The following is a 72,089-nucleotide window of genomic DNA, read 5'->3' as shown; positions in this document are numbered from 1 at the left end:
TATTGATTATGAAGAAGCCTTCTCTCCAGTGATAAAAATGAACTCGGTACGTGTATTATTATCTCTGACAACCAATTCTTCATGGCAGATATATTAAATTGATGTGAAAAATGCCTTTTTGAATGGGGATATTAAAGAAGAAATGTATATGCAGAAACCACCTAGGTGTGTGGTAGAGGGGGAGTCCGTATGTCGACTAAAAAAATCTTTGCATGGTCAAAAACAGTCCCCTCATGCTTGGTTTAAAAATTTTAGTCAAGCCCTCATACGGGCTGGATTTTACAGATGATCTAGAGATCACTCAGTATTTATTAAAAACACACCTAGAGGTAAGGTAATTCTAGCAGTATATGTTGATAATATCATTTTAACTAGTAGTGATTCTAAGGGCACCCAGGAAACAAAAGAAAAAATATGTGCTGAATTCAAGACAAAGGATCTTGGACTACTCAAATATTTTCTGGGTATTGAAGTATTACAATCCAGACATGGGATTGTGCTATCCCAAATGGAGTATGTTCTTGATCTACTAGAGGAGACAGGAATGATGGCATGCAAACCAATAGAAATTTCTATGGAGTCAAACACAAAATTATGTGCTAGTACTAGAGAAGATGTAGATATCGGGAAATATCAAAGATTAGTGGGAAGAATTATTTATCTGTGCGTAAAAAGGCCAGATATATCATATATAGTAAGTGTGGTGAGTTAATATATGCACAAACCACAAATTAGTCATTGGCAATCACTAGAAAGGATATTACAATATCTGAAACGAGCTCCACGAAGAGGGCTTCTCTATAAAAATCATGGTCACTTCAACATCGAAGGATTCTCAGATGCAGACTGGGCCGGATCCCCAGATGACAGAAAATCTACTTCAGGATTTTGTACGATGGTTGGAGGGAATTTGGTTACATGGAGAAGCAAGAACCAAAATGTAGAAGCACGGTCTAGTGCAAAAGCAGAATACAGAGCCATGGCAGACACTATTATTGAACTCCTATAGATCAGATCTCTTCTCATTAAATTGGGATTATCTATATTGTGATAATCAAGCAGCAATTCTCATTACATGGAATCCAATTTTCCATGAAAGAACAAAGCATATTGAAGTGGACCGCCATTTTATACTAAAAAAGTTCCAAATAGACCTTTTATCTCTAACGCATATATCATCACAAAGTTGAGCTGTAGATATTCTCACCAAGCCGGTCACTCTCAAGATTATGTCTACCATCTGCATCAAGCTGGGCATTTAAGATATTTTCTCACCCTCAGCTTGTGGGAAAGTGTTAAAATGTAGGACCCACCATGGTTGCATGAGCTGGTCAGACCAACCATGAGGACATGGGATGCCAAGAAGAGTCCTCACCCAAGTTGGCACGAGTTAGGAGACAAGAAGCACAACCTGGAATAAGTTATAAGATTTGAAGATCAAGTGGGACCTACAAAGATACCATGAACTGGTAACCTTATCAACATGAGCTGGAAGATCATGTGGGACCACAAAGATAAGACCACGAGCCAACCTCCTTTCTTATGTCCACGTGACTAAAGAAGAGTTAGAGTTCAAGTTATATTTGACCTCTAGTAGATTGTGTTGTCTTTTCATGATAGGCTTACCATAGAGAGTTAGAGTTAGAATGTAAATAGGACACTTAAAGTTTAATATTATAAGGACTCTATCACTTCCTATACTATAAATAGAGGTGTTGTAACTTAGAATTAATCAAGTTCTACAATTATTTCTTGAGTAAATCTCTCACTCTTTTCTTGACGCACAACTTGGTTTCTCTTCTCCTAAATTTAACATTTAAGATGATCCTAAACATGTGATGACCTAAAGCTCCGATTTTACATATGTACTTAAGGAAAGGGAGTTTAGAATGCTCTCTTATAAAAGTTACTGAGTTTAGGCTTTTGTCTATTGCAATTTGTTGGAAGATGGGCTCAAGCCCACACATCAAAAGAGTGGCATATGGTTAAAATATGATACTTTCCATAAAGATATAAAGGTGTAAATACATGTTCATTTTATGTCTCTTTGTGTCAAGTTGTAGCCTTAAGGGTATTGTAAAACTAAAAAAAAAAGGCATTGGCTAAGTGGTCAAGCATTGAAGCCCTCTCTTCTTTTCCCAGAAATCCATCAAGCTTCCCTCATTCTTGGTTGACACAATCCATCCTTTCCTTAATCCAAACTCTCTCCCTCTACGTCCTTTTTCTTCTCCTCTCCTTTCTCTATTCTTCTTCTTCTTCCTCGTTGTTCTAAAGTTCTTCTCATGGGGTCCTAAATTTTACATGGTATCAGAGCAAGGAGTTTAGGATCCTTCTTGATGAAGTAGTTATAAAATCTTCTATAGAAATTGTTCATAAAAGGAGTTCAACCATGAAGAGATAAGTTAATTCTGGCCCTTATTTACATCTTTTTTCTTCTTCTTGAATTCTGAATTACATCAAGTCAAGATAGTCTTCATATAAGACATTATAATGATTTATCTTTTATGACTAATATGATGTTATAATCTTGATCTTCTTGTAGCTCCATTACAAGTTTGATCAAGATCAATTGCTACTAGTGTCTTTTCAATATTGATGATTTGAAATTCAGTTTCCTTCATGTAACTTGGATAATTTTCCTTGAGGTGGAATTCTAGCACATGTTGCTGTAAATTCTCTCACTTGATATTGCTCTTAGGAGTGTGTTTTGTTGTTGGATGACCGTTATATGGTTAAAATTCCAGCACTTATCTCTATTATCTTGCTCTTGAACTTCAACAATTGCTATTTTTTTATGTTTGAGTATTCCCATGAGCTGAAGAAAATTTTGTTTTTGAGTGTCCTGCTTTGCCTCTAAATTTTCTCTAAATTGTTTGCTCTCGGTTTGTGTTGGAGTTTGGATTAGGGTATAAGAGGTTGCATCTATCCTCTACTCTTTGTTTTTCTATAAAAATGTAAGAGGAATCGAGTGATGGCTGGTTCTTGTTCTCACTTGACAAAATCAGAAATTCTTTGATGATTTAGTGCTTGCTCTCGTGAATTTTTTTCTTTTCCTTCTATTGTTGGTGACTGATTTGGTCAACGAATTCTTCAAATTACATTAAGTAATTGTTATTTGAAGAAGGCCCCTACACTTGACCTCAACATTTGCCTTGCCTCATCATGGAGAGTGGACACACAAATAATAAGAGTGACATACTCTGCATTACTACGATTCCTCCAATTACCTTAGCTAGTGACAAACGGTACGATGGGCTCACATTACTCGTGACCTTCTCATTCATGTTATCAAATCCCATCCTCCGATTGATGAAGAAGATGAAGCCTACCACAAGTGGGTTAAAAATGATAAAATGGTTATCAGTTGGCTCATCAACAGCATGGAAGAGCATGTAGCTAACAATGTGGTCAACTTGGAAAAAGTCAAGGACATTTGGGACACATGTGCTAAGCTCTACTCGAATACTGCCTCTGTTAAGCACCTAGCCAATACTACCCAAAAGACCGGCCTGTTAGGAGCGGAAGACATAGGCACTTAACCCAGGACTATAACATCACACCCACGCTAGCGAGACAACGTCCACGACGGCCCACTTGTGATGGCCTACTCTAGCGACGGCCCATGGTGAGGGAACACACTCAGGTTGCCACTTCCGCATATAGCGGTGGCCCATTGGTGCGGGAAGCACACTCTGGTCACCCCTTCCGCTAGGTCGCCCCCTCCGCAGTTGCCCCCTCCGGGATTCGAACTCGCGACGTATTGCTAGATCTGATACCAAATGTTAAGCACCTAGCCAATACTACCCAAAAAATTGGCCTGTTAGGAGTGGAAGACATAGGTACTTAACCTAGGACCATAACAACCTCCTTACAAAGATTATATGTTGTCTTACAAAGTATGCTGAATACTAAACACAAAGATAACATTCATGAGTTTTTGGCCCGATTTTGGGGGCTTCTCGAAGAATGGAAAATAGATCAGCCATTCTCCATTAACATTGTCGTTCAAGAATGACAAGGAGGGGGCTTGGCAACAAATCTTTGCTTATCAAATATTAAGCCTTACCTTGAGGTTGCTAAGACTCATCTTCTTAGTTCCTCCTCTCTTCCATCCTTAGATGACATAAGTGCTACGTTGCTACAGATCCTTGATCCATCTCCTCCTTCTCCTATTGATGCTCTATCTGTTATGTTCTTTGACATCATCCTCATACCGAGGACGGGGTAGAAATATGAGGGGGGCAGAAAATAGAGGTGGTTTAATGGGGACGAATAATTTCTGTACTGAGCCTCGACTTTGCACTTACTATGGTGATCAGAACCACCTTGTGGAAACATGCTAGAAACTTCATGGCAAGCCTGATTGGGCCACGGATAACCCAACCTCCATTAATGTTGAGAAAAGGGAAGAAAAGGCTGACTCCTACTCCGGGAATGCGACTCTCATTGCTGAATAGTATGTCACATTTTAGAAGATGAAGTCATTAATGGAGTCCTCCATTCCTCCATTACCTACTATTGATTTTCAGGACTCCATGAATTTAGCTCATGGAGAAAAAGGCTGAGAGACCCATTGGGAGAAACCTGGAGGAAAAAGAAGTTATGGACTTGATTTCCTAACCCTCCCCCTGAAGCTCTATTTATAGATTAATGAAACTATTGTATTATAATAATATCCCTAGAACTTTAATTTAATTACAGCAATGCCAACTCTATGGGATGACTCTGTATTTACCATCCTGCCATCATTGTATGGTCCTGTGGGCCTTCTCCTTGATCTATGGGCCTTGAGCCCATCTTCCACATCTCTTGGATGTGTGGGTCTTCCTTGGTCTTATGAGCTTGGGCCCATCTTCCTACACACTTGGATATGTGGGCCTTCCTTGGTCGTGTGGGCTTGGGCCCTATCTTCCAACACTCCCCCTCAAGCTGGGGTGAGAGAACGTCATAAACTCCTAGCTTGATGTTAATGTTATATAATTTTTTTTTGTATAAAATGGTAGTCCTCCATATATTCCAACACTCCCTCTCATGTTGGAGCTCTCGTTCATGAGGCCCACCTGGCATAAGAAAAATGAAAGTAGCATGACTTCAAGTCGTATGACATTGCTCTTTAATCTAGTCTAATAATTCATGTTGATTGTTCGGAAAACTCCTATCTTTTGTAGGTAGTGCCACTCCTATTAATGTAGGTAGTGGGTCTATATGTTGTTCCGAAGGGTTAAAAAAAACCTCCTCCATCACCGTGTCCCTCCACAAGACAACGTCTCTTAAGTGGTAGGAGTAATAAATTACATGAATGAGGGGAAGTATAACGATATGTTGTAATAAACTCATCCATCATGGTGTCCAAATTCGGGCACCGACTCTCATGGTGTCCCAATAGTAATATTTTTGAGAGTCAAAATAAATGATGGTATGAGGAAAGATATTGAGTCCACCTCTTCTTCAATAATAATGTCTCATCCAAAGAGACACAATAGCAGCAGCTGAAGTGGGCTTGGTCCCATATAACACGAACCAAAATAATCCTTGTAAAATTGACCCATGAATTAATCTAATGCACATATTTGTACCAAATAATATGCTGACCAATGAATAATCTATCAATTCTTCAAAATAATAATCCAGCCAGAGAAAAATTTATTGAGTCTCACCGAATCAAATAGTTAACCAATATATCAAAGTCGCTACAAAAATATGTATAAGACACGTATACCGAGGCAAAAAATAATCGGATCATGTCTAAGTTGACTCATTAAGTTGACACGGACTGGGTTGACTCGGTCTGAGTTGGTTCAATTAACTCAGAATACTGGTGCAGAAGTGCTCGGGTTGCTGGTTTGCTGGGTTAAGTTGTCCGATCCGGGTTGCGGTAGAACAGCCCAACCCAGATTTAATAAATCATGTTTCCTAAGTTAGGAAACCTTAAATTTATCAACAATATCTTCTTCTTCCTCTGGGCCGAATAGATCAGAAAACCAAAGGGAAACTTTCCGAAATAAACCAGCCAACATAGACAAGAGTTGCTTTCAAAAATGGCAACAATATCTCTTCTTCTGAAACGGCAACATGGCGGGATACAACCACGAGACTTTCCAAAAAATAGAGATAAAAAAAATGGAGAGTGATCTTCTAAAATGGCAACGTACTGGCAGAGAGATTTTTTTAAATAAGAAACAGCTCTGGATTGTAATCTTCTTTCATAAATAATTTTCCGCCTGGATTTTTGGAATGAGATGAAAAAGTAACACAGTTCGTCTTCTTGTTTTTTAGCAACGGTGGGTCATCTTCCCCCGCGGCCGAACAGAATGACAACTTTCCTGACAGTGAGTTTCTAAAATGCCAGCAGGTTGGTGGCGCCAGTAAAGAGACAAGATCTGGCAGAAACTCTTGATGGAGAAAAAATTCCCGCTCGCAGAACGAGCGAGATAAAAAATGATAAAAAACATACAACATCGTTTCTTCATGGCAGTGGAAACGAATGATACTCCGAGATGGGTCAATCTGTTGCAATACCCTCAGAGCGGATCAAGCACTGGTTTTCTACTGCTAGCTAGGCTCTAGTTCTTTCACATCTATCCAAAAAAATTCAAAGGAGAATGAAACACTGTTGTTTGGCAGGAGAAACGGAGAAAGCAAGCACTGGTTTGATCAAGCGAGGCTTCCCCAGTTGGTTAACCATGCTCAAAGTTGAAGAAAACTAACCGCTTCTAATGTAATTTTGATTTATCAAGCGAGGAAAACTAGTGAGATGGATGGAGACCAAAACTCGCTAAATTACTATTGACTAGCAATGAAAATTTTTCTAGATGTTGGCTGATTACTGGAGCTAGAACAATAAGGTAGATACCAGAGAGTGCAGGATACTGGATATGGTTTAATCAAAACACCAATGCAAAAAAAAGGGGCACAAAACTAAGTAGTAAAAGAGAAAAAAAAATTCTAAACCAAAACGGATGAGAATGAAACTTAAAAAACCATAGTCGGAATCCTAAAAATCAAAGCTCTAATACCATGTTGATTTTCAAGACTCCATGAATTTAGCTCATTGAGAAAAAGTGATAGAGACCCATTGGGAGAAAACTGAAGGAAGAAGATGTTGTGGACTTGACTTCCTAACCCTCCCCCTGAAGCTCTATTATAGATTAATGAAACTACTGTATTACAATAATACCCCTGAACTTAGGGTTTAGGGTTAAGGGTTTTAACCCTGGAACTTTAACTTAATTACATCAATGCCATCTCTATGAGATGACTCTTTATTTACCATCTTGCCATAATTGTATGGGCCTGTGGGCCTTCTCCTTGATCTATGTGCCTAGAGTCCATCTTCCACATCTCTTGGTTGTGTGGGTCTTCCTTAGTCTTATGGGCTTGGGCCCATCTTCCAACACACTTGGATATGTGGGCCTTCCTTGGTCATGTTGGCTTGAGCCCTATCTTCCAACACCTACTGCTGCTACCACCATTGCTTTATATATGCTTTCTTCCTCCTCTTCCTCTTACTCTTGGATCATTGACTGCGGGGCCTCAGAACATCAGTCGGGTAACAAACACTTTTTTCATTCATTATCTCCTTGTCTTCCTAAAAAATTTGTTACTATTGCTAATGGTACCCAAACTAAGGTCCTCCTCTCTTACGTTGTCTATTCCTCTTCAAGATGTTTTTTTTGTCCCTCAATTTCCTTTAAATTTTATTTTTTTAGTCAATTAAAAAAAACAATTGAATTGCTTTATCATCTTCTCACTGTCTTCTTGTATATTTCTGGATCTAACTACGAAGCGAGGGGTTTGTACTACTTCACTCTTCCACCATTAGCTGCCCTATCATCCACTACATCTGAGGCCCAACTTTGGCATAATCGTCTTGGTCATCTGTTAACCTCTTCACTTTGTTATTTACTTCCATATTTAAAATAATTTTCTACTTTTAATTGTGAGGTTTGTCAATTAAGTAAACACATTAAGAGCATATATTCTCCTCGTCTTACAACTACAAGTGATGCTCCTTTTGCAATAATGCACTCTGATGTATGGGGACCTTTATGTGTCTCTAACATTTCACAAGTTAAATACTTGGTTACTTTTATTGATGACTTTACCCAAGTGACTTGGTTATATTTATTTAAAGAATGATCAGAAATTCCTCCTATCTTTTAAAATTTTCATGCTATGGTTTTGACACAATTTGGGAAGAAAATTCAAATCCTTAGGTCTGATAATGCTAAGGAGTATTTGTCTAATGAATTCAAATCATTTTGTGAGGGTAATGGGCTTAGGACTCCATGAATTTAGCTCATGGAGAAAAAGGGAGAGAAACTCATTGGGAGAAAACTGGAGGAAGAAGGGTTATAGAATTGATTATTCTTTACCCTCCCCCTGAAGCTCTATTTATAGATTTATGAAACTAAAATATTACAATAATACCCCTAAACTTAGGGTTTAGGGATTTAACCATGGAACTTTAGCTTAATTACATCAATGCCATTTGTATAAGATGACCCTTTATTTACTGTTCTACCATCAATGTATGTGCGCCTATGAGCCTTCTTCTTGATCTATGGGCCTTGAACCCATCTTCAATATCTCTCATATCCATAGGTCTTCCTTTGTCTTATGGGCTTGGGCCCATCTTCTTATAGACTTCTATATGTGGGCCTTCCTTGGTCGTGTGGGCTTGGACCCTGTCTTCCAACAACATCAAACATCGTGTGCCTATACCCCTCAACAAAATGGTGTTGCTGAAAGAAAGAATTGCCACCTTCTTGAAGTTAATCGGGGCCTCCTCTTCTCCATGAAGGTACCCTACTTTTATTGGCCTCAAATTATACTTATGGCCTATTTTCTTATTAATAGATTACCTTCATCGGTTCTTTGTAATAAAACTCCTTAGTCTGTTTTATTTCATGGTGAAGATCATTTTTCTCTTCCTCTTAAAGTTTTTTGATGTACATGTTTTGTTCATGTTAGTTCACCATAAAAAAATAAACTTGATCCACGGTTTATGAGGTGTATTTTTTTGGGGTACTCTAGCACCCAGAAAGGATATATTTGTTACAATCCTACCCTTTGGAGGATGCTTGCATCTCAGGATGTGACTTTCTTTGAGGCCACCTCCTTCTACTCCTCACAAGATGCTCCTCTAGGATTGACATTTCCTTATACCCCTCCTTGTCGGCTTATTCCTTTCAATGTTGATATTACTTACCCCTTGATGCACTGGTTGTCCCCTCGCCTATGGAGTTGTCAGATCCACCAGAGGTAAGTTCTTCTCCTCCTATGTTTGAGCCTGAATTTGATACTCAGCCTCTTGCTTTAAGAAAGGAACGTCTTTCATGTACTACGTCTCACCCTATCTCTAATTTTATGTCTCACCATCGCTTGTCTTTCGAGTGTTTCAGTTCCTTGCATCTATTTCTTCTACTTTCACTCCACAATCCTATGAGGAAGCCCTGAAGCATCTAGGATGGAAGGTGGCTATGGATGAAGAAATACATGCCTTATATGAAAATCAGACCTGGTCCTTAGCATCGCTCCCAATAGGAAAACGACCGATCGGTTGTAGATGGGTGTTTTTGGTGAAACATAACCAGATCGATTGCTCGTCTTAAAGCTTGACTCATTGCTAAAGGTTACACTCAGTGTTATGGGATAGATTATGAGGAGACCTTCTCTCCTGTTGCCAAATTAAAAAAATCTTTATATGGGCTTAAACAATCCCCTCAGGCATTGTTTGATAAATTTAGTCAAGCGCTTCTACGGTTTGGTTTTCATCAGTACTTGGTCAATCAGTCAGTATATCTTAAAGATATTGTCAAAGGGAAAATATTATTGGTTGTATATGTTGATGATATTATCTTAACTGGTGATGATGCTCATAGAATACAAGAAGTGAATAATATAATATGTCAGGAATTCAAGACTAAAGATCAGGTATGCTTAAATATTTTTTGGGCATGAGGATGTGGGATGCCTAGAAGAGACCTCACCCAAGTTGACACTAGTTAGGAGATAAGAAGCACAAGGTGGAATCAGTTAGAAGATTTGAAGATAAAATGGGACTTATAATGATACCACGAGCTGGTAACCTTATCAACATGAGTTGGAAGACCATGTTGTTATGGTCCCTAGCCATGGATCTAGTAACTTGGTGAGGTATAGATGAATCCAGCACGTTAAGAGGGTTTGACTCACTGTAATGATCCAAGAACAACCTGTTCTTTTTGCTGAATTTGTTTCCCTTGAAAAGGAGTTTCCTTTTCTTAATTATGGATGAAACCAGAGAATCAATGGAGCTCCTTGATGCCCCAACGTGGAACCCCCTTTCTTATGACTCATGTCAAGGTAGGGTTTCCTCTACCATGCAATACTGGTACCTTACATAAAAAGAAATAGAATTCTAATCTTCAATACTTGGAACAAGATTAAGAATTACCTCTTGACGTCAACACCAATCCAGCAACCAGAATTCGTCCTCCTTCCTGGTTAGCTCACACCAACCCTTCTCCATTTCTGGAATTTCCGTGAAAGAGAAGGACTTCTCTTGCAACTCGGAAGAGAAAGGTACTTCCTTTTCCTTTTCTTTCCAAGATCTCCTCAAAGACTCCCCAAAGACTCCCCAATGGATGCAGCAAACCACCAAGAGAGTTCACGCTAAGAACCCTAGAATAGGGAGCCTAGCAAGAACCTAAATTACCTTAGTTTATGCTAATTCCGAACTTCCTTTATTTCTCCATCCTTACCCCTTAAATAGGGTAATTAACATCAACATAGGTTAGGGTTATTAAAACCCAATTCTACCCCTACCTTTAAGTCTTATTACAAATCAATAAAATTCGAAATTAAAAGCAACATAAATAATAAAAGTAAAGTAGATGACTCAGTGTTATTGAGTCCATAACACATGTGGGACCTACAAATATAAGACCACGAGCCAGCCTCCTCTCTTATATCCACGTGATTAAAGAAGAGTTAGAGTGCAAGTTATATTAGACCTCTAGTAGATTGTGTTATCTTTTCAGGATAGGCTTATCTTAGAGAATTAGAGTTGGATTGTAATTAGGAGTCTTAAAGTTTAATTGTGTAAGGACTCTATCACTTCCTCTACTATAAATAGAGGTGTTGTAACTCGGAATTAATCAAGTTCTACAATTCTTTCTTGAGTAAATCTTTCTCTTTGCTTCACGCACAACTTGGTTTCTCTTCTCCTCTACTCTCGACCTGAGAACCTTCTTCCCTTTTTCCACTTGGATATTAGAAAAGGGGTCCTAAATTCAACATGGTATCAGAACATTAAATTTAGGATCTCCACATCAAAAGGAATGCTTTAAGAAGATATGAGCAACACCACTCATAGAAGGCTCCTTGTGAAGGAAGATAAAAAAGCGTGAGATAAGTTCCTTCATTTTTTTTATTACTTCATGTTACTGGTTTCCAAATTTAGAAGATGAGTTAAAGATGATTATGTGAATTTTTTCATCTTATGGGATTATGGATATGAATGCCTCTCGATCTAGAAGAAGTTATCAAAGCAGTTTTATCAGTTTGGAATTCTATCTAACTGAGACCAGTTCATGATAATATTGTTGAGATTTTTTTTTTTTTGGTGGGAACACGAGTCCCCTGATATAGAAGATTGATATTGAGTTTCTTATGAGTGGCTATTCAAAAAAAATTATAATAATGATTATTTACCGTCAATGCTAAAGTTTTCCACGGACCGAGTTGTTTGAAGATTACTACTTAGTTTTTTTTATTAGAATTTAATTGAGATTTGTTTTTGTTGAAGTGACTATTATGGCAGAAAAAAATATTAGTAGAGGTGAAATACTAAGAATCACCACTATACCCTTACGAGGGGTAACAAATTTTATGAGTTAGTCCACATCGATTTGCAAGTTTCCTATAACAATGGACCTACTTGGTCACCTCACCAACCGTGGACCATCTATTGATGAAGAAGACATTTTTTTTTATAAAAAATAGTTGAAAAATCATACCTTGGTGATTAGTTGGCTAATCAAGAACATGTCTCCAACAATGTCATTCATCTTGACACTGCTAAAAAAATTTAGGAGACATGTGCTAAGCTGTACTCTAGTCCAAACAATCTACGTAGACCATATGATATTCTCCAGAGGATGTTGAACAATAAACAAGGAGACAACATCCATGAGTACTTGGCCCGGTTTAGAGGCTTTCTTTAAGAATGGAAATTAGCTTAGCTTTCAACTACAGATATTTTTGTCCAAGACAAGCAGAAAGAAGCATTAATTACTGTCATTGGCCTCACAAATATTAAACCACATTTGAAATTGCCAAGAGTGAACTGTTGAGTGCTTCTGTTGTCCCCATGTTTGATGATGTATGTGCAACACTACTCCGTATTCCAGACACTTTTTTCCTTTCATCCGCTATGTATTCAGAACATAGGGGAACATCATCTGACCGCGGCTGAGGCTGAGGCAGAGGTTATAGAGGAGGACGAGGAAGGAGTGGAAGGAATGGATTCACATGAACATATGGGAAAGGACATATGGTCACACTGTAAGAAATATGGTAACACTGTAGATGCATGCTCTTTCAAGGAATGGAGTTATTGTAGACAATATGGCCACCATAGAGAAATATGCTATAAAGCCAATGGCAAATCAAACTTGACAAAGGCTAATCAAGACTTTGTGAGTGATACAAAAGAGAATCAACCCACAAAATCAACAGAAAAAAAAATTACTAATGAAGAGTACGAGCTATTTCAGAAAATGAATGACAATGATGGGTTCTTCTCCCAGTTACTCAACAACTACCGCTGCCACCACTGCTTTAGGTATGTTATCTGCCTCATCTTCATCCTGGATAATTGACTCAGAAGCCTCTGAGCATCTTACAGGTAATAAAAATTTATTACATTCTTTATCTCCGTGTCTTTCACACAAGTTTGTTATCATAGCTGACAGTTCTCAAACCAAAGTCTAAGGAAAGGATGAACTTCCATTACACCATCATTTTCGCTCACTAATATTTATTTATTCCTACCTTTCCTTTGAATATTTTATCTGTTAGTTAGCTAACAAAACATTTTAATTGCTCTATTACCTTATATCTCACTTCATGTGTATTTCAGAATCATATAACGAAGCAGGTGATTGGTGGAGGCCATGAACAAGGGGCACTTTACAACCTAGATGTGCCACAAATAAATGCAGTTTTCACCAGTGAAAATGAGACAAGGCTATGGCACACCTGGTTGGGACATCCATATGTGCAATCTCTTCATTATATGTTTCCTACTCTTATAAGTAAGGTCAGAATTTAATTTTGAATTATGTTAAATGAGTAAACATCAAAGGAGTTCATAATCTCATCGTCTAGATGTCAAAAGTGTTACTCCATTTTCATTAATTCATACCAATGTATGGGGACCCTTGTGTGTCTCAAATATTTCTCAAGCCAAATATTTTATTACATTTATTGATGATTTCACTCGCACCACTTGATTGTTTCTATTTAAGGACCGTTCTTAAAATACCATTGATTTTTAAGTCATTTCATGCTATGGTATTCACTCAGTTTGGTCAGAAAATAAAAATACTTCAATATGATAATGCCAAAGAATACGTTTCCAAAGACCTTGACTCCTTTTGTCAAGAAAATGACATTATCCATCAAACATCATGTGCCCACACTGCTAAAAAAAATGATGTAGTCGAATGGAAAAATTGTCATATTCTTGAGGTAGCTCGAGGTTTATTATATGCCATAAAAGTTCCATACTTTTATTGGCCTCATGTAGTCTTTACTGCATGCTTTCTTATAAATCGTCTACCATCTTCCGTTCTTGGTAATAAATCTCCTTACTTTATATTATTACTGTAGAATTTAGGATCTCATGAAAGGAACTTTAGATCAACAAGAAAGAAGAAGAAGAAGAAGAAGAGAGAAGGAGAAGAGAAGAAGAAGAATGTGGAAGAAGAGAGTTTGGATTAAGGGGGAAGAGGGTTGCGTCAAAAAGAAAAATGAGGGCTGGACGAATTTGTGGAAAGAGAGGAGAGTGGTTCAATGCCCTACCTCTTAGCCAATGCCTTTATTTATAGTTTTACAATACCCTTAGGGCTACAACTTGATAAAACAAAAGACATAAAAGGAACAAATATTTACACTTCTATGCCATCTTTATGGAAAGTACCATATTTTACACATATACCACTCCTTTGACGTGTGGGCTTCTTGTCTTGAGCTCGTGGGCTTGAGCCCATCTTCCAACACTCCCCCTCAAGCTGGAGGAGAAAAGACATCATAAATACCTAGCTTGCCACATATAAACGATAAGATTTTAGATGTAATGGGTTTAGTGAGAATATCAGCTACTTGCTCTTGAGATGACATATGTTTGAGAGAGATTATTCCTGCTTGAAACTTCTCCCATATAAAATGACAATCCACCTCAATATGTTTAGTTTTTTCATGAAAAACTGGATTTGAAGTGATATGAATAGCTGCTTGATTATCACAATGCAGATTCATGGACCCCTTTTTATAAAAACCTAGTTCGGTAAGAAGGGTCCTAATCCATAAAAGTTCACTAACGGTATGGGCCATAGCACTGTATTCTGCTTCAGCGCTAGATCTTGCAACCACATTTTGCTTCTTACTTTTCCATGTAACCAAGTTTCCCCCAACCAGAGTACAATATCCTAATGTAGATTTTCTATCATCAGGAGATCTAGCCCAATCTGCATCTGAGAAGCCTTCTATATTGTAGTGCCCATGTTTTTTATACAGTAATCCTCTTCCTAGAGCTCCTTTTAGATAACGTAATATTCTCTCTAAAGCTTGCCAGTGGGTAATTTGTGGTTTGTGCATGAATTGACTCACCACACTTACAACATATGATATGTCTGGCCTAGTTACCATGAGATAAATCAGTTTTCTGACGAGTCTTTGATATTTGCCAATATCAATATCTTCTTCATTTGTGACACATAATTTTACATTTGTATCCATAGGTGTGTCAACTGGTCTACAACCCTTCATTCCTGTTTCTTCAAGGAGATCCAAGACATATTTCCTTTGAGACAATATTATCCCATCTTTGGATTGAAGAACTTCTATACCCAAAAAATATTTAAGCATATCAAGGTCTTTAGTCTTGAATTCCTGACATATCATCTGTTTCACCTCTTGTATGCTCAAAGCATCATCACCGGTTAAGAAAATTTCATCCACGTATACGGCCAATAATATTTTCCCTTTGACCGTATCTTTATAATATACAGAATGATCAACTGAGCACCAATGAAAACTAAACCGTAGGAGTGTTTGACTAAATTTATCAAACCAAGCCCGAGGGGACTGCTTAAGCCCATATAAAGACTTTTTTAACCGGCATACTGACTCCCCCTCAACCACATAACCAGGTGGTTGAACCATATAAATTTCCTCATTGATATCACCATTTAAAAAAACATTTTTAACATCCAACTGATAGACGGGCCATGAGGAGTTAGCAGCAATAGCTAAGATGATGCGTACCAAATTCAATTTTGCAACAGGAGAGAAGGTCTCCTCATAATCTATCCCATAGCACTGCGTATAGCCCTTAGCAACCAGCCGAGCTTTAAGACGAGCAATCGATCCATCCGGATTATGTTTCACCGAAAAAACCCATCGACAACCAACCGGTCTTTTACCTTTCGGGAGTGATGTTAAGTACCAGGTTTGGTTTTCATATAAGGCGTGCATTTCTTCATCCATAGCCGCCTTCCATCCTAGATGTCTCAGGGCCTCCTGATACGACTATGGAATGGAAGTAGAAGAAAGGGACACAAGAAACTGAAAACATTCGGAAGACAAGCGATGGTGAGACATAAAATTTGAGATAGGATACGAAGTAGTATAGGAGCGACGTTCTTTTCTTAAAGCAATAGGCCGAGTATCAAATTCAGGCCCATACATAGGAGGAGAAAGACTTACCTCAGGTGGATCTGACAACTCCACAGGTGAAGGTACGGCCGGTGCATCAAGGGATGGATCCACTTCAAGATTGAATGGCACAAGCGGACAAGGAGTAGTAGAAGGACAAGGCCATCCTGGAGGAGCATCATGGGAGGAGTAGAAGGGAGTGTCCTCAAAGAAAGTCACATCCCTAGAGATAAACATCCTCCGAAGGGTAGGATTATAACAGACATAACCTTTTTGGGTGTGAGAGTATCCCAAAAAAAGGCACTTCATAGACCGAGGATCAAGTTTATTTTTATGTGGAGATGTAACATGAACAAAACATGTACATCCAAACACTTTCAAAGGAAGAGAAAAAGGATCTTCACCATTAAATATCACAGAGTAAGGAGTTTTATGATGAAGGACTGATGAAGGTAACCTATTAATGAGAAAGCATGTTGTAAGTATAGCATGAGGCCAATAGAAATAGGGTACCTTCATGGAGTAGAGGAGGCTCCGAGCAACTTCAAGAAGATGACGATTCTTCCTTTCAGCAACACCATTTTGTTGAGGAGTATAGGCACATGATGTTTGATGAATAAGCCCATTACACTCACAAAATGATTTGAAGTCATGAGACATGTATTCCTTAGCATTATCAGATCTAAGGGTTTGAATTTTCTTCCCAAATTGTGTCAAGACCATAGCATGAAAATTTTTAAACAAAGGAAGAATTTCCGAACGGTCTTTAAATATAAATAACCAAGTCACTCGAGTACAATCATCAACAAAAATGACAAAATATTTAACTTGGGAAATATTTGAGACACATAAAGGGCCCCATACATCAGAATGTATTAGCTCAAATGGAGCAGTACTTGTAGTTGTAAGACGAGGAGAATATGTACTCCTGACATGTTTACTTAATTGACAAACCTCACAACTGATATTAGAAAGTCCTTTTAAAGATGGAACCAAAGAACGAAGTGAGGGGGTAGATGGATGACCAAGTCGGTTGTGCCAAAGTTGGGCCTCAGCTGTAGTGGACGATAATGCAGCTAATGGTGGAAGAGTGAAGTAGTACAAACCCCCCTTTTCATGGCCGCCACCAATCACCCGCTTCGTAGTGAGATCCTGAAAGACACAAGAAGACGACAAGAAGGTGATAGAGCAATTTAATTGTTTGGTCAATTGGCTAACTGAGAGAAAATTTAAAGGAAATTGAGGAACAAACAAAACATCTTGAAGGGGAATAGATGAAGTAAGAGAGGAGGAACCTTTACCAAGGACCTTGGTTTGGGTACCATCAGCAATAGTAACTAATTTATGAGGATAACAAGGAGATAAGGACTGCAACAAGTGTTTGTTACCTGATAGATGTTCGGAGGCCCCAGAGTCGATGATCCAAGAGGAAGAGGAAGAAGAGGAAGAAAGCATACCTGAGGCAATAGTTTGGCAGCAATAGATGATGAGGGAATAGATGATTCCATGAAGGATTTCATTTTCTAAAATGCAGCATAGTCCTCAGCCGTAAGAGCCACATTTCCGGATGATGATTCAGCCTTATCTTCATTTTTCTCAACGTTAACTGAGACTGGGTTAGCTGTGGCCCAATCAGGCTTGCCATGAAGTTTCCAGCATGATGCCACAAGGTGGTTCTGACGGCCACAATAAGTGCAAAGTTGAGGCTCAGTACGAAAAGAAGTCTGACCCATTCTACCACCTCTATTTTCAGCCCCTCTCATAGTTCGACCCCCTCTCATATTTCTGCCCCGTCCTCGGGATGAGGAAGATGTTCCCCGATTGCCAGAGAACATCACCGATGGAGCATCAATGAGAAGGAGGGGATGGATCCGGTATCCTAAGTAATGTAGCACTAATATCATCGAAGGATGGAAGAGCAGAAGAACTTAGAAGTTGATATTCAATAAGAAAATGGTTGCTGCCAAAGCTTCTCTTTGTCGTTCTTGAACGACAATATCAGTGGAATATGGCTGAGCTAGTTTCCATTCTTGAAGAAGACCACGAAACTATGCCAAAAATTCATGAATATTATCTCCATGTTTCGTATGCAGCATGTTTTGTAAGACATCATATATTTTTTGTAATGAAGCAGTGCTTGAGTAAAGCTTGGCACAAGTGTCCCATATGTTCTTGGCGGTTTCCAAGTGGACCACATTGTTGGCCACTTGCTCTTCCATGCTATTAATGAGCAACTTATCACCATGTTATCCTCCTTAACCCACTTGTGGTAGGACGCATCTTCATCATCAATCGGAGGAGGAAAGTTAACAACGTGGCTCAAGAGGTCACGAGTAATAAGAACCCTCCGAACTGATTGTGACTAGCTCATTTAATTGGAGAGACCTCTAAGTGGAATTGTAGTAATATGGAGTATATCACTCTTATTACTATTGTATCCAATCTCCATGATGAGGCAAGTAAAAATATGGAGGTCAAGGGAAAAGGCCTTCTTCAAAGAACAATTACTCTATGTAATTTGAAGAACCCGTAGACCAAATCAATCACCAACAAAAGAGAACAAGAACCAATTTCTTTCGCAAGGGCAAGCACCAAATTATCAACAAATTTGTGCTTTTAGAAAGTGATAATAACATCTAGCCATCACTCAACTTCTCTTGTATTCATAAGAACAAAGAGAAGAAAGTAGATGCAACCGATTAGGCCTTAATCCAAACTCCAACACAAATGAGCAATAGACAAAAATTTAGAGAAAATTTACCGACAAACCAAGACACTTGGCAGAGATTTATCTTCAGCTCATGGGAGACTTCAACGTAAGAAAAAATTCAATTGTTGAAGTTAAAAAAAAAAAACGGAACTACAAAGGGTAAATGGTTGTTGGCATTTCATCAAACATGTAATGGGCATCCAACAACACAACACAAACCCATGAGCAACCTAAAGTAGGAGAAGATACAGCAACATGTGCTGGAATTCTACCTCAAAAGAGATGGATCCAAATTACATAAAGGTAATTGAATTTCACCCATCAATCTTAATAAGATGCAAACAGCAAATGATCTTGATCACTCTTGTAATTGATTTACAAGGAGTCAAGATTATAACATCAATTTAGTCATAGAAATAAATATTTAAAACATATAAAGATTTATCTTGAGTTGATGTGACTCAAAATTCAAGAAGTAAAGAAAAACAGTAAAAAGGAGTATGTAAATAAGAAAAGGAAACAAAAAAAACGTAATTAAGAAGATGATGAACTTATCTCTTTATGACTGAACTCCTTTTACAACTTCTTGAACAGATTTCATAATAACTCCATGAAGAGATCCTAAACTCCTTGCTCTGATACCATGTAGAATTTAGGATCTCATGAAAGGAACTTTAGATCAACAAGAAAGAAGAAGAAGAAGAAGAGAGAAGGAGAAGAGAAGAAGAAGAACGTGGAAGAAGAGAGTTTAGATTAAGGGAGAAGAGGGTTGCGTCAAAAAGAAAAATGAGGGCTGGAAGAATTTGTGGAAAGAGAGGAGAGTGCTTCAATGCCCTACCTCTTAGCCAGTGCCTTTATTTATAGTTTTACAATACCCTTAGGGCTACAACTTGATAAAACAAAAGACATAAAAGGAACACATATTTACACTTCTATGCCATCTTTATGGAAAGTACCATATTTTACACATTTGCCACTCCTTTGAAGTGTGGGCTTCTTGTCTTGAGCTTGTGGGCTTGAGCCCATCTTCCAACAATTACCAAATGATGATCTATTTTCACTACCTTTGAGAGTCTTCGAATATCCATATTTTGTTCATAATTCATTCCCCAGACACAACAAACTTGATCCTAAATCTATCAAGTGTATCTTCTTGGGATACTCTCGCACACAAAAGGGTTATGTTTTTTATAGTCCCACTCTTCAACTTTTACTTGTGTCAAGGGATGTAACATTTTTTGAAGACTCATCATTCTATTTTGACAGTGCCCCTCCTGGTCTGTCTTCAGTACCAGGTTCTCCTAGACCGGTTGTGCCCCGTGATATAGAAATTATTCAACTCCCAGAGCAATTGGCTGATACCACACCTATCGAGTTGACAAATCCCACCGAGGTAAGTCCAACCTCTCCAGTTGTATTTGGCCCTCAATATGATACTCGTCCTATTACAGTAAGAAAAGAACCTACATCATGCACCAGACCTTCTACTTCTCACGCCATTTCAAACTTTGTGTCTCATCATTGCCTATCACCTTTATGTTGCCAATTTCTTTCTTCTATTTCCTCTATATTTGTTCCACAGTCCAATTAGGAAGCTCTACAACATCCAGGGTGGAAGGTAGCAATGGATGAAGAAATAAAGGTACTTCATGAAAATCAGACATGGTCACTAATTCCACGTCAGATAAGAAACCCGTCGGTTGCAAATGGGTTTTTACTGTTTAACTTAATCTGGATATGTCAATTGCACAGCTGAAGGTTCATCTTGTTGCTAAAGGTTATACTCAATGTTGTGGTATTGATTATGAAGAAGTCTTCTCTCTAGTGGTAAAAATGAACTCGGTACGTGTATTATTATCTCTGACAACCAATTCTTCATGGCAGATATATCAACTTGATGTGAAAAATGCCTTTTTGAATGGGGATATTAAAGAAGAAATGTATATGCAGCAACCACCTAAGTGTGTGGTTGAGGGGGAGTCCGTATGTCGACTAAAAAAGTCTTTGCATGGTCGAAAATAGTCCCCTCATGCTTGGTTTAAAAATTTCAGTCAAGCCCTCATACAGGCTGGATTTTACAGATGCTCTAGAGATCACTCAGTATTTATTAAAAACACACCTAGAGGTAAGGTAATTCTGGCAGTATATGTTGATAATATCATTTTAACTTATAGTGATTCTGAGGGCATCTAGGAAACAAAAGAAAAAATATGTGATGAATTCAAGACAAAGGATATTGGACTACTCAAATATTTTCTGGGTATTGAAGTATTACAATCCAGACATGGGATTGTGCTATCCCAAATGGAGTATGTCCTTGATCTACTGGAGGAGACAGGAATGATGGGATGCAAACCAGTAGAAATTTCTATGGAGTCAAACACAAAATTATGTGCTAGTACTGGAGAAGATGTTGATATTGGGAAATATCAAAGACTAGTGGGAAGACTTATTTATCTGTGCATAACAAGGCCATATATATCATATGCAGTAAGTGTGGTGAGCCAATATATGCACAAACCACAACTTAGTCATTGGCAAACACTAGAAAGGATATTAAAATATCTGAAACGAGCTCCATGAAGAGGGTTTCTCTATAAAAATCATGGTCACTTCAACATCGAAGGATTCTCAGATGCAGACTGGGCCGGATACCTGGATGACAGGAAATCTACTTCGGGATTTTGTATGATGGTTGGAGGGAATTTGGTTACATGGAGAAGCAAGAACCAAAATGTAGCAGCACGGTCTAGTGCAGAAACAGAATACAGAGCCATGACACACACTATTAGTTAACTCCTATAGATCAGATATCTTCTCACTGAATTGGGATTCTACAAAGAAACTCCGATGGATCTATATTGTGATATTCAAGCAGCAATTCACATTACATGGAATCCAATTTTCCATGAAAGAACAAAGCATATTGAAGTGGACTGCCATTTTATACTAAAAAATTTCCAATCAGACCTTTTATCTCTAAAGCATGTATCATCACAAAGTCAAGTTGTAGATATTCTCACCAAGCCGGTCACTCTCAAGATTATGTCTACCATCTGCATCAAGCTTTCTCACCCTCAACTTGAGGGAGAGTGTAAAAATGTAGGACCCACCATGGTTGCATGAGCTGGTTGGATCGACCATGAGGACATGGGATGCCAAGAAGAGTCCTCACTCAAGCTGGCACGAGTTAGGAGACAAGAAGCACAAGCTAGAATAAGTTATAAGATTTGAAGATCAAGTGGGACCCACAAAGATACCATGAACTGGTAACCTTATCAACATGACCTGGAAGATCATTTGGGACCACAAAGATAAGACGACGAGTCAGCCTCCTTTCTTATGTCCACATGATTAAAGAAGAGTTAGACTTCAAGTTATATTAGACCTCTAGTAGATTGTGTTATCTTTTCATGATAGGCTTATCTTAGAGAGTTAGAGTTTGAATGTAAATAGGAGACTTACAATTTAATATTACAAGGACTCTATCACTTCCTCTACTATAAATAGAGGTGTTGTAGCTCAGAATTAATCAAGTTCTACAATTATTTCTTGAGTAAATCTCTCACCCTTTTCTTAACGCACAACTTGGTTTTTCTTCTCCAAAATTTAACATTTAAGATGATCCTAAACATGTGATGACCTAAAGCTCCGATTTTACATATGTACTTAAGGAAAGGGAGTTTAGAATGCTCTCTTACAAAAGTTACTGAATTTAGGCATTTGTCTATTGCACTTTGTTGGGAGATGGGCTCAAGCCCACAACTCAAGTCAAGAAGCCCACACATCAAAAGAGTGGCATATGGTTAAAATATGATACTTTCCATAAAGATGGCATAAAGGTATAAATATATATTCATTTTATGTCCCTTTGTATCAAGTTGTAGCCATAAGGATATTGTAAAACTATAAAAAAAAAGGCATTGGCTAAGAGTTTGAGCATTGAAGCCCTCTCCTCTTTTCCCAGAAATTCATCAAGCCTCCCTCATTCTTGGTTGACACAATCCATCCTTTCCTTAATCCAAACTCTCTCCCTCTACGTCCTTCTTCTTCTCCTCTCCTTTCTCTATTCTTCTTCTTCTTCCTCGTTGTTTTAAAGTTCTTCTCATGGGATCCTAAATTTTACATGGTATCAGAGCAAGGAGTTTAGGATCCCTCTTGATGAAGTAGTTATAAAATCTATCCAAGAAATTGTTCATAAAAGGAGTTTAGCCATGAAGAGATAAGTTAATTCTGACCCTTATTTACATACTCCTTCTTTACATCTTTTTTCTTCTTCTTGAATTCTAAATTACATCAAGTCAAAATAATCTTCATATGAGACATTGTAAAGATTTATTTTTATGACTAATATGATGTTATAATCTTGATCTTCTTGTAGCTCTATTACAAGTTTGATCAAGATCAATTGCTACTAGTGTCTTTTCAATATTGATGATTTGAAATTCAGTTACCTTTATGTAACTTGGATCAATTTTCTTTGAGGTGGAATTCTAACACATGTTGCTGTAAATTCTCTCACTTGATATTGCTCTTGGGAGTGTGTTATGTTGTTGAATGACCGTTATATGGTTAAAATTCCAGCACTTATCTCTATTATCTTGCTGCTCTTGAACTTCAAAATTTGTCATTTTTTTACGTTTGAGTATTCCCATGAGCTAAAGAAAAATTTGTTTTCGAGTGTCCTACTTTGCCTCTAAATTTTCTCTAAATTTTTTACTCTCGGTTTGTGTTGGAGTTTGGATTAAGGTATAAGAGGTTGCATCTAGCCTCTCTTCTTTGTTTTTCTATAAAAATGTAAGAGGAATTGAGTGATGGTGTTATGGTCCTGGGTTAAGTACCTATGTCTTCCGCTCCTAACAGGCCGGTCTTTTGGGTAGTATTGGCTAGGTGCTTAACATTTGGTATCAGAGCTAGCTCCCTCGTCGCGTGTTCGAATCCCGGAGGGGGCGACTGCGAAGGGGGCGACCTTGACGGAGTAGGCCACCGCACGTGCGTAGGGGGCGACCTTGGCGGAGTGGGCCGTCGCTAGAGTGGGCCATCGCAAGTGGGCCGTCGTGGACGTCGGCCCGCGAAGGAGGGGTGTGATGTTATAGTCCTGGGTTAAGTACCTATGTCTTCCGCTCCTAACAGGCCGGTCTTTTGGGTAGTATTGGCTAGGTGCTTAACATGGCTGGTTCTTGTACTCACTCGACAAAAGCACAATTTTTTTGATGATTTAGTGCTTGCTCTCGTGAATTTTTTTCTTTTCTCTCTATTGTTGGTAACTGATTTGGTCAACGAATTCTTCAAATTACATTAAGTAATTGTTATTTGAAGAAGGCCCCTACACATGACCTCAACATTTGCCTTGCCTCATCATGGAGAGTTGACACACAAATAATAAGAGCGACATACTCCGCATTACTATGATTCATCCAATTACCTTAGCTAGTGACAATCGGTACGACGGGTTCACATTACTCGTGACCTTCTCATTCATGTTATCAAATTCCATCCTCCGATTGATGAAGAAGATGAAACCTACCACAAGTAGGTTAAAAATGATAAAATGGTTATCAGTTAACTCATCAATACCATGGAAGAGCATGTAGCTAACAATGTGGTCAACTTGGAAAAAGCCAAGAACATTTGGGACACATGTGCTAAGCTCTACTCGAATACTGCCTCTGTTAAGCACCTAACAATACTATCCAAAAGACCGGCCTGTTAGGAGCGGAAGACATAGGTACTTAACTGTAGGACCATAACATCACACCCACGCTCGTGAGACGACGTCCACAACGGCCCACTTGTGACGACCTACTCTAGCGACGGCCCATGGTGTGGGAACACACTCAGGTCGCCCCTTCCATATATAGAGGTGGCCCATTGGTGCGGGAAGCACACTCTGGTCGCCCCTTCCGCTAGGTCGCTCCCTCCGCAGTTGCCCCCTCCATGATTCGAACTCGCGACATATCGCTAGCTCTGATACCAAATGTTAAGTACCTAGCCAATACTACCCAAAAGACCGGCCTGTTAGGAGCGGAAGACATAGGTACTTAACCCAGGACCATAACAGCCTTCTTACAAAGATTATACAATGTCTTACAAAGTATGCTGAATACTAAACACAAAGATAACATTCATGAGTTTTTGGACCGATTTTGAGGCCTTCTCCAAGAATGGAAAATAGATCAGCCATTCTCCACTGACATTGTTGTTCAAGAACGACAAGGAGAGGCCTTGGCAACAACTATTTGCTTATCAAATACTAAGCCTTACCTTGAGGTTGGTAAGACTCAGATTCTTAGTTCCTCCTCTCTTCCATCCTTAGATGACATCAATGCTACGTTGCTACAGATCCTTGATCCATCTGCTCCTTCTCTTATTAATGCTCTATATGTTATGTTCTTTGACATCATCCTCATACCGAGGACGGGGCAGAAAATAGAGGTGGTCGAACGGGGATGAATAATTCCCGTATTGAGCCTCGACTTTGCACTTACTGTGGTGATCAGAACCACCTTGTGGAAACATGTTGGAAACTTCATGGCAAGTCTGATTGGGCCAAGGATAACCCAGCCTCCTTTAATGTTGAGAAACGGGAAGAAAAGGTTGACTCCTACTCCAGGAATGTGACTCTCACTACTGAATACTATGTCGCATTTTAGAAGATGAAGTCATTAATGGAGCCCTCCATTCCTCCATTACCTACTGTTGATTTTCAGGACTCCATGAATTTAGCTCGTGGAGAAAAAGGTAGAGATACCCATTGGGAGAAAACTGGAGGAAGAAGAGGTTATGGACTTGATTTCTTAACCCTCCCCCTGAAGCTCTATTTATAGATTAATAAAACTATTGTATTACAATAATACCCCTGAACTTAGGGTTTAGGGTTTTAACCCTAGAACTTTAACTTAATTACATCAATGCCATCTCTATGAGATGACTCTGTATTTACCATCCTGCCATCATTTTATGGTTCTGTGGGCCTTCTCCTTGATCTATGAGCCTTGAGCCCATCTGCCACATCTCTTGGATGTGTGGGTCTTCCTTGGTCTTATGAGCTTGGGTTCATCTTCCAACACACTTGGATATGTGGGCCTTCCTTGGTCATGTGGGCTTGGGCCTTATCTTCCAACACTCCCCCTCAAGTTGGGGGTGAGAAAGCATCATAAACTCCCAGCTTGATGTTAATGTTATATAAATTTTTTTTGTATAAAATGGTAGTCCTCCATATATTCCAACACTCCCTCTCATGTTGGAGCTCTCGTTCATGAGGCCCAACTGGCATAAGAAAAATGAGAGTAGCATGACTTCAAGTCATATGACATTGCTCTTTAATCTAGTCAAATAATTCATGTTGATTGTTCGGCAAACTCATATCTTTTGTAGGTAGTGCCACTCCTATTAATGTAGGTAGTGGGTCTATATGTTGTTCCGAAGGGTAAAAAAAAAAAACCTCCTCCATCACCGTGTCCCTCCACAGGACAACGTCTCTTAAGTGGTAGGAGTAATAAATTACATGAATGAAGGGAAGTATAATGATATGTTGTAATAATTTCATCCATCATGGTGTCCCAATCCGAGCACCGAATCTCATGGTGTCCCATAGTAATATTTTTGAGAGTCAAAATAAATGATGGTATGAGGAAAGATATTGAGGCCACCTCTTCTTCAATAATAATGTCTCATCCAAAGAGACACAATAGTAGCAGCTAAAGTGGGTTTGTGTTAAGCACCTAGCCAATACTACCCAAAAGACCGACCTATAAGGAGCGGAAGACATAGGTACTTAACCCCAGGACCATAACAGTACCCCGCCCCTCCCCAAGCCGACGACCGCGGAGGCTACCATAACAGAGCAATCGAACCCGGGTCAGTCCAGGCGCGTGACCACCCGCATCCGCCTTGGGGGCGCCAGGATTCGAAGTCGGGATGCAGAGCTAGCTCTGATACCAAATGTTAAGCACTTAGCCAATACTACCCAAAAGACCGGCCTGTAAGGAGCGGAAGACATAGGTACTTAACCCCAGGACCATAATAGTTTGGTCCCATATAACACGAACCAAAATAATCCTTATAAAATTGACCCATGAAATCATCTAATGCCCATATTTGTACCAAATAATATGCTGACCAATGAATAATCTATCAATTCTTCAAAATAATAATCAAGCCAGAGAAAAATTTACTGAGTCTCACCAAATCAAATAGTAGGCCAATATATCAAAGTCGCTACAAAAATATGTATAAGACATGTATATCGAGGCAAAAAATAAGTGGATCATATCTAAGTTGACACGGACTGGGTTGACTCGGTCTGAGTTGGTTGAATTAACTCAGAATACTGGTGCAGAAGTGCTCGGGTTGTTGGTTTGCTGGGTTAAGTTGCCTGATCCCGGTTGCGGCAGAACAACCCAGGCCAGATTTAATAAATCATGTTTCCTAAGTTAGCAAACCTTAAATTTATTAAAAGTAGCTTCTTCTTCCTTGGGCCGAACAGATTGGAAAACCAAAGGGAAACTTTCCGGAATAAACCAATCGACATAGACAAGTGTTGCTTCCAAAAATGGCAACAATATCTCTTCTTCTGAAACGGCAACATGGCGGGATACAACCACGAGACTTTCCAAAAAATAGAGATAACAAAAATGGAGAGTGATCTTCTAAAATGGCAACGTACTGGCAGAGAGATTTTTTTAAATAAGAAACAGCTCTGGATTGTAATCTTCTTTCGTAAATAATTTTCCGCCTGGATTTTTGGAAATAGATGAAACAGAAACATAGTTCATCTTCTTCTTTTTTAGCAACGGTGGGTCATCTTCCCCCGCGGCCGAACAGAGCGACAACTTTCCTGACAGTGAGTTTCTAAAATGCCAGCAGGTTGGTGGCGCCAGTAAAGAGACAAGATCTGGCAGAAACTCTTGATGGAGAAAAAATTCCCGCTCGCCGAACGAATGAGATAAAAAATGATTAAAAACATACACCATCGTTTCTTCATGGTAGTGGAAACGGATGATACTCTGAGACGGGTCAATCTGTTGCAATACCCTCAGAGCGGATCAAGCAATGGTTTTCTGCTGCTAGCTAGGCTCTAGTTCTTTCACATCTATCCGAAAATTTTCAAAGGAGAATGAAACACTATTGTTTGGCAGGAGAAACGGAGAAAGCAAGCACTAGTTCGATCGAGCAAGGCTTTCCCAGTTGGTTAACCATGATCAAAGTTGAAGAAAATTAATCGCTTCTAATGTAATTTTGATTTATCAAGCAAGGAAAACCAATGAGAAGGATGGAGACCAAAAATCACTAAATTACTATTGACTAGTGACGAAATTGTTTCTAGATGTTGGCTGATTACTGGAGCTAGAACAATGAGGTAGATACCAGAGAGAGCAAGATGTTGGATACCGTTTAATCAAAACACCAATTAAAAAAAAAGGGGCACGAAATTAAGTAGTAAAAGAGAAAAAAAAATTCTAAACAAAAATGAAGGAAAATGAAACTTAAAAAACCATAGTCGGAATCCTAAAAATCAAAGCTCTAATACCATGTTGATTTTCAGGACTCCATGAATTTAGCTCATTGAGAAAAAGTGAGAGAGACCCATTGGGAGAAAACTTAAGGAAGAAGATGTTATGGACTTGACTTCCTAACCCTCCCCCCGAAGCTCTATTATAGATTAATGAAACTACTGTATTAAAATAATACCCCTGAACTTAGGGTTTAGGGTTAAGGGTTTTAACCCTGGAACTTTAACTTAATTACATCAATGCCATCTCCATGAGATGACTCTTTATATTCCATTTTGCCATCATTGTATGGGCCTGTGGGCCTTCTCTTTGATCTATGTACCTTGAGCCCATTTTTCACATCTCTTGGACGTGTGGGTCTTCCTTAGTCTTATGGGCTTGGCCCTATCTTCCAACACCTACTGCTGCTACCACCATTGCTTCAGTTATGCTTTCTTCCTCTTCTTCCTCTTCCTCTTGGATCATTGACTTCGGGGTCTCCGAACATCAGACAGGTAAGAAACACTTTTTTCATTCATTATCTCCTTGTCTTCCTAAAAAATTTGTTACTATTGCTAATGGTACCCAAACCAAGGTCCTCCTCTCTTACATTGTCTATTCCTCTTCAAGATGTTTTGTTTGTTCCTCAATTTCCTTTAATTTTTTTTTGTTTTAGTCAATTAAAAAAACAGTTGCATCGCTCTATCATCTTCTCACTGTCTTCTTGTACATTCTAGATCTAACTACGAAGCGAGGGGTTTGTACTAGTTCACACTTCCACCATTAGCTGCCCTATCATCCACTACATCCGAGGCCCAACTTTGGCATAATCGGCTTGGTCATATGTTAACCTCTTCACTTCGTTATTTACTTCCGTATTTAAAATCGTTTTCTACTTTTAATTGTGAGGTTTGTCAATTAAGAGTATATATTCTCCTCGTCTTACAACTACAAGTGCTGCTCCTTTTGTGATAATGCACTCTGATGTATGGGGACCTTTATGTGTCTCTAACATTTCACAAGTTAAATACTTTGGTACTTTTGTTGATGACTTTACCCGAGTGACTTGGTTATATTTATTTAAAGAACGATCATAAATTCTTCCTATCTTTAAAAATTTTCATGCTATGGTTTTGACACAATTTGGGAAGAAAAATCAAATCCTTAGGTCTGTTAATGCTAAGGAGTATTTGTCTAATGAATTCAAATCATTTTGTGAGGGTAATGGGCTTAGGGCTCCATGAATTTAGCTCACGAAGAAAAAGGGAGAGAAACTCATTAGGAGAAAACTGGAGGAAGAAGGGTTATAGAATTGATTATTCCTTACCCTCCCCCTAAAGTTCTATTTATAGATTTATAAAACTACAATATTACAATAATACCCCTGAACTTAGGGTTTATGGTTTAGGGTTTTAACCCTGGAACTTTAGCTTAATTATATCAATGTCATCTCTATGAGATGACCCTTTATTTACCGTCCTACCATCAATGTATGTGGGCCTATAGGCCTTCTTCTTGATCTATGGGCCTTGAACCCATCTTCAATGTCTCACATATCCATGGGTCTTCCTTGGTCTTATGGGCTTGGGTCCATCTTCTTATACACTTCTATATGTGGGCCTTCCTTGGTCGTGTGGGCTTGAACCCTGTCTTCCAACACTCCCCTCAAGTTGGGGGTGAGAGAATAGCATGAACTCCTAGCTTGCTGCAAATGATGCATAAAATCTTCCTTGTATAATATACCTTCATCTTCCAACACTCCCCCTCACGCTAGTGCTCTCGTTCATGAGGCTCAATTGGTATAATATCAGTGAGAGAAAAATCACTCCTAGCCGCTAAGACATTGCTCTGAGGTGTCCACCTCCACCACCGTGTCCATCCACAGGACAACGACTCTCAAGTGGTAGACTAATATATGATATTAATAAGGGAAAGTAACACAAATATAACAAGAAGTTCCTCTGTCATGGACTTCCAACTACAAAAATGTGATATTTTTTACAGGGATGAAGTTCCTCCATCATGGACTCCCAACCACAAATAAATTTGATATTTTTTACAAGGATGAAGCTTCACCGTCATGGACTCCCAACCACAAATAAATTTGATATTTTTTATGGGGATGAAGTCCCTCCGTCACGGATTCCCAACCAATAAAAAATTTCATATTCTTGACAGGATTGACAATAAATAGTGGTATGAGGCTACCTCTTCTTTAATAATAATGTCTCATCAATAGAGACACAATAGTAGCAGCTGAAATGGGTTTGGCTTGGGCCCATTTAACACGACCCAAAATAATCTTTGTAAAATGACCCATGAAATAATCCAATGCACATATCTAGACCAAATAATATCCTGACCAAGGAATAATCTGTCTATTCTTCAAAGATAATAATCCATACAAAAACAAAATTTATCAAGACGCATCGAAATCTTGGGCATGCATATCGAGGCAGAAATTAAGGGGCCAGCGTCAGGTTGACCCGGAACCGAGTTGACCCAGACCGGGTTGGTCCGACTTGACATGGTCTTGAACAAAAGAGTGGTTGGCTGGGTTAACTCGGCACTGGCTTGACTCAAGTGCACTAACTTGACTCAGGCGAGTCAGAATTGCGCTCAATTAAACAATCCGAACTTGGGCGCTGAAATAATTTTCTTAACTTAGGAAATATTTAATCATCTTCTTCCTCCCGCCAATGGCTTGAAACAGGAAAACTTTCCTTTTCGAATAGTATCAGTGTTTGAACGGAGGATCCAACAGAGAAATCTCGACGACGAAATCGAAACGGAACCTTTCCATAATAAGAGACATTACCGGGACTTAAGCCGAACATCAACAATGGCAACTTCCAAAAACAGCAATGCATAGTTGGCACTCGGGAAGCTTGGCGGTAACAGAGCTCGGCTCGGGAGGAAACTTTCCGACAGCAATTCCAGATAGAGAGGACTTTCCAAAAAAAAACTTCACTCCAGAATAGACCTTCCAGAAATATTATCTTCCCCATAGTACGCTCCCGAACGGCTATGGATCACAGAGACAACAAAGACGGCTTGGAAAATCCAAAAGAGACTCTTCCGCCGAACAGTACGGGATCACAGTGATAACAGAGACGACTTGGAAAATCCAACAGAGACTCTTCCGCCATAATGTTTCTGAATGGCAAACTCAGACAACGAATAGGGGGCACAGAATAATAGCAACGCTAACAACGAGTTCTCGTCGAGGGAGCAAGATAGGTTCTTTCCGATGGCTAACATGAGTCGGATCATGAAGAAGGCACTGCCAGCGAATGTTAAGATATCCAAGGACGCCAAGGAGACGGTGCAAGAGTGCATCTCATATATCCCCTAGCATTTGTGTCTGGCCGAAAGCAGAAGCAGAGAGAATGTTCAGATGAAAATGGCCGAAGGAGAAGAAAAAGAAGACGTCAGACGATCTCAACTCTAGCGACGACTTCTTCCGAGACATCGTTACTGGGCCATTCAAGAAATTTATGAGAGTGACGATGATCCTGCCTCTCACCAGTCAATATTACTCCAAAAAAGTCACAGAGAGTTGTGTGGCATACTAGAAAGCCATGGGCATCTACACCAAGGCGGAAGCCATGGCCGTAGAGCAATTCAAACAAGTTTTAAGGACGGAAGACAACAATAATAACGAGCAGGAAGGAAAAAATATTAAGGATCTAGCAATTGTTCACAGAGAGAATAGCAGCAGAAAAAGGAAAAAAAAAATATCAACTATGAAAGAAAAAGGAACACAACAGAGAATGAACCTGAAAAACCATAGTCGGAGTCCTGAAAATCAAAGATCTGATACCATGTTGATTTTTAGGATTCCATGAATTTAGCTCATGGAGCAAAAGGGAGAGAAATCCATTGGGAGAAAATTCGAGGAAGAAGGGTTATAGAATTGATTATTCCTTACCCTCCCCCTGAAGCTCTATTTATAGATTTATGAAACTAAAATATTACAATAATACCCCTAAACTTAGGGTTTAGGGATTTAACCTTGGAACTTTAGCTTAATTACATCAATGCCATCTATATGAGATGACCCTTTATTTACTATCCTACCTTCAATGTATGTGGGCCTATGGGTCTTCCCCTTAATCTATGGACCAACCCATCTTCAATATCTCTCATATCCGTGGGTTTTCCTTGGTCTTATGGGCTTGGGCCCATCTTCTTATACACTTCTATATGTGGGCCTTCCTTGGTCGTGTGGGCTCGGACCCTGTCTTCCAACAACATCAAACATCGTGTGCCTATATCCCTCAACAAAATGGTGTTGCTGAAAGAAAGAATCGTCACCTTCATGAAGTTGATCTGGGCCTCCTCTACTCCATGAAGGTACCCGACTTTTATTGGCCTCATATTATACTTATGACCTATTTTCTTATTAATAAATTACCTTCATTGGTTCTTTGTAATAAAACTCCTTAGTCTGTTTTATTTCATGGTGAAGATCATTTTTCTCTTCCTCTTAAAGTTTTTTGATGTACATGTTTTGTTCATGTTAGTTCACCATAAAAAAATAAACTTGATCCACGGTCTATGAGGTGTATTTTTTTGGGGTACTCTAGCACCCAGAAAGGATATGTTTGTTACAATCCTACCCTTTGGAGGATGCTTGTATCTCAGGATGTGACTTTCTTTTAGGACACCTCCTTCTACTCCTCACAAGATGCTCCTCTAGGATTGACATTTCCGCCTACCCCTCCTTGTCCGCTTGTTCCTTTCAATGTTGATATTACTCTACCCCCTGATGCACTGGATGTCCCCTCACCTATGGAGTTGTCAGATCCACCAGAGGTAAGTTCTTCTCCTCCTATTTTTGAGCTTGAATTTGATACTCGGCCTCTTGCTTTAAGAAAGAAACGTCGTTAATGTAGTACGTCTCACCCTATCTCAAATTTTATGTCTCACCATCGCTTGTCTTTCAAGTGTTTCAGTTCCTTGCATCTATTTCTTCTACTTTCACTCCACAATCCTATTAGGAGGCCCTAAAGCATTTAGAATGGAAGGTGGCTATGGATGAAGAAATGCATGCCTTATATGAAAATCAGACCTGGTCCTTAGCATCGCTCCCAATAGAAAAACGACTGATCGGTTGTAGATGGGTGTTTTCAGTGAAACATAACCCGGATGGGTCGATTGCTCGTCTTAAAGATCGACTCATTGCTAAAGGTTACACTCAGTGCTATGGGATAGATTATGAGGAGACCTTCTCTCCTGTTTCCAAATTAAAAAAATCTTTATATGGGCTTAAACAATCCCCTCAGGCATTGTTTGATAAATTTAGTCAAGCGCTTCTACGGTTTGGTTTTCATCGGTACTTGGTCAATCAGTCAGTATATCTTAAAGATACTGTCAAAGGGAAATTATTATTGGATGTATATGTTGATGATATTATCTTAACTGGTGATGATGCTCATAGAATACAAGAAGTGAAGAATATGATATGTCAGGAATTCAAGACTAAAGATCAGGGTATGCTTAAATATTTTTTGGGCATAGAAGTTCTTCAATCCAAACATGAGATAATATTGTCTCAGTGAAAATATGTCCTGGATCTCCTTGAAGAAACTAGAATGGAGGGTTGTCAACGAGTTGACACACCTATGGATACAAATGTAAAATTGTGTGCCATGACTGGAGAAGATGTTGATATTGGAAAATATCAAAGACTTGTAGGGAAACTGATCTATCTCATAGTAACTAGGCCAGATATATTATATCTTATAAGCATGGTGAGTCAATTCATGCATAAACCACAAATTACCCACTGGCAGGCCTTAGAGAGACTATTATGATACCTAAAAGGAGCTCCGGGAAGAGGATTGTTGTATAAAAGACATGGGCACTTCAACATAGAAGGCTTCTCAGATGCAGAGTGGGTTGGATCACCTGATGATAGGAAATCTACATCAAGATATTGCACTCTTGTTGGGGGAAACTTGGTTACATGGAAAAGTAAGAAGCAAAATGTCATTGCAAGATCTAGCACCGAAGCAGAATACAAAAGCTATGGCCCAAACAGTTAGTGAACTCTTATGGATCATGACCCTTCTTATCGAATTAGGATTTTATAAAGGAGGTTCCATAGGTCTGCATTGTGATAACCAAGCAGTCATTCATATTACGTCAAATCCAGTCTTCCATTAAAGAACTAAACATATTGAGGTGGATTGTCACTTTATACGGGAGAAGTTTCAAGCAGGAATAATCTCCCTCAAACATGTTTCATCTCAAGAGCAAGTAGTTGATGTTCTCACTAAACCAGTTACATCTAAAAGTCTATCTTTAATAAGTGGCAAGCTGGGTATTTATGATGTCTTTTCTCCTCCAGCTTGAGGGGAGTATTGGAAGATGGGCTCAAGATCACAAGCTCAAGGCAAAAAGCCCACACGTCAAAGGAGTGGCATATGGGTAAAATATGATACTTTCCATAAAAATGGCATAAAGGTGTATTTATGTCTTTTGTTTTATCAATTTGTAGCCCTAAGGGCATTGTAAAACTATAAATAAAGGCATTGGCTAAGAGGTAGAGCATTGAAGCCCTCTCCTCTTTTCCCAAAAATTCATCCAACCTCCCTCATTCTTGGTTGACGCAATCCATCCTTTCCTTAATCCAAACTCTCTCCCTCTACGTCCTTCTTCTTCTCCTCTCCTTTTCACTCTTCTTCTTCTCCTTCCTCGTTGTTCTAAAGTTTTTCTCATGGGATTCTAAATTCTACACACTTGAAGTCTAGTCTTCTCGTTGTCTTCTTCCTTGTGGGTGCTTCTTCAAGAGACATTCTTCAATTGTGCTTGAGGTATTGAGTTTGGCTTGAACCTTTAGAACTTGAGATGAATTTACATTTGAAGGTGAAGTATCTGAAATACATAGATTTTTTAGTTGTTAGATCAATTAAGTTTTTTTTTTTATCATCTTAAGCAACATGGGAGTCAACCAATGATCAACAATCTCCCACTTTTTGATGATGTCAAAACCTAACTTAGAAAAAAATTATAATTACGCATCCATGTGGGTTGGAGTTAAGTAAATGATGCAATTTTAACATAAGCTCTCCCTTAATCTTTGCATAGTGTATTTTAATCCTTTTAATGATAAGATTTCTAAAATTTGAGGTTAAGGTCATATTTTGTATCTTCCTTTCTTTCTCCCCCTTTTTTTTGTTCAATGAGATAATAAATGAAATACACAAGGTATAACAAAAATTTGTGACTTTGTGGCCATTTATAGATTTATCAAATGATTTACAAATTTTGATTTAAAAATGCTTCAAATAACTACAATCATCACAAAGCAAGTTTAAATACATAGGTAGGCAACCAATAAGAAGATCCTAAAGCCTAGGTATCTATGGTGGAGGTTGGAGATGGTTGAGGATGGTTTCAAGGAGGTGTTCGATCCTCTATTGGCCTACCTTCAACTCCTCTTGTGTGGATAAAATTGCTACCTAGGTAGCCTAACATCACCTACAACATCCTCTATTGCTGATAACTGATTGGTAGATGATGATTCGCAATCTTCCATTCTTATCCTCTTCACGAATTCAAACTGATCTGCCGCAGGCTCCGGACTAAGCTCATTTCTTGAAATTGTAGGCTGAGAGGCTGATTCCTTCGGTATTTTCCTTCTGTATCCATTGACCTTGTAACTTGGTGAAGCCAAAATTTTCAACCTTAATTTCCTTGATTGACATCTTCTTTGTCCATCGACACATCTTCTTTGTCCATGTCGCTCCGGCAAAAGATAATAGTGATCTTTCTGGCAAATGGAAGGTTGTTGGCTTTAGAACTCGTGGCAATGTCCATCATACAGCTCGCCATAAAGTAGCCATAATCAATGTCAACCTTCTTTATGATTGCGCAAGGCTAGTAGATATCAGTGGTGAGGAGGCAACTGAATGTGCCTTTCCTCAGATTGAGGAAGTGTGTCACAATCTCCATGAAAGATGCTCCATACTTAAATTCCTTGATCTTTACTTCATAGGAAGTTCGACAAGTTTGACCAAAAAACAATTGGATGGCATCTTGAAGCTTCTTCTTGACAATGACATTGGTCCTTACCATTGTTGCTCGGTTTAATTTTGAGAAAAGTGTGAAAATGAGGGTTTTAGCCTCAAATTTGATGAGATATTTCTCAAAAATGAAAGTAGAATGAAGGTGTGGGGTCACTAGAACTTTGGAAATTTTTTGGAAAGAGTTTTGGGATGATTTGAGATGAAGAGATGGGTAAAAATTTTGATTTTAACTATTCATCTTCTCTGTTCACGCCGTGAATGATCGACATTCTGCTTCAATTGATCGATCAATCGCTTTAGTTGATAGATCAACCACTAGGCATTGATCGATTAATGACTTCTGTAGAGTGACAAAAATGTAATCTTTTGATTTCCACTTCACTTTTTGGCATTACAAGGATGAGATGTGTTCATTAAGCTCAATTTATGTTCCTAATTAAGGTGGGTTTCTCATGCCTAGAACTCTTCGAAGCTTAGAGAAACGATCAAATCCTAATGGATTTGTAAAGATATATGCTAATTTTTTTTCAGTGGGGACAAATTCAATCTTAATAACCTTGGATTAACTCAGCTCACTGATAAAGTGATGTCTAATTTCTATATGTTTAGATCGAGAGTGGTAAACCGTGTTCTTCCTTAAACTTATGGTGCTCATGATGTTGACTAAAATTTATTTTTGCTCTAAAGTTGTTGTCATCTAGTTGATGCTTTATCTAAAGAAGTTGAGCACAAAAACTTCCACATGCTATGTATTCAGCTTCAGTAGTGAATAGTGCAACCAAATGTTGTTTCTTGGAAAACCAAGAGACAAACATATTTCCTAGTAATTGGCAACTACCACTAGTACTCTTTTTGTCAATTTTGCATGCGAAAAAATCTGCATCTGAGTAACCAACTAGATCAATGGCCAAAGAGTTTGAGTACCAAAGACCGAAGTTGAGTGTCCCAAGTGCATAACGGAAGATTCTTTTCAATGCCACTAAGTGAGATTCTCTAGGAGTAGGTGGTAGATATTTAGCACATAGGTATACCAAGAATATGATATTCGGTCTCCTCAGAGAAAGGTATAATAGGGATCCTATCACGCTTCTATAGAGTGTTTTTTCAATGGCCCTACCGGAGTTGTCCAAGTCAAGTTTCAATGACGAACCATGGGTGTGCTGATTGACTTAAGATTTTTTATATTGAATCTATTAAGCAATCCCTTAGCTTATTTGGACTGATTTATGTTTGTTGAATTTATGGAAAAGATAAATACTTCATTTACTTCATTAACTTATTATAATCAGAGTACATGAACCTCTATTTATAATAGAAGAATGTAGTAGAGTCCAATTACAATAAAACTACCTTTGTCCCAATTACACCCAAACTCTAATACTTAAGGATAAGCCTTAGAATAATTAAATAACTCAATATAAATAGAAGATAAACATAAATCAAACTAGAACTCTTCTATGACGTGATCGGAAGATAAAGATGTCAGCTCGTAGTTATCTTTGTGAGTCCTTCTTGATCTTCCAACCAGCTTGTGGTTATCTTTGTGAGTCCTTTTTGATCTTCCAACCAGCTTGTGGTTATCTTTGTGAGTCTTTCTTGATCTTCCAACCAGCTTGTGGTTATCTTTGTGAGTCCTTTTTGATCTTCCAACTTAAGTGATAAGGATGCCAGCTCGTGGTAATCATGGTGGTTCCTACTTTTTTTGTGCTTAGGCCCATCTTGTGGGCCTTCCTTTGTCGTGTGGGTTGGAGCCCATCTTCCAACACCATTTTTAGTTTGTGTTACTTGAAGTCTAAGAAGAATGTGAGTTCACCCATTAAACACATTTCAAACTCATTCTTCATTACACTAGTATATTCATGGCATTAGCAGGAGGGGGAGAGTTGTGAAAACAAATATGATATCATCCACATAAATTTGAATGATAATAAAATCTTGATCATGGTTCGTAGCAAGTAGTGTTTTATCTAAAAATTCTCCCTTATGGCCTTTCTTTACTAAGAATTCATGTAATCTTCAAACCATGCTCTAGGAGCTTGCTTTTACCCATTACACATGAAATTTGTATACATGGTCAAGCTTGGTCATATCTTCAAAACCTTTGGGTTGTTCAACATATAATTCTTCTTGAATGTACCCACTTTAAAATGCACTCTTTACATCCATTTGGTACAATTTGAATTTCATGTGATAAGCATAGGCTAGGAGGATTCAAATTGCCTCTAGTCTTGCCATGGGTGCATAGGTTTCTTTCTAGTCAATACTTTCCTCTTGGTTATATCCTTTTGGAACAAACCTAGAATTGTTTCTCACTACCTGATTTTGTTCATTTGCTTTGTTCTTAAAGACCCACATTGTTCCTTTGACTTATGGATATTTTGGGTCTAGGTACAAGAGACCAAACTTTTTCTTTCAAATGGACACAATTTTTCTTGTGTTGCCACAATCCAAAAATCATCTTTTTTTTCCTTGGCAAAGCTTTTGGGCTCTACTTGAGAAACTAAGGTACTATTTGCCATAATCTAATGAATTGTTCTTCTAGTTGAAATCTTTCCTGGAGGGTCACTAATAATTTGTTCTAGAGGATGTTCAGCCATGAACTTATATTTAATTGGCTCCATATGTGGTTCCTCTTGGTTATTCAGGTCATTTGGGTTCACTTCAAAATTTTTCTCTAGAGGTTGAGATCTCAGGGATGAAGAGAAAGGGTTTCCCTCTTCGTCATAAAAAAATTGAGTTGGAGTTGCATTTGGTGAATCAGATTCATCAAACTCAACATGAACCGACTCCTTACTCTCATAGATGTCTTGTTAAAAACTCGATATGCTTTGCTATGGGTAGAGTAAGCCAAGAAATTCCTATATCAACTCTAAAGTCAAATTTCCCTAAATTTTCCTTTGGTTATTTCAATATGAATACTTTGCATCTAAAGGTTCTAAAGTAAGTAATTTTGGGAAGGGTGCTTGTATACAAATCATATGGAGTTTTGTTCAAAAGTGGCCTTATGCTTACTCAAGTTAATGATATAACATTTTGTGTTTACAGCTTTGCCCAAAACCTATGTGACATGTTGTATGTATGAAGCATGTCTCTAGCCATTTCAATCAAGGTTCGGCTTCTTCTCTCAACAACACCATTTTTTTAGGAGTTCGAGGAGCTGAAAATGTATTGTCTATACCATGCTTTGTGCAATAATCCTCGATGTGTCAATTTTTAAATTCTCCTCCATGGTCACTCCTAATTTAGACAATGATATAGCCTTGCTCTTTTTTAACTTTTTTACACTTTTAATGAATGCTGGAAAACCATCATCCTTATGAGCTAGGAAATCTACCCATGTCAACCTTGAATAGTTGTCTACCACCACTAAGGTGAAACACTTCCCATTTAGGCTTAAGGTTTGGGTAGGGCCAACTAAGTCCATGTGAATTAGTTAAAGAGGATGAGAGGTTGAAACTATATTCTTAGATTTGAAAGAAAATTTGTGTTACTTTCCAAGTTGGCAAGCATCAAAAGGCCTCTCTCTTAAAAACTTTTCATCCGGTAGTCCTCTCACTAGGTTCTTTTTCACTAATTTGTTCAAGGAATCTAATCCTATATGCCCTAGTCTTTTATGTGATAACCAAGATTCATCAATTTTCACACCCAAATAGATGGCATTGGTTGACGGTATATTGACTATGTTTGCTACATTAAGATTCGAATTCCAATGTCCCTCTAAAAGTAGTTCATCATTTTCATTCTTTACTAAGCATTTGTCCTTTTCAAATGAAAATTTGTTTCCTATTTCACAAAATTGTCTAATGCTAAGTAAATCATGCATCAACCCTTTTATGTAGTACACATCGGATATGAAAGAGGTTGAGCCATCGATTTTACAATTGGTACCTTTGCTATTGTCTCCAAAATTTTCATGACCTTCATCTTTAGGATTGATTTCAATGAACTTCTTCTTGTCATTTGTCATGTGCCTTGAGCAACCGCTATCCAATATCCAAACTTTTTCAATGTCTTGGCTATGAGACGTACCTACACCACGAAATATTTAACCCTTAGAGGTCCATTTTAGGTCGGGTCCCATTGGGATGACATTTAAGGTGCTAAGGTGATTTGGACTTCCAAATTTTATTCACCAACTTTTTCTGGGTTACTATAACCTTTTCAGTTGATCTAGGTACCCATGTTTGTTTTATGCCATTTTCATTCTTTACTTTGAAAATGTGGGCTTAGTGACCCATGTCATTGCAATAGTGGCATCTAATGTGAGGAATGGGAGAAAAATTCTTATTTTTTGTTGTTTTTTTCTTCCCAGTTTTCCTCTTGGGTGTGGATTTAAGAGATAGAAGTTTGACTTTTTGTTCTAAATCTAAGTTCTTCTTCTCAAAAGCAAGTCTATCACATGATAATTTGTTTATCAATCCACTTTCTCTTGAGGCATTTGTTATATGGCTTTCATTTGCCTCCTTCAAGAAAACTAGCTCTCTTTGAGCCTTTAATTCTCATGTAATTGAGCATTGTATTTTTCTTTATAAAGTTCTTGTTCATAGTTCGAGTCTCTTACCTCTTCGGAAGTGGTAGACTCATCATCAATGTCATCAATACCCATCACTCCAACACCACTTTTTTCATCTTCCAAGCAGCTAGACTCTTCTTCCATTGCATTCCAAGCTGAGATCAAGACTTTCTTCTTTTTATTCTTGGGATCTTCGTTTGAGGATGGGGTTCTTTTTTCTAACTTGTGACATTTGTTCCTTCTATGTCCTGGTTTTCCTCACTCAAGACAAACATCAATTTTCTTATGAAATTTGTCATTTTGAGTTCTAAATTGGCCTTTTCTGAAGTTTCTCTTTTTCCTATAAATCCTTTGAAGAAGTCTAGTGATGAAACTCACTTCATGTGTGCTTTCCTCACTAAAGTTGCTTTCAGCACTCATCTTGGACTTAAGAGAAATGTTCTTCATCTTAGGTTGCTCTTCCTCTACATCTTTTGGTTCCATCTCATATGTGAGAAGGATTCCTAGTAGCTCTTCTGAGCTCATAGTTCTAAAGTTAGCATTCTCACAAATGGTTGTCTTCCTCATGTCCCATGACCTTGGAAGTACCTTGAGAAGCTTATCGTTTTACCTATATAAGGAAATCTCTTCACCTAAGATATTCAACGTATTGATTATATAAGTGAACCTTGAGTTCATTTCAAAAATTGACTCAGCAGGTTTCATTTTGAATTCAACATATTGGGCTATCAATAGAATGATTCTAGAGTCTTTAACTCTAGTGATTCCTTCATGTGTGACCTCTAGTTTTTTCCCAAATTTCTTTAGTGATCTTACATGTGGAGACCCTATTGAACTCATTCGGTTCTAATGCACATAACAAGAGGTTTATGGCCTTCAATTTTGTTTTGAGTTGCTCCTTGGCTTCCCTAGTCAGCTCATTAAATTCTTTTGCAACTAGAAGGCCATGTTCAAGCTTTTGAGGCTCAAAGGGGCAGATTTTCCTTCAGGAAGGAGAAATTTGTTTTAAGTTTTCATTTATCTTTTTCTAAAATCAAGGGGATTTTCAATTTAATTAAGTATTTTGCCTACTCTGATACCAATTGTTGGCCCAAGTGGCTTCACAAGAGGGGGGTGGATTGAGATTATGAAGTTAAAAGTGAGTTGTGCATATAATTAAACTTTTATGCATAAAAAAATTCAAGATCAAATATAACATGCACACACCACATGGAAAATAAATATTTTTTTTTTATGTTCCCCTAGTGGTAGACACCTCCCAAGAACCATTACTTGGGAAAATTCCACTATTCTCAAAAGCTCAATTAGCTAGAATTACAAAAGAAATTCCGGCTATCTTTGGCTACATGTACCACAATACATGATTATTACAAAGCCAATTTCCTCAAGAGATTGTTACTTGATTCTAGCTATAGCTAGGTCTTTCTATCGAGATAAAATAGGTTCTAAATGAACCTTTCGCAAATACAAGTAAAAGAAAGTTAAAAATTGCACCCTTACTTGGAGAGATGCTTCTCCTTGAGAGACTCAAGATTCCTCCTCCTTTGTAGCATGATGTGAAATGATCAAGGAGCATGGACTATATGAATTCAAGGATGAATGAAAGAGAAAGGAGATTTTACAAGGTGAGAGGTTCTCTCTATCAGTCTAAAACATTTTTAAAAGAAATTAGCAAGATAGAGAGTAAATTTTTGAGGATTTGCCAATAAATGCTCATTCACTTCTCAATACACGGACTCAACACTAGTAAAGCTAATTTAGTAATATGAAACAGTAGTGTAGCGGTGAAAGACCGACTCCTTTATCTCTAGATAAAGGCTCACATTGATTGAGAATAGACATTGTAAAGTTATTACAATATTGAAAAGTTATTTTTTCTGTTTGGACCTGTAATAAATTACATGTTGTTGTTTGAAAAGTTTAGAATGTTTATCTTTGGATGTGATAAACATGGAAAGGTTAAGTTTGGAAAGTTTCCGTTTCAATCACGGAATATCAAGAAAAGTCAGGCAATGTTTCATGTTGTTGTTGATGATCAGTAGCACAAGGAAGACATTACTCTTCTCTATTTTGATATTACTGTTATCTGCTTCTTACAACAGAGTTTATGATCATTTTTTTTTTTTTTTTTTTTGCGCCAATCTCTTGATTCTCATCTACCATTCTCTGTTTGGAGAAGTATTTGCAGTAGTCGAATTATGGTTCTCCTCTACATTATTTTGGCCAACGTAAAGAACTCCATGTAGAGAACTTCATATTTCTGTTTTTGATCGATCCTTGAGAGGAAGAGGGAGTGTTTGGCAGTACACTGTAGTGATTAGAGTTGGGAGCAACAACAACCACAGATCTTGGTAAGCATTCAGGAACAACAACAATATTGATACATTGCTATTATTCTCCATGCTTTTTTCATGCATTATATAACTTTATAATTCATTCTCTATTAATCAACAAGTTGCTACTATTCTGTGTTAGGAATTAGACACCCTCATTCCAAACTAACAAGAGAAATAATAATAATCATAAAAGAATGGAAAAGCAAGCATGGAAATTTCACCTCAAAGTGAGACTACGCCTTGTCTTCTGCCACTACAGTAATTCACTATGAAGATAAAATAGTTTACAAGAAAAATTGCACACACTCACATATGTTTTTCTCTAACCTTTTTCTGGCCGCAACTTATGATGTCCCTCAGAGGATCAAACCCTAATAGTGGTGCCCCAAATATAAAGAGAAAACTAGGGCAAACTCAATACAAGAGTAAAATCTTAAAACTGCCCTTAATGAAACAATAGTCAATATATCGTGGACCTTTCGAGGACTCCGCTCCCTTCCAATCCCCACGACGAACTTACCATGAAGCTCGATCCGTGTACCGACTTAGCATAAGGCGTTAATTAGGCTTCACAAGTTAATATTATGGAATTCTTCTAACAAGCGCTATAACACATTGTTGAACACTTGGTCACCTGCTTTGGTTAGAGAAGCAGCTAATGCTGTCTCTTCTCTCCTGAATTCCAGCACACGTTGCTGCAAGTCGTCTTGCACTTAATGCTGCTCAAGTGGTTTGTTTTATTTAGCTGGTGAATCAGCATGACGAAAATTCATCTATGTGCCTCTGCTATCCTGCTGCCTGTTTTCTTGTTTTTTTGAATTCTAGCATAAATCAGTTTCAATTGGTTTTTTTATCAAGTTGGTGAATCAGCTAATGTAATCAACAATGGGATTCTTTCCACATCGGTTTTGATTAATTTCTAAGACATGTCACGTTGATCTCTTGCTGTTTTTTTATCTAGCTAGCGAATCAGCATAAGTTTGGGTTTATTGATTCTCTAGTCATGTTTATGCTACTTGTTAATGTTCATTTTGATAAGCTGTTGAATTGGGTCGTTCTGGTTGGACATGTCGGATACCCTTGGTGTTTCTAACAACAACTAAAAACACAACTGCAATTAGTTTATCACTATGCTTGTTTTGAAGTTAACAAGTAGAATGATGCTGATGTTGCTGTAATAGTTTTCTTTTCTTGGAGCATTGTCTTTGTCGCCAGAAATTGAAGATCACATAATTGGATTCCCACTGGAGACTCCAAAGTTTATATACTCAGGTTACCAAATCGGCATCTAGTGTGGCAGGAGAGTTTCACTGCTCGATTTTAGGAATCGTTTTAGATCTGGAGTTATATAGTAGCTTATCATTCAGATACAAGCTTGTTACTTGGTGCACAACTTCCTTACTCAAGGATGGACTCGCTACAGATTGCCTCATGTGTCCAAGACCCTAATTTCTTCCTCCTTTTTACCTCACGTATTCCTCTCTCTTTTCTCTCTTGGACGTGTATCATACTCTCTCCTCACTTCTTTTGCTCCATTCTTCCTTTTCTCCTTTGCTTAACCTTATTACCTACGGAATCCTGAGAATCAACAGGTGTCTACCCTAAAACTATAAATAAGAAGAGAAGTAGGAGAGAAAACATAACTCGTGCCCTCAATTCTGCTTTCTCCCTTGTCTCTTGTGACACGTGCCCTTGTCTCTCTTTCCTAAACTCTCTTCTCTTTTTTCTCCTTCTTTCTTTCTTCCTGTTCTCCTAAACCCTGGTTATTTTAAGCATGAAACTCTAGAATCTAACATGATTGATCAATTGTGTGTGATGATTGATCATTTGATGTAAATTTTACTCTTTTGGATTGTATTGATCAATTAATCCAAATAGGATAGTCGATCATGCTTTATAGCTTGAAGTGACCATGTTTTGGATGATTGATCAATCGACTATGGTTTATCGATCATGCTTTATAGTTTTGGCTTGAACACTTTAGGATCGATCATTCTAGTACCAATTCAACTAATTTGATTATAAAAACATGGGAGTGATTGAACGTAAGTGTTCTACCATGTTTTAGAAGATGTGTATGATGTTTCTAAACATGTATATATGCAATGTGTGTCCTAAAGCTCCATGTATACCATTTTACTTTGAATAAAGGAGTTAGGAAAGATCTACTACACTTTTTTACTGAGTTTTGATATACATCAACAACACTCAACCTCTAGTCTTCACAATGTCTTCTTCTTCATGGGTGCTTCTTCAAAAGATGTCCTTCAGCTTTGCTTGGGATCTTTTGATATAAAACACTCACCCACATAGGGACTTATGGCAACAACAAACACTTGCCCACTCAAAGACATGGCTACAACAACACCTGCCCACACAAGGATTTTTGGCAACACTAATATAGATACATAGCAAGTCAATAAACGACTGAGTAGCAAGGATCTCTACCTTTTCAATTATTAAATTTCTTAAAAAAAGAGAACTAATTCATTGATTTGATTATAAGTAAAATGAACCTTTATATATAATAAAGGAAACAAGTAGAATCAAATTACAAATAAACTACCCAAGTCTTAGTTACACCCAAAATCAAATACTTAAAGATAAGTCCTACAACAATTAAATAAATGAATATGGATAGAAGACTAATATAACTGAAACACATTTAAATTGGTGTTCTCCTATGTCGGTAAGCTTGTTATTATTATTTTTATTTGATAGCTGAAGTCATGGATGTTAACTACGTGAAGTAGCCCTAAAGATGTGTGCTTCCATTTCCATTGAGTGTATGTTAGGTGTCATTTTAGGGGCTCTAGTGCTTTGCCCTTCTTACAACATTCATCTAAATTACGTATAGTGCCATTTCAACTTGTCACCATTTCACCCTCAACTCCCAAAAAAGAAAGAAACCTGAAGGTCATCTCTCATAATACTTTCTATACTAGTTTTTATCTTTTGTCATTCTCCGCACCTTTTTTTTTTAACTTTTCTTTCCCATTCCACACTACTTCCATCCTTATATTTTTTTTTCTAATAATTTCTTTTTTTATCGTTACTCCTAATTAAAGATGTTTGATGTTTATCTCTTTGAGTATCAATATTTTTTTTAGTAATAGCTGAAGCTAGTTTGGATATTTATCCCTTCATTAATTGTCTTTTATAATTTCAGTATTATACGATCCTATTATATTACTACTTCGACACATCTGAAAAGTGGTTACCACATAGAATGGAAGCTAAAAATGGAGGGGTATACAATAGCTGCTTCCAAATTGCATAGACAGTTTTTATTAGTATTCGTATTTATTTCTTATTTAAACTGTTCTTTTTTGTTCTCCATATCTATTCTCCCTTAGTGTAATGGCTCTATTAATGAAACCCATTCCAACGTGCGCCATAAACTCCTGATCTGAGTTCAAATAGTCGAAGATTGGCCTTATGAAGTACAAAAGAGTTGCAACCCTGGCAACTACGTACTGCTTCAGAACCGTTAAAGATTATCATAAAAAACAGGACGAAGCTAATTTAGTAGTATCAAACAGCATCTGAGCCCGCAAAATGATCTTTTGAAGCAAAACGGTAAAACTAGTTATCATTTATTTCTCCGAAATATAATAGAAAGCAAACAGTTTTCTTTTATAGCCCAGCACATCGATCATCGATTATCGATGGAAGAACATGTGTTTATTTCTTCCTTAAAATAAACTGCTACGGCTCTTCAAGTTATTGGTGTAAAAATTCAGCATTTGCAGTGACAGTAATGGAGTCCTCCCATGGTTTTGCATGTGCTGCTGTTATAATCACGGCATGGGGAACAATAGTTTATGCACTGCGAGTCCTGGCAATTTGGCATATGATGATCTGCGCAGCATTTTGAGCCATCATCATTGACGGTGTCGTTTCCTGCAAAACATTAATAGAAATAAGTAAGATTCAGGAAAACTAGAAACCAACTTCGATGAGGAAACTCGAAACCCAGAAATCAGGTATCAGTTGCTAATGAAAATGAAATATTATAGAGGGAGTTGTGATTACTTGCTGCTGCAAACACAAGCATGACAATCAACAAGGTGGCAAGCATTCCGGCACCAGCTTTACCCATCTTGGCCTTCCCTACTCTTTTTTCTCTTCTTCTTTGCTTCTTAGTTTTCGGATTGCGAGAAGCTTTCAGTTTATATAATTTCTGTCATGAACTTGAACTTAATTCGGGAATCTTAAGAAGCATGCCAACGATCCAAAACTAGAAGAAAACTCTGGCATGACACGGAAAGAATGAATGGGGAGAGACAATTTACCCCATTACGGTTAGCTGAAAAAGGAAGACAAGTAATTGATTCACTGGCAAGAGTAAGGTTTCCAAATAAATTTTTTTCCCTTCTATGAACTATGTTATTTTCCAAATAAGACCCCTTACCAATGGGAACCCCATAACAATAATTTTTGGTTATTTTTTCAGTTCCACTGCAGGTTAAAGACTCTTTAAACCTTTTTATGCTTCTGGGTCTATTGCATTTTGTGTAAACTATTTTAAAGATTTATGAGATTTCTAGGATTACAATGTGTCTCATGCTATGAAGCAGGGTGTGCCGGTTCGATCTGTCCCACATGTGTAAAAAACCAACAATAACCTTATCTATTTACAACAAGTAGTTTTAAAATTTTTTAGGATATATATATATATCAAAATTATCCTAAACCTTGAGATATCCTTGCCTACACAAATTTCAAAACTGCCAAGTGCGTTTAGTCCTAGTGTCATTCAGAGCTCAAGAAGAAGAGTTCTCGACAAAGTTTTCACTCAAAAGCTAAGAATTTTTGTTCATTTAATTATCCTAAACCTTGAGATATACTTGGTTTTTTATTGGTGGAGTTTGGTAATGTATTTTTACATCATGCCCTAATTTTCACAATAAATGTCTAATTTTGAAAACTTCCCATATAGCCAGCTTGAGTGGAGTTCTTGAATGTATTTATTTTAACATCATAAAAATTGGAGCTACTAAATTGCTGGTAGATTCACCTTAGAATTGTGTGTAATCTTGTTCTTGTTTTATATTATAATATCCACTTCTTAAAAGATGATATGTTGTGCATTTACTAGCTAAACAAGTATGTCTTGCATTTGTAAACCAAAACGAAACTTGTATAAGATGATTGGGAGTTGTTAAAAATCCCTTAATTGAGTCTAGGTGTTTGTATTGTTGGTCGTAAGTCTCAAGTGTTGGGTTAGTGTTATATACTGTTGGAGGGTTCTTGGTTGTAGATTCCATTTGGCTAATTCAATATCCACCATTGCTTTTGTCCCTCTGTCATTCACCACCACATCAAGTACATTGGGTTTTGCCTAGCCTATTTGTTTATTGTCTTCAAATTTTGCTAACCCAACCAATGCTGAGAATCAGCATGGAGTGCATACGTGGCTCGTCAATTTGTTGGATCATCTCCTCACCTCCTTTGACAAAGTTTACTAATGCTTTCTTCAAACAATTACTAGCCAAGTGTTTAAAAATATAACATTTGTATTTACAATCAATAAAAGTACTCGTGTCCAAGTGAGATTCCTTCTCATCATATTTGGGGTTGTGGTTTCGATCACCATGCACAATTGAACTTCTTTATGTGATTCTACTTTGAGTGTTTGTCGTATATCTTATCATTTTTGTTTGAATCCTCCTAAATTAACTACATATTATTTCCAGCAATGCCACCTTGGAGAGTCCTTTGAAGCCATACCAGAGTCTTTCCAGCAATGCTGGAGACAAATACACAACTCAATTAGAAAAGAAAAACTATCAGTAATATGAGACTAGTTGCCAAACCAGAACACTGAGATGATTTTCCACAAGAACAAGCAATGAGAATGAAAATTAAGAAGGAATTAGAGACTTACGGTACCTCTATTCTCTGACATTCCTTCACATAAATTTTCGAGTTTCTGTTTACATCCAGTAGTAATAAACAAAAAGAAAAAGAAAAACTTCTTGATGAAGAAGATTCCGCAGAACACAGAGCACCAAAATATGCACACAACTAGAAGATGCAAGGAAGACTTAACTTAGCATCATCAATCAACATTAATTAATCTGAGCCATGTCCAGATACATGCAAAACGCTTTGTACTTCACCAGATCATCAACAACTGAACAGGAAAACTTATCTTTTTCGAATCAGCAGCCCATGCTGTTGAATTTATGAAAAAGAGAAATACTTTATTGACTTCATTAACTTATTATACTCAGAGTACATGAACCTCTTTTTATAATAGAGGAAGGTAGTAGAATCCAATTACCATAAAACTACTTTTGTCCCAATTACACCCAAACTCTAACACTTAAATAACTCAATATAGATAAAACACAAACATAACTCAAACTAGAACTCTTCTAGGACGTGACCATAAGATAAAGATGCATTTATGAGTCCTTCTTGATCTTTCAACCAGCTTGTGTTTATCTTTGTGAGTCCTTCTTGATCTTCTGACCAACTTGTGTTATGGACTCAATAGCACACCGAGTCCCTCAGAGGAGGAGACAATGACTCACCAAGTAACCTAATTTTACTTTTATTACTTATGTTGCTTTTAATTTCGAATTTGATTGATTATGTAATAAGACTTGAAGGTAGGGGTATAGTTGAGATTTATAAACCTAACCCTAACCTATCTTGGCTTGAATGACCCTATTTAAAGGGTAAGGAATGAGAAATAAGGTAAGTTCGGATTTAGAGTAAAATAGAGTAATTAGGTTCTTGCTAGGTTCCCTATCCTAGGGTTCTTGGTGTGAACTATTCTTGGTGGTTTGCTGCATCCATTGGGGAGTCTTTGAGGAGATCTTGGAAGGAAAAGGAAGAGGAATCAGCCTTCTCTTCCAAGCTGCAATAGTCATCCATCTCTTCCACGAACCAGCAATGAGGGAAGGAGGATTTGCGTGAGCCTTAGCATCAAGAAAGTCGAGTTGCTGATTGAAGGAGGTCTTTAAGAGGTATTTTTATCTATCTTTTTCGAGTTTAGAAGAGCTAGAGACTGCCCTCTTTACATACAACATTCATGAATTCAGAAACCCTACTCATTGACGTGAGGTATAATTGAGAAAAAGGAAACTCCTTTTCAATTATAACATGTGAGGGAAGTAAAAGAGAGTTTCTTTTCACAAAAACATGTTAAGAAACCCTCTAACAGTGCTGGATCCTTATTTGACTCGCCGAGTTACTAAATCCATGGCTAGGGACCATAACAACTTGGTATCAGAGCAGGGCAACCCGGCAGATATCAACAGCCATGTATTGCTTGAAGCTATCCTCAAAGGCAATGCAGATACTGAGAAAAGATTTGCTGAATTGGAGGAGAGGTTCTCTAAGGTTGATATCGGTATGGAGACCTTGAATGGAAGAATGGACAGCTTGGAGACTGGTATGACAACTGAAAGGAACACAACTCTAAAGCAAAGAGGAGGGGACCATTCATATAATAGAGGGGGAGATGAGTTTATGAGGCGCACGAGTTTCTCTGGCCAGCAAGGACCCTTCATCCCAGGGGGACCCTTCAACCAAGGGCAGGTAATGTACCTGGCCAGCAAGGACCCTTCATGCCGAGGGGACCCTTCCACCTGGGAGGAGGCACAGTACCTAGGTACACTAAACTCTAATTTTCCACTTATAATGGGTCAAAAGACCCTTTGGTATGGCTATATCACTGCGAAATGTTTTTTGCCCATCAACAAGTACCAGCGTATGATAAAGTGGGGATGGCTGTTTTCCACTTACTGGGAGAAGCACAACTCTTGTATCAGCAAGTTGAGGCGGATAGACCAGTTGTGGTGTGGGAAGAATTTAAGAATTTATGCTCTCTTCTTTTTGGTCCTCCAGCGTACAGCAATCCCTTGGGTGATTTGGTTTTGTTACGACAAACTGGTTCCATGGAGCAATATCAGAAACTGTTCCAGGAAAATTTAGCTTGAGCAAACATTATGGTACGAGTGGACCAACAAGTGGTGTTAAAGCTTGAGGTGGAGCTCTATGCACCGATTACATTATCACACGTGATGAATGTAGCCCATGCTTTAGAACTACGACAGAAGGCCCTGCACAAACGACCCACATGGTTAGGGGAGAGGAGCACTTCCTCCACCTGGCAGAGCAGACGCAATTATCCTCAGGGGGTTCGGACCACAACACCTCCTCTCAGACACACTCCGAGCACCACTTTACTAGGGATACGAAATTGAGCAGCCATCCACCTTGGTATATAAAGAAATTGACAAGTGCTGAGATGATGGAGAAGCGGTCCAAAAATCTGTGTTACAACTGTGATGAACCATATCGGGTTGGTCATTAGTACAAAAGATTATTTTTAATTGATATGGTTGAAGATGATGCTATCGAGGTGACAGAGGATATGATAGAGGAAGCACCACCCGAAATTTCCTTGCATGCAATTACTGGGTAAAAGTCGCCCAAAACCATGCAAGTCAAAGCTCAGATCTTCGATTGGGAACTCGTGGGCCTAGTGGAATCAGGGAGCACCCACAATTTTCTTAGTTTGACGGTGGTCCAACACCTGCAGTTACAGATTCTTTGTTATGGACTCAATAGCATCACGAGTTACCAGCAGGCGTAGGAATTAATTAATGTGGTTTTTAATTTTCATGTAATTGATTTTGGTTTGGTTTGGTTTAGAATTTATTTGGCTTGAACCAATGACCCAAGGGTCTATATTGTTTTTGGCGTCCTCAACCCTATTTAAGGGGACGGCTAGGTTAATGAAAGATAGCGATTGAGTTATAATTTAGCTTAAAGTAATTTAGATAACAGGTCGAGAGCTTCTTCAAGCTCTCCCTCATTTTCCCCCAATTCCCTTTTCCGAAATTCTTTCTTCATCACTCCATCAATCTACATCGACGTCAAGCAAGGCAATGGAAGGAAGAAAAGAGAGGGTGACAAGATCCATGGCTCGTGAGGATCCTAACAACGTGGTATCAGAGCCTTTCATCTGTTAAAGGAGGCCTTAGCCTCAGCGCCTATACTACAACTACCAGATTTTGATGAAGACTTTGTCGTGGAATGTGATGCGTCTGATGGAGGTATTGGTGCAGTGTTACAACAATTGGGACACCCCATCGCTTATTTCAACCGCCAATTGGGACAACACCACCACAAGTTAGGCGCATATGAGAGGGAACTAGCCTTTCAGCTGTTAAAGGAGGCCTTAGCCTCAGCACCTGTACTACAACTACCAAATTTTGATGAAGACTTTGTGGTGGAATGTGATGCGTTTGGTGGAGGTATTGGTGTATTGTTACAACAATTGGGACACCTCATCACTTATTTCAGCCGCCAGTTGGGACAACACCACCACAAGTTAGCCGCATATGAGAGGGAACTGATTGGGTTAGCCAAGGTTGTCCAACATTGGTGGCCTTATCTCTGGGGGTGACCATTTCTCATTCATACAGATCATTGCAGCCTCAAATATCTTCTTGAACAACGCCTCACCATATCACCACAGCTGCATTGGTTAACTAAACTCATGGGCTTCGATTTTACAGTTCAATATAAGCCAGGCAGTTTGAAATAGGGGGTTGATGCTTTGTCTCATTGGGACATTCCAGAACCACACGTTTATGCTATCAGCAACCCACGTTCACTTTTGTTGGATTCTATTCGAGAGGAGACACATCAATATCCAGAACTTATTTCATTATATCAGGATATTCAGCAAGGGACAACAGCTCATCATTGGATGATTCAGGGTCGTCTTATCCTATACAAAAACAAGATTTTTATGCATCACACGTCCCCACTTCTTCACACCATTCTGTCTTCTATCCATGATAGCACACAGGAGGGTTGACAGAGAACATATTTCTGAATCAGTCAGGAATTTTATTGGAGGGGCATGAAGAGCACGATTGCAGATTATGTAGCTGCTTGTCAGATTTGTCAACGAAACAAGGCCGAATCTTTAACTCCTGCTGGCCTACTACAACCTCTGCAGCTACCGTCTCAAATCTGGTCCGACATTTCAATGGACTTCATTGATGGCCTTCCCACTTCATCAGGTAAATCAATGATATTAGTTGTGGTTGACCGTTTTTCAAAATATGGTCACTTCATTGCTTTGCTGCATCCATATACTGCTGCTCATGTATCTCAGTTATTTATGGACCACATTGTTCGATTACACAGGATTCCAACATCCATTATCAGTGACAGGAATGCCATTTTACTAGTAACTTTTGGAAAGAATTATTCAAGTAACAGGGCACCCAATTGGCATTCTCTTCTACATATCATCCAAAAACTGAAGGACAAACCGAGGTCATCAATCGCATGATTGAAATGTATCTTCGTTGTTTTGTGGGGGACTCACCTAAACGGTGGGTTAAGTGGCTTTCCTGGGCAGAATTTTGCTATAACACCTCTTACCACAACGCACTGAGAACTACTCCTTTCAGGGTAGTTTATGGCAGAGATCCACCTCGTTTGTTATCCTATGAACCAGGGGCATCCAAAGTCATCACTTTGGACCAAGCGTTAGCTGAAAGAGAAGCTATGCTCACTGAGGTCCATACTCATCTCTAGGAGGCCCAACACTCTATGAAGCTCTATTATGATAAGAAGCACCGTGAGGTCTATTATTTCCCAGGAGATTATGTGTGGTTAAAGCTCCAACACTACCTCTAGCTGTCACTAACTACCTCCAAGCACCATAAACTTTCTCTAAAATATTATGGTCCATTTCAAGTGTTGGACCGAATTGGCCCCGTGGCCTATCGCTGCAGCTACCACCCGAGGCCAAGATACATAATGTATTTCACATATCCCAACTGAAGCTGTTCCAGGGCGACTCGCCCTTGCTGCACACCCCTCTGCCGCCACTCCATGAAGGCCGAGTCCTTTCTACTCTAGCTCAGGTATTGAAAGCATGCCACATTCAAGGCGATTGGGAAATTCTCATACAGTGGGCAGATGCAGACCCCAGTGACACTATATGGGAGCCTTTATCAGCATTTCAACTTCTCTACCCTTCCTTTGAGTTTGAGGACAAGCTCTTTCTCCAGGAGGGGGGTGATGTTATGGACTCAATAGCATCACGAGTTATCAACAGGCGTAGGAATTAATTAATGTGGTTTTTAATTTTTATGTAATTGATTTTGGTTTGGTTTGGTTTAGAATTTATTTGGCTTGAACCAGTGACCCAAGGGTCTGAATTGTTTTTGGCATCCTGAACCCTATTTAAGGGGACGGCTAGGTTAATGAAAGATAGCGATTGAGTTATAATTTAGCCTAGAGCAATTTAGATAACAGGTCGAGAACTCCTTCAAGCTCTCCCCCGTTTTCCCCCAATTCCCTTTTCCGAAATTTGTTCTTCATCACTCCATCAATCTACATCGACGTCAAGCAAGGCAATGGAAGGAAGAGAAGAGAGGAGGGTGACAAGATCCATGGCTCAAGAGGATCCTAACATTCTTCCCCATCCGACAGCCACAGTCTCAGTGGCCAATGGGGAGAAGGTTCCTAGCTACGGAATCAGCAAGGCAGTAAATTTTACTATTGGCACTACTTTGTTTCATGCTGAGTTTTTGTTATTCCTTTGGCTGGTTTTGATATGGTGTTGGGAATCAAATGGTTACAAATGTTGGGACCCATTTTGTGGGACTTTTCTGCATTGACAATGAGTTTTGTCCTACGTGGTAGCCAAGTGCTCCTACAAGGAAGTCAGATAGAAACACAGCAGCACATTCATTCTCTGACTGCCCTGGATAATTCAGCAGGCAGTATTGATGGCCTGACTAATGAGTTCTCCGACTGATTCTATCACCCTACAGGGCTCCCCCCACTCAGACAGTGTGATCACCGTATATGTTTGAAATCAGGGTCAAATGTGGTAATTGTTCATCTGTATCAATACCCTCACCTCCAAAAAGATGAAATTGAAAAACAGTGTCAGGTGATGCTACAACAGGGCCTTATTCGCAGCAGTAGGTCCCCCTTCTCTTCACCAATTCTGCTCATGAAGAAACATGATGGGACTTGGCGCTTTTGTGTTGATTATCGTGAGTTGAACGCGCTGACAGTCAAAGACAAATTTCCCATTCCGGTGGTGGAGGAGCTCCTCGATGAGCTACATGGATCGTGGGTCTTCAGAAAATTAGACTTACGGTCTGGGTATCATCAGATTCGCATGCATCCAGCAGATATTGAAAAGACGACATTCTGAACACATCACGGCCACTTTGAATTTGTGGTCATGCCTTTTGGGCTATCAAATGCTCCTTCTACTTTCCAGGCGCTGATGAATGAGGTATTTAGCTCTTACCTTCAGAAATTCGTACTTGTTTTTTTTATGATATACTCATATATAAAAAATCTCGAGATGACCACTTAGCATATTTGAGAATTGTAGTTGATTTATTGCGAGCACACCAATTATATTTGAAGAAGTCCAAATGCTCCTTTGGGGCATCTCATGTTGCTTACCTGGGCCACATCTACGCCGGTGTTACAACTTCCAAATTTTGATGACTTGTTTGTGATAGAATGTGATGCTTCTGGTGGGGGCATTGGGGCCGTGTTGCATCAGAACTCCCACCCCATTGCTTATTTTAGTCGACAGTTGTCCTCTCGTTATTAGAAATTGGCTGCATATGAACGCGAGCTGATGGGTTGGCCAAGGCGGTCCAACACTGGCCGCTGTATGTATGGGGACGTACTTTTCTCATCCGAACTGATCATTATAGTCTCAAGTTCTTGCTTGAGCAGCATCTCACGACGTCACCACAACAACATTGGATTAGTAAGTTGATGGGCTTTGATTTCTCAGTGGAGTATCGTGCAGGTAGATTAAACAAGGCGGCAGATGCCTTGTCCAAACGTTTTGAACATCGGTAGCTCGTCTATGCCATCAGCCAGCCGCATTTTCTCATTCTAGACATGGTCCGTGATGCACATGCCACACTTCCAGCACTATAGGAGCTGCACCGCAAAATTTCCAATGGGGAGATGGATTCTAAGTAGTCCATTCAGGATTCAATAATTTGCTATAAGCAGTGGATTTACTTTCCGACCACGTCCGAGTTGATTCCAGCCATTCTCTCGGCTTATCATGATTCTACCCATGAGGGGTTACAAAAGATGTTGTGGCGTATTTGGACAGATTTCTATTGGCCCGCTATGAAGTCCTCTATTACTACATATGTCTCCGATTGTTAGGTATGTCAAAGGAACAAATCAGATCATTTGAGTTCTACAGGTCTTCTCCAACCTCTTGCTCTCCCTACTCAGGTATGAGCAGATATTTCAATGGACTTCGTGGAGGGTCTTCCCCTCTCAGTCGGGAAGTTTTTTTTGTTTGTGGTGGTTGATCGCTTCTTCAAGTATGGTAATTTTATCCCGATGGCTCACCCCTACACGGTAGCCTGCGTGGCTCAAACCTTCTTGGAGCATATTGTACGCTTACATGGCATTCCTGAATCTGTTGTGAGTGATCAGGATGCGGTTTTCACGAGTACTTTCTGGAGGAAACTGTTTCGACTGAGTGGAACGCAATTGAAATTTTCCTCCGCATATCACCCTCAGACGGATGGCCAAACTGAGGTGGTTAATCGGACCATCAAGATGTATCTCCGGTGTTTAGTGGGAGATCGACCAAAATAGTGGATTCAATGGCTACCCTGGGCAGAATATTGTTATCACACTTCACTCTACTCGGCCTTGAAGTCCTCTCCTTTCCGGGTTCTTTATGGGAGGGACCCCCCAAGGCTTCTCTCTTATACCAGAGGCACCACCCACATGGATGCTATTGATGAGGCACTCATGGATCGAGATCAGGTGTTGAAGACGTTTATAGACCGGCTACAAAAGGCTCAGGACAGGATGACTACAGCTTACAACAAGAGCCACCGGGATGTCTCATACGCGATTGGGGACTATGCGTGGCTACGTCTCCGGCAGTACCGACAGCACTCTCTCATCGGGCCAGTGCACCATAAGCTATCCCCCAACTACTTTGGGCCCTTTGCCATTATTCGACGCCTCGGGCAGGTGGCGTATCAACTAAAATTGCCAGACACAGGGAAGCTGCACGATGTGTTTCATGTCTCACTACTGAAACCTCACAAGGGGCCAGCCCCTTCTTCTCCACCGTTCCTTCCTCCAGTGGACAATGGCCACGTCATTCTGACACCCTATGCGGTGTTACGGGCGTGTGTGACGAATGACCAGTGGGACATCCTCGTGCAGTGGACCGCTACAGACCCCGAGGCAGAGACATGGGAGCAGTTAGAGACCTTCAAACAGGTCTATCCAGCTTACGAGCTTGAGGACAAGCTCTTTCTCCAAGGGGAGGTAGGTGTTATGGACTGAATAGCACATCGAGTCACTCAGAGGAGGAGACAATGACTCACCAAGTCACCTAATTTTACTTTTATTACTTATGTTACTTTTAATTTCGAATTTGATTGATTATGTAATAAGACTTGAAGGAAGGGGTATAGTTGGGATTTATAAACCTAACCCTAACCTACCTTGGCGTGAATGACCCTATTTAAAGGGTAAGGAATGAGAAATAAGGTACATTCGGATTTAGAGTAAAATAGAGTAATTAGGTTCTTGCTAGGTTCCCTATCCTAGGGTTCTTGGCGTGAACTATTCTTGGTGGTTTGCTGCATCCATTGGGGAGTCTTTGAGGAGATCTTGGAAGGAAAAGGAAGAGGAATTAGCCTTCTCTTCCAAGCTGCAATAGTCATCCATCTCTTCCAATAACCATCAGTGAGGGAAGGAGCATTTGCGTGAGCCTTAGCATCAAGAAAGGGGTTTTTGAGTTGCTGATTGAAGGAGGTCTTCAAGAGGTATTTTTATCTATCTTTTTCGAGTTTAGAATAGCTAGAGATTGCCCTCTTTACATACAACATTGGTAGTTGCATGAATTCAGAAACCTACTCATTGACGTGAGGTATAAAGTGGGGTTTCATAATTGGATCCTTAAAACAGTCTCTTGATTGAATTGGTGCATCTATAATTGAGAAAAGGAAACTCCTTTTCAATTATAACGTGTGAGGGAAGTAAAAGAGAGTTTCTTTTTACAAAAACATGTTAAGAAACCCTCTAATAGTGCTGGATCCTTATTGACTCGCCGAGTTACTAGATCCATGGCTAGGGACCATAACAACTTGTAGTTATCTTTGTGAGTTCTTCTTGATCTTCCAACTTATGTGATAAGGATGCCAACTTGTGGTAATCAGGGTGGGTCCTACTTATGGGCTTGAGCCCATCTTTTAACACTCTTAGATATGTGGGCCTTCCTTGGTCGTGTGGGATGGACCCATATCCCAACACTCCCCTCAAGCTAGGAGGGAAAGAACATCATGAACTCCCAGCTTATTGCAAATGGTGTGTAAAATATTTTTTGTATCAAATGGCAGTTCTCCACATCTTCCAACACTCCCCCTCAGGCTGGTGCTCTCTTCCATGAGGCCCAATTGGCCAATTCAATGGGGGGGGGGGGGGGGGGTATAACATGGATGTAATTATAAGTTCATCCATCATGGTGTCCCAATCTGGGCATCGACACTCACTAGTAGATATTTTTGACGGGGTATCAGGTTCCTTCATCACGGTGTCCCAACCATTGATAGTGTAAAATTCCTCCATCATGGAATTCCCAATCATTGATATTTTTTATATTTTTGATGGGGTATTCAGTTCCTCCGTCATGGAATCCCAACTGTTGATATTTTTGATATTTTTAGCGGGGTATTAAATGATGGTATGAGAGAGGATACTGAGGCCACCTCTTCTTCAATAATAATGTCTCATCTAAAGAGACATAATAACTGTAGTTGAATATAACACGACCATCTTCCAACACATATAATAAACTTTGTAAAAGAACCCATAAAATAATCCGATATAAAAATTTATCTTTGGATGCACAAGCTTCATTTTTACTCCCCCTTTCTTGAATATTATTTTCACATAAAATTTATCCACAACATATGGAATAAAATACCTCTTCCTTGTACTTCTTCTACTTCTCCCCCCTCAAGCTGGGAGGTAATGGCAGTGATCCCAGCTTGAACCAAATATCATAGATATAGCAATAAGCCCAAATAATAGAGATATATAAATAAGCCATCAAACCTGGGAGAAGTGAGATATTTTCCTGATATATCAACTCAAAAAGTAACCCAAAACAATGGGCTTAAATTCGGATTTTTTAATGCAACAGAAACCAGCATGACCTTTGATTCTTCTAATGTGAATATATCTTAAAATATAGATCAGATTGACATAAAACTTTTTCCTTCTAAAACTACACTTACATACCTTTCATCCAAGTATAAATTATCTTCATAAAATATGATTATAAGAAGATAAATAATTTGATAGATTTTGGTCTCTATCATCTGGCCAAACTAAGCAATGTTTCTCCTTTTATTCAGCATGACCATTGACTCTTCCAAGATCAATATCTCCTTATAAAAAATTCAGATCGAGAATTGATTGAATAGGTAAGAAAACATACTTAAATATATTTATTTTTATATATAATTCTCCATATAAAGTCTCATTCTTGATAGCATAAAATACCTCGGAAGTTGAAGCTTTCTGCTACTGCTCGAACCTTTTTTTCAATCTAACCTTCACTATTTCAAATATAGATTTTTCTTTGTAGATAAATCCAATTGAAAATTGGTTGAATATGTAAGAGAATAGACTTATAGATATTTCTTTATATATATATATATATATGTAATACATATAAAGTCTATTTCTTGATAACATAAAATACCTCAGAAGTTGAAGCTTTCTACTGTTACTCAAACCTCTTTTGCAATCTGACCTTTGCTCATTCAAATATCAATTTATCTTTGCAGATAATTCCGATTTGAAAAAAAAAATTCCTTGGAAAGTAGGCTCAAATATCTTTCCATCAATATATAATATGCAATATGAAAATCTCAGTATAGAGGTGAAAAACACAAAGAAAACTACTGGTGTAGGGACTGAAAAAAATAACTTCAAACCTAGACTTAGGGTTTAGGGTTTAGAAAAAATGATTTCATTATCTCTGTGGGTTGACCAAGTCAACTCTCTGAACCTGCTCTGATACCATGTTGAATTTATGGAAAAGAGAAATACTTCATTGACTTCATTAACTTGATTAACTTATTATAATCAGAGTACACGAACCTCTATTTATAATAGAGGAAGGTAGTAGAGTCCCATAACAATAAAACTACCTTTGTTCCAATTACACCCAAACTCTAACACTTAAAGATAAGTCCTAGCATAATTAAATAAGTCAATATAGATAAAAGACGAACATAAATCAAACTAGAACTCTTTTAGGATGTGACCATAAGATAAAGATGCCTTTGTGAGTCCTTCTTGATCTTTCAACCAGCTTGTGGTTATCTTTGTGAGTCCTTCTTGATCTTCCAACCAGCTTGTGGTTATCTTTGGGAGTCCTTCTTGATCTTCCAACTTATGTGATAAGGATGCCAGCTCATGGTAATCATGGTGGGTCCTTCTTCTTATGGGTTTGAGCCCATCTTCCAAAACTCTTACATATGGGACCTTCCTTGGTCGTGTGGGCTGGACCCATATTCCAACACATGCAATCTTCAAAACTGAATAGCACCTTCATGGCTCATAAGTCGAATATGAAAAAGTAATTGGAATCCTGAAAATCAATCATTGTTCAGATACCATGTTGGCTTTCAAGATTCCATACGTTATGATCTTTGATGGAGGAGAGAAGGAAGAAGAAGAGGGAGAAGAGGAGAAGAGAGGAGAAGAAGAGAGAAGAGAGGAGAGAAGACATCTAGGAGAGAAAGGAAGATGGTTGGAGCACACGTTGGTGAGAAAAGAAGAGGAAGAATAGGATTATGGACTTGTGTTCTAACCCTCCCCCTTAACCTTTATTTATAGATGCCAAAAGTACAAATTTTACAAGTATACACTTCACCCTAGAATGAGTGAACAATGGAAAAAAATCATAAGATAATTACATCAATGACACCCCAACTTATTCATATCTTCCAACACAATTAAGATTCCATTATTTCTCACAACAACTCCATTTTGTTGAGGAGTTCAAGGAGCTAAAAGATGCTCAATGCTATGTTGAGTATGATTGTCAATGAAATGAGAATTCTCAAATTCTCCTCCATAGTCATTTCTAATTTTGACAATGCTATAGCCTCACTCCTTTTGTACTTTTTCACATAGTCTGGAAAAGGCTAGAAATGCATCATCTTTACTGCCTAATAAATCTACTGATGTAAATCTGGACTAGTCGTCTACAACCACTAGGGTGAGAAGCTTTCCACTCAAATTCAAGGTTCGGGTAGGTCCAACTAAATCCACGTGGATTAGTTGTAGAGGTCGAGTAGTCGAGACTACATTCTTGGATTTGAAAAACAAATTGTGTTGAATTCCAAGTTGGCAAGCATCATAAGGTTTTTCCTTTGGTTGGTAGTCCTCTTATCATGTTTTTGCCTTGCTAACATATTCGAGTCTATTCCTATATGCCTTAACCTCTTGTGCCTTAACCAAGATTCATCTACATTTTCACTCAAACAAATTTCACTTGTAAAGGGTAAGTAAATAATACTTACCACATAGAAATTTTTGCTGATGTGTCCCTATAACAAGGTTTTATCATTTTCATTCTTTACTAAGCATTTGTCCTTTTCAAATGATTTTTTTCCTTTATCATAGAATTGGCTAATGCTAAGTAAAACATAATATACATCTGATATAAAAAAGTTGGAGCTACCTATTTTTTAACTCCTTGATGGTACCTCTACTATTATCTCCAAATGTAACATGACCTCCCTCTTTCGGTGTGAGTTGTAAAAACTTCTTCTTATCACTGGTCATGTGCCTTGAACACCCACTATCCAAAATCTATACGTTCTTTGGTATCTTGGCTCAGAGACAAACCTACAATAAAAAAATATCAACCCTTAAAAGATCCCATTTGTTAAAGAGAAGATATGGAAGACTCTTACATGACTCAAAATAAGAATAATTACTATGGAAAGAGGTCTCACAGAAGAGTGTCAATTAAAAGGTATTTTAGTTAAGTTGGTTTTTTATTTATGTTCAGCTGTTTAATTATGCTAGGACTTATCTTTAAGTGTTAGACTTTGGGTGTAATTGGGACAATGGTAGTTTATTGTAATTGGACTCTACTACTTTTCTCTATTATAAATAGGGGCTCATATACTCAGATTACATCAAGTTAGTGAATTTTTTCTCTTTTCAAAAAAATTGAACATGGTATCAAAGCAGGTTCTGGGAGTTGACTTGGTCAATCCACAAAGATAATATGATTCATTTCTAATTTATCAACTCTATTAGTTTAGGTAAGCATTCTATCTTTTTTTTCTCTTATTAGTTCTAATATCCATTGTTTTCTAGGCGTTTGCACCTCCATAACCAGATTTTAATACTATAAATTATATATTGATGAAAATATATTCAAGTCTAATTTCTAATTCAAAAAGATTTTTGGCAATCAGAATTTTTTATAAAGAGAAATTGACATTTGAAGCAACAAAGGTCAGACTGCAAGAGAAGTTAAGAGTATCACCATAAAACTTAAAATTTTGAGTCATTTTATGGCATAAAAAATGACACTTTAGATGGAGAAATACAAATCAAAACAAATATCTATAAGTCTATTTTCTTACCTATTCAACCAAATTTCAATCTGAGTTTTATAAAGGGAGGTATCGATCTCGGAAGAGTCAATGATCATGCTGGCCAAACTATAAAAAGTATTAAGTTTGGCTAGATTACAAAGTCCAAAATCTATCAGATTATTTATCTTAAAATAAGTTCATTTTATAAAGAGAATTTATATATTTTATGAAAAATATATAAGTCGATTTTCAGAAGAGAAAATTTCTTGTCAATCTTATCCATATTTTAGGAGATATTCGCATTGAATTCGGTAAAGTCAAGCAATTGAATGAACAAAATCTAAAGGTCATAAAAGATTCAATAAAAAAATCTTTTTGTGTAAAATTAGATAATCAATTAAATATCTTCAAGTCTAATTTTTTGAAAAATAAACTTTTTGTGATTTTTATCTATATTTTTGGAGATATTGATATTACAAAGGTCATCTTAACCTTCAAAAATCTCTCATTTTCCCCTATTATCTCTCTAGGCATTGATGTGAATTGAGTTTCCATTTCTCCTCACATTTGAGTTTTTAGCCAAATTTGTCTTCTAATCAGAGAGTTTTGGTCTGACTTCAACACTATCATCTTAAGCCTCTTTGATCCCATAAATCTTTTATCTTTGGAAAGTCTAATTTAGGAAAGTCTATGATTGAAAAGTTTATGTTTTGATTCTACAGAATCTGGAAAGTATTCCGGATAGGAATTCTTTGAATATTTGATTAGAAAATTTCCTCATAGGGATTGATCAATTTGGAAACAGAAACTTGTAAGTTAAGTTATGAAATTATAAGAGTTTCCATAGTCAATGTTTTTTTCAAGTTTTGTGTATTTGTTACTTGGTTGTATATCTTCTGCATCATCAACTCTGAAAATTTTGGTTCACCCTCATGAAATTATCTTGAAGTCATATTTGGTCAAATTTGTTAAGTTACTTTTCTATAGTTATAGTATCCTTCTTATTATCAAGGTGGTTATTTTTCCTTCTTATACCCCTTTTTATCGGTTACCTTTCTCCAATAATCCTTTTTTGACTCTCGCATACCCCTTTGGGCCAACCTCTTGTGCATTGATTTGGTTGGTTTCTCTTTTTATATACATATGGGTATTTTAAGTTCATTGAGATTTTTTTAGTACTCTTAAGTGCGTTTTTATCACTGTCCTTTGAGTGACAAATGTTATCTTTTTTAGTGATTATTATCCCTACATTGTTTGAAATCCTATGAGATTGTTTTCAACCTGTTTTATACATATATCACCTTTCTTATTTTTTGAGAGTTTGTGTCCAATTAAGTTTTTATCCTCGGGACACCTTGATAGAGGAGATAATAAATAAAATTATATTTTTTTAACTTAGGATTCCATGATGTATAATCTAAGTAGAAGAGGATTAAGGGGTGAGAAGAAGAAGAAGAATTGTGGAGAGAAGGTTTTAGGAGGGGAAGAGGAAGAGTGACGAATTTGGAGAAGGAGAAAGTGGCTGGAGAATTAGGTTTATCGACTTGTCCAAACTCTCCCCCTTAAGTTTTATTTATAGATATTTATAGTATTAATATTACAAGAATACCCTTCACCCTAATAAGAGTGAATAAGTGACATAAATCATAAAATAATTACATTAGTGTCATCTTTATGAGATGACTCTTTAGTTACTATCATGTCATCATTGTGTGGGTCTGTGGGTCTTCTTCTTGGTCTGTGGGCTTGAGGCCCATGTTCCACACACTTGGACGTGTGTGCCTTCCTTGGTCGTCTGGGCTTGTGCCCAACTTCAAAAACTCCCCCTCAAGCTAGGGGTGAGAGAACATTATAAATGCCCAGCTTGTTGTAAATGGTGTATAGGATCTTCCATTATAAAATGGCAGTCCACCATATCTTCCAATACTCCCCTTTAAGGTGGTGGTCTCTTTGTTCTTTTCTAAGAGATCCACCTGGCATAATATAAGAGAGAGTAAAATCACTCCTAGCTTTAAAACATCGCTCCATACTCTAGTCAAATGGTCACAATGAAAAATACTTTCTGCTCAATATCATACGCAAAAAAGTTGCCCTACTATGGGGGCATAGAGTCTACCCACTTTCTCAGGGTAGCTAAAAAAAAACCTCTTGGGTGAATACTAGACTTGAGTCACGCTAGATGTTAGGCACACTCTTATCCTCTATATGTAGTGGATCTATAGGTTGCTCAAAAGTGTAGTAATAAACTCCATCACGTTGTCTCTCCACATGGCACCGACTCTCAAATGGTAGGAGTAAACATGCCAAATAATGGGGTAAAGGGTAATCACCGAAAGATAATATTCTGGGGCCACTATGTACTTTCTTCCTCATTAGAATAACCAATGTTGATCACCATTAGCAACCGAGAAATCCTCCAATAATAATGTCTCAATCAGAGAGACACAATAGTAGCAGGTAAAATGGGCCTGGGCACAAATAACATATACCAAATAGGCGGTTATACAGTAGCGGGTAACCAGTAGGTAGTAAAAGTCCTTAAGAGCAATAAGGACACATAAGATAATCTGCAGCAAATCCATCTTTAAATAAGGAAGTTGTGCAACAAGTGGAGGTTTCACATAAGAGTTTCAATTAAAAAGTGTTTTAGTTATGTTAGTTTTCTATTTAAGTTCAGTTTTTTAATTATGCTAGGACATATCTTTAAGTGTTAGACTTTGGGTGTAATTGGGACAATGGTAGTTTACCTATAATTGGACTCTACTACTTTCCTCTATTATGAATAGGGACTCATGTACTCAGATTACATCAAGTTAGTGAAGTTTTTTCTTTTCTAGAAATTCAACACCATTCAAGTTGGTTCCCTTTGGGAAACGCTTGTTCCACTAGTTGTTTTGGGCATCCAAGTTTGTTTGCCCAAGTTTTTATGGGTTACCATAACCTTATCAGTTATTTTATGTACCCACCTTTGTTTGATGCCATTTGTATTCTTAATTCCACAAATATGGGCATAGTGTCCCAATTTATTACAATGGTGGCATCAAATTGTGAAGAATGGGAGTGACTTTGGGTTTTGCCTCTTTTGTTTTCCCCAAGTTTCCTCCTTGGTGTGTCCTTGTGTGATGAGATTTTGATTTGTTGTTCTAATTAAACTCATTTCTTCTCAAAATCCAATTTATCGCATGAGAAGTTTTCTTTCATACCTTCTTGCCTTGAAACATTAACCAAGTGACCTTCATTTACTTCCTTCAAGTTAGCTAGCTCACTTTTGAGCTTAGTAATCTCATGTTTTTTACCATATAATTTTCTTTATATTTTTTATGCTATGAATTGAATTTTCAAGTAAAATTTCTAATTCATTTCTAGAGTCTAAATTACTTACCTCTTCCGGATTAGTGGAGTCCTCATCTTCAAAAACCATGAGGCCCACATCACTCTCTTCTTCTTAGAGTGGTTTGATTCATCTTCAACTATATCCCTAGTTGTTTCATAATCAGGAACAAGTCCAATGCTTTCTTGCCAAAACCATGCAACCCATGGGCAGTCAGCATTGCATTCCAAAAAATAGTGTTTCTTTCAAGCATTCCGTTGAATACCTTTTTCTCCCCTTCTAAGAAACTACATTTCGTATACAGGTACACTAGAGCGGGGTATACAACTAACCATTTATATTATAATGTAATAGAATATCAGAAAGATAAAATTTATAATAATGCATAAAAATCCCAAGTGATGTGAAGGATGACTTAAATAAGGTCAACAACATAAAATACAACAAGCATACATCAAATGGAAAACACTACCATGAGAAAATCCTCACTGGAATAAAATATACAAACTTAATCAAGAATATAACTTAAAAATAATGTGCGAACAAAAATTTAAAATTTAGACATTGGTAGCTTGAGAGAAATTAAGGTAGGAGGCTCTAGAGCTTTCTAAGAAAGCTTAACAGACAAACCTCTATGTTTCTCATGTATGGGAAAGATTAGAAAGATATAGTAGTATAGAATCCATAAAACTTCTCCTTCTAAATAGAAAAAATAAGCAACATTCTATTGTTACAAGGTATAGGCAAGCTTGGGTATTTTCTTGTAATTATATTATATTTTTTGTTTATTCCTCACTCCTACTAGGTGAAGGGTATGCTTGTAATATTGATAATTTTATCTTCTATAAATAAAGCATAATGGGGAGGTTTTGGACAAGTTCCATAACTCTAATTCTCAGCCCACTCGTCCTCTCCTCTCTCTCTGTCATCCTCTCACCTTCCTTTTCTCTTCTCTCCCTCCTCTCTTAATCTCCCTTTTTCTTCTCCACTTTATTCTCTCAACGTTAAAGACTTGCTAGTAATGGAGTCCTAAAAATAACATGGTAACATAGCTATATTTTTATGACTCCATCTGAATCTCATTCTTGTGCTCGGTGGATTACTTACTGCCATGATGAATCAGTAGCAGCCCAAGAGTACCCGCTATTTCTTGACACTCGCACCTTTATACTGAGATTTTCATATTTAAAATTATATATTTATGGAAATATATTCAAGTCTACTTTCCAAATCAAAATTAATTTTTTCAATTGAAGTTTTTTACAAAGAGGAATCGATATTTGAAGCACCAAAGGTCAGTTGCATTAGAGGTTCAAGCAGCAACAGAAAGCTTCAATTTTTGAACTATTTTAGGCCATCAAGAACTAGACTTCATATGGAGAAGTATATATAAAAATAAATATATTTAAGTCTATTTTCTTACCTATTCAACCAATTCTCATTATGATGTTTCTAGAGGGAGATCTCAATCTCAGAAGAGTCAATGATAATGCTGGCCAAAGAAGAAAGAATACCTAGTTCAGCCAGATTATAGAGTCTGAAATCTATTAGATCCTTTATCTAAAAAAAGATGCTATGCTGTTATTTTTTCGTATAGAAGGGCCCCTTTATATGATGAATTGATGTGCATGGAATGATGGATCGTTAATGATAAATTTACTCCAGTTTTTTTCATCAAACAAAATATCAAACACTAGTTTGCTCTCTAAAATTTGTGTTAGAAACAAGAAGAGAAGGGGCAGTAGCAAAATGATCCCCCTTGATTGTCTATGTTTCATCTATTGCTTACCTTTGGTGCATTAGTTTTTTTGAGTTCTGTATCCATAACCTTACCTGGATGTGGATTTCTAGTTTGCAATAATTTAGGAAACATATTGCTATTGTTGGTTTGATCTTCCATGATTGTGGTTTAGAAATAGGCAAGTTCCTAGATAGAGTTATCTTGCCTCAATTAGAATTCTCTAGATAGAAGGTTACCTTGCTTCTCATCATTATTTTTTGCAATCTTTTTTTATTTAAATACGATCCATTACAAATTAAATCTAATGAAGTGGGTCAACTTCAAAGCATATTTCCTCTTTGGTCTCCTTTTAAGAGATAATTATAGCAGCCATTGAGTAGCAGAAGATTTTTTATCTTGACTCGAGTGCTTGATCACAGCAGAAACAGCTAGCCACCTTGTCTCCTTCTCTAGTTTGAGGAATTCTTGCGGCATTGAGTTCAAATTTTTTTTTTTTTTTGAGAAGATTGACAAATGCTCGGTTCAAATTATTATTGGCCGCTTCTTATTCTGGTACAACTTATTAGTTGGTGTACATCCTCCTTATTTACAATTGGACTTGCTGAAAATTATTTCATGTGTCCTTGTTATACTAAAAGGACCTTTACTATTTCATTGATATTTGTTGCTATATAATAACAACTATGATGTGTGCTACTAGCTCTTTACCAAGACTGCTATGTGTCTCTTTGATTGAGACATTAGTCCTTGGTTGGGTAATGCTTGATATAAATTTTTTTTAAGGGTTCAGTTTGTTCAAGAATTCAGCTCTATGATGGCTCCTAAAAACACTAAACGTAAGAAGACCATCTCTACAAAAGAGTTTGAACTACTTCAAAAGATAAAGCATACGATGGCTACTACCAACAACCAGGCCTCCCTAAAAGAGACTTCTCCTATTACTACTGCTACTATACCATGTATGGTTTCAACTACTTCTCCATCCTAGATTATTGACTTTGGGGCTTTGAGCACTTTGCAGGTAATGGAACCCCCTTGAGTTCTATATCTTCTTGTTTGACTGACAAGTTTAATTCTATAGCAAATGGAACTCTAACCAAGGTGTGTGCACTTACCCTTCATTTGAAAGATGTCCTTTTTGTTCCTACATTTCCCTTAAATATTTTATCCGTCAATCAACTAACAAATAAATTTAACTGTCCCATTATTTTTATCCTACTTCGTGTGTTCTTTAAGATCTAAAGACAGAACAGGTTATTGGTGGAGGTCGTGAATGAGGGGGGCTCTATTATCTTGATTCACCGGAACTCACATCCACATCTAGTGCTCAACATACAGATCTTCAATGGCACAATAGGTTAGATCATCCATCCTTGCAATCTCTTAAACAGATGATTCCTTCCTTACATTTCCTTTCCAGTTTAAACTATGAAGATTATCAAGTAAGTAAACACCATCAGGTACTTATTCTCCTTGAGGTGAGTTATAATCCTTCTCTCTAGAAGTTGTTTGTCTCTAAGTAAGTGACATTCTTTGAACAACAACCCTTCTATTCCTCCACCGGTGCCCAACCTAGTTTTTATACAGAAAATGAGTTTCCTAAGCCTATTGTGCCGATTGATGACTCAACAACTCGTGACCGTGATGATGTACCTGCTCCACCCCCTGAAGCATTGGTCAACACTACACTGTGGAGTCTTCAGACCCTTTTGAGGTAAGTTCTCCATCTTAACCTCCTAGCTTTGGACCTTTGTTTGATACTCGACCGATTGCTCTTCGGAAAGAGCCTAGGGCATGCACACGAGCATCTACCTCTCACCCCATTTCTAATTCTTTATCTACTCATCAGTTATCCCCATCTTGTTGTTAGTTTCTTGCCTTTATTTCTTCTATTGCTATTCCTTAGTCTTATCAGGAGGCTCTACAACATCCATGATGGAAAATAGCAATGGATCAAGAGATGACAACCCTTTATGAGAATCAAACATGGCGACTTGTTCCCCTGCCATCTGAAAAAAAAAAAAACCTGGTGGGATGTAAATGGTATTCATTGTAAAACTTACTTCAGATGGTTTCATGGCCCGCCTTAAAGCCTGACTCGTGGCTAAATGTTATACTCAATGTTATGGTATTGATTATGAGGAAAATTTTCTCTCGTCGCCAAGCTCAACTCAGTACGTCTATTATTACCTCTTGCTGCTAAGTCCCGTTGACCTGTTTTCCAGGTAGATGTGAAGAATGTCTTCCTTAATGGTGATATTAAGGAGTAAATTTATATGCAGTGAGCACCTGGATATGTGGTTGAGGGAAAGTTGGTATGCTACCTGAAAAAAAAAATCATTATATGGTCTGAAGCAATCTTTGCGGGCCTGGTTTGACAAGTTTAGTCAAACAATGCTTCGATTCGGGTTTGTACTGTGCTCTGTGGACAATTCTATATTTTTCAAGCATACTAAAAAAGGTGTGGTACTAGTTGATACGTACATGGGTTGGGATATGAAATGAATTTGACTCCTTAAGTATATGAAATGAATTTGACTCCTTAAGTACTTTCTTGGTATTGAGGTTCTTTAGTCTAGGCATGGTATTATCTCATCACAGAGAAAATAGGTGTTTGACTTGCTTAAAGAAACAGGAATGATGGGACGTCGCTATTCTAACACCCTATGGAGACAAATACTAAATTATGTGTTGGCTTGGGAGAATAAGTTGATGTGGGCAAGTACCAGAGACTAGTTGGAAAGCTTACTTATCTCATTATGATTAGACCAAATATTCTTTTGCAGTCAATGTGGTCACTCAATATATGCATTAACCTTAGATGTCTCATTGGTAGGCATTAGATAGGATGCTTAGGTACTTGAAAAAGGCACCAAGACAAGGGCTTCCATATAAGTGTCATGGCCATTTCAAGGTAGAAAGTTTTGTCGATGCAGATTGGACTATATGACCAAATAATAGAAAATGTACTTTAGGATATAGTACTTTAGTTGGAGGCAGTCTTGTTACATGTGGTTGCAAAGTCCAGTGCAGAAATAGAATACAAAGCCATGACACATATATTAAGTGAGCTTCTATGGATTAAATATCTTCTAGTAGAGTTATGATTCCATAAAAAAGGCTCGATGGAACATTATTGTGACAATCAAGCTGCGATCCACATTGCCTCCAACCCACTCATCCACAAGAGAACTAAGTTGTTGATTTTCAGAACTCAATGGATTTAGCTCATGGAGAAAAAGAGAAAGACAACCATTGGGAGAAAACCAGAGGAAGAAAAGGTGATAGACTTGATGTCTTAACCCTTTCCCTAAAGCTCAATTTATAGATTAATCAAACTACTATATTACAATAATACCCTAAACATAGGGTTTAGGTTTTTAACCCTGGAACTTTAACCTAATTACATCAATGCCATCTCTATGAAAAGTCCTTTTATTTACCATCCTGCCACCATTGTATGGGCCTATGGGCTTGAGCCCATCTTCCACATCTCTTGGATGTGTGGGTCTTCCTTGGTCTTATAGGCTTGGGCCCATCTTCTAACACACTAGGATATGTGGGCCTTCCTTGGTCATGTAGGCTTGGGCCCTATCTTCCAACACTCCCAGCATGAACTCTCAGCTTGTTGTAAATGATGTATAAAATCTTTTCTTTTATAATGTGACACATCTTCCAACACTCCCCTCACGCTGGTGCTATCGTTCATGAGGCCCAGCTGGCATAAGAAAAGTGAGAGTAAAATCACTTCAAGTCATATGACATCGTTCTTTAATCCAGTCAAATAACTCATGCTAGATGTTCAGCACACTCCTATCTTTTGTAGGTAGTGTCACTCCTATTAATGTAGGTAATGGGTCTATACTTTGTTCGGACCTCCATCACTGTATCCCTCCACAGGACATCGACTCTCAAGTGGTAGGAATAATAAATTTCAATTTATGGGGATAGTGGGTCCATAGATACTGAGGTCATCTCTTCTTCAATAATAATGTCTCATCCAAAGAGACATAATAGCAACAATTATAATGGGCTTTGGCCCATATAACACGAACCAAAATAATCCTTGTAAAATTGACCCATGAAATAATCTAATGCAAATATCTATACTAAATAATATGCTGACCAAGGAATAATCTATCAATGCTTCAAAATAATAATCCAACCATAGAAAAAATATCTTGTCGCACAAAGTGAAATGGTAGACCAATATATCCGAGTCATGGAAAAAATATGTATAAAATCCGGACACATACACCAAGGCAGAAAATAAGTGCGTCATGTATGAGCTGACTTGGACGGGGTTGACTCGGTCCGAGTTGGTCCAATCCACTGGATGAGCGGACAGAATG

The sequence above is a fragment of the Aristolochia californica genome, unplaced genomic scaffold (genome assembly GCF_029961685.1).
Source record: "Aristolochia californica isolate CCGP_79_NKW_82.1479 unplaced genomic scaffold, dmAriCali1.0.hap1 SCAF_11, whole genome shotgun sequence".
NCBI classification, from domain to species: domain Eukaryota; kingdom Viridiplantae; phylum Streptophyta; class Magnoliopsida; order Piperales; family Aristolochiaceae; genus Aristolochia; species Aristolochia californica.
This window is presented reverse-complemented; position numbering follows the sequence as displayed.